This window comes from Lampris incognitus, chromosome 20 (genome assembly GCF_029633865.1).
Source record: "Lampris incognitus isolate fLamInc1 chromosome 20, fLamInc1.hap2, whole genome shotgun sequence".
In the NCBI taxonomy this organism is placed as follows: Eukaryota; Metazoa; Chordata; class Actinopteri; order Lampriformes; family Lampridae; genus Lampris; species Lampris incognitus.
Genome location: NC_079230.1, coordinates 37,512,571 through 37,584,659, shown reverse-complemented (window position 1 = coordinate 37,584,659; position 72,089 = coordinate 37,512,571).

Genomic DNA, 72,089 nt, shown 5'->3' with positions numbered 1-72,089 from the left:
ATGCTTTTTCAAAAAAGCCATGTTCCCATGGCGAGAGACTCGTTTTCTGTGAGTAAATGCATTAAAAGGAGGGATTTCATCAGAAACACTATAAATACATATTGTACTTGTCTGAAAACGCACAGAACCTTGAAATAGAAGGTTTCTCACCAAAAAACACATTGGCGAAACCCCTATCTTAAGGCTCTGAGTGTTTGCACACATGTACAAACAGGCATGTTTAAACTATAACGTTTTTAGTGAAATCATGTTTCTCTCGAGGAGAAAACGCGTTTAAAGCCATAAAAAGATCTCACTGTGTTTTGGCATTGACCAAGCTACCAACAACCTAAAAAATGATCAGAACTGGAGAAATTACATATTGACATTGGGTGAAATCATGTAACTCTTAAGGACGTGTTGCAGACTTGTTGAATAGATTCATATTTCGTGTTTTGTTTGTTTTTGATGAAATTGTGCTTTTCTCGTCGAGAAAAGGCGTTAAACGCGATAAAAAGGTTTAATGCGTTATGAATACGGGCTAGCTTACCAAAAGTACAAATGTGAACTAAATAAGGCCGGGAGTCGTTTTTATTGCTTAAAACACGATTTCTCGACCAGAATATGCTTTTTCAAAAAAGCCATGTTCCCATGGCGAGAGACTTGTTTTCTGTGAGAAAATGCATTAAAAGCAGGGATTTCATCAGAAACACTATAAATACATATTGTACTTGTCTGAAAACGCACAGAACCTTGAAATAGAAGGTTTCTCACCAAAAAACACATTGGTGAAACCCCTATCTTAAGGCTCTGAGTGTTTGCACACATGTACAAACAGGCATGTTTAAACTATAACGTTTTTAGTGAAATCATGTTTCTCTCGAGGAGAAAACGCGTTTAAAGCCATGAAAAGATCTCACTGTGTTTTGGCATTGACCAAGCTACCAACAAACCTAAAAAATGATCAGAACTGGAGAAATTACACATTGACATTGGGTGAAATCATGTAACTCTTAAGGACGTGTTGCAGACTTGTTGAATAGATTCATTTTTCTTCTTTTGTTTGTTTTTGATGAAATTGTGCTTTTCTCGTCGAGAAAAGGCGTTTAACGCGATAAAAAGGTTTAGTGCGTTATGAATACGGGCTAGCTTACCAAAAGTACAAATGTGAACTAAATAAGGCCGGGAGTCGTTTTTATTGCTTAAAACACGATTTCTCGACCAGAATATGCTTTTTCAAAAAAGCCATGTTCCCATGGCGAGAGACTCGTTTTCTGTGAGAAAATGCATTAAAAGCAGGGATTTCATCAGAAACACTATAAATACATATTGTACTTGTCTGAAAACGCACAGAACCTTGAAATAGAAGGTTTCTCACCAAAAAACACATTGGTGAAACCCCTATCTTAAGGCTCTGAGTGTTTGCACACATGTACAAACAGTCATGTTTAAACTATAACGTTTTTAGTGAAATCATGTTTCTCTCGAGGAGAAAACGCGTTTAAAGCCATAAAAAGATCTCACTGTGTTTTGGCATTGACCAAGCTACCAACAACCTAAAAAATGATCAGAACTGGAGAAATTACACATTGACATTGGGTGAAATCATGTAACTCTTAAGGACGTGTTGCAGACTTGTTGAAGAGATTCATTTTTCTTGTTTTGTTTGTTTTTGATGAAATTGCTTTTCTCGTCGAGAAAAGGCGTTTAACGCGATAAAAAGGTTTAGTGCGTTATGAATACGGGCTAGCTTACCAAAAGTACAAATGTGAACTAAATAAGGCCGGGAGTCGTTTTTATTGCTTAAAACACGATTTCTCGACCAGAATATGCTTTTTCAAAAAAGCCATGTTCCCATGGCGAGAGACTCGTTTTCTGTGAGAAAATGCATTAAAAGGAGGGATTTCATGAGAAACACTATAAATACATATTGTACTTGTCTGAAAACGCACAGAACCTTGAAATAGAAGGTTTCTCACCAAAAAAAACATTGGTGAAACCCCTATCTTAAGGCTCTGAGTGTTTGCACACATGTACAAACAGGCATGTTTAAACTATAACGTTTTTAGTGAAATCATGTTTCTCTCGAGGAGAAAACGCGTTTAAAGCCATAAAAAGATCTCACTGTGTTTTGGCATTGACCAAGCTACCAACAACCTAAAAAATGATCAGAACTGGAGAAATTACATATTGACATTGGGTGAAATCATGTAACTCTTAAGGACGTGTTGCAGACTTGTTGAATAGATTCATTTTTCTTGTTTTGTTTGTTTTTGATGAAATTGTGCTTTTCTCGTCGAGAAAAGGCGTTTAACGCGATAAAAAGGTTTAGCGCGTTATGAATACGGGCTAGCTTACCAAAAGTACAAATGTGAACTATATAAGGCCGGGAGTCGTTTTTATTGCTTAAAACACGATTTCTCGACCAGAATATGCTTTTTCAAAAAAGCCATGTTCCCATGGCGAGAGACTCGTTTTCTGTGAGAAAATGCATTAAAAGGAGGGATTTCATCAGAAACACTATAAATACATATTGTACTTGTCTGAAAACGCACAGAACCTTGAAATAGAAGGTTTCTCACCAAAAAACACATTGGTGAAACCCCTATCTTAAGGCTCTGAGTGTTTGCACACATGTACAAACAGGCATGTTTAAACTATAACGTTTTTAGTGAAATCATGTTTCTCTCGAGGAGAAAACGCGTTTAAAGCCATAAAAAGATCTCACTGTGTTTTGGCATTGACCAAGCTACCAACAACCTAAAAAATGATCAGAACTGGAGAAATTACATATTGACATTGGGTGAAATCATGTAACTCTTAAGGACGTGTTGCAGACTTGTTGAATAGATTCATTTTTCTTGTTTTGTTTGTTTTTGATTAAATTGCTTTTCTCGTCGAGAAAAGGCGTTTAACGCGATAAAAAGGTTTAGTGTGTTATGAATACGGGCTAGCTTACCAAAAGTACAAATGTGAACTAAATAAGGCCGGGAGTCGTTTTTATTGCTTAAAACACGATAACTCGACCAGAAAATGCTTTTTCAAAAAAGCCATGTTCCCATGGCGAGAGACTCGTTTTCTGTGAGAAAATGCATTAAAAGGAGGGATTTCATCAGAAACACTATAAATACATATTTTACTTGTCTGAAAACGCACAGAACCTTGAAAGGTTTCTCACCAAAAAACACATTGGTGAAACCCCTATCTTAAGGCTCTGAGTGTTTGCACACATGTACAAACAGGCATGTTTAAACTATAACGTTTTTAGTGAAATCATGTTTCTCTCGAGGAGAAAACGCGTTTAAAGCCATAAAAAGATCTCACTGTGTTTTGGCATTGACCAAGCTACCAACAAACCTAAAAAATGATCAGAACTGCAGAAATTACACATTGACATTGGGTGAAATCATGTAACTCTTAAGGACGTGTTACAGACTTGTTGAATAGATTCATTTTTCTTGTTTTGTTTGTTTTTGATGAAATTGTGCTTTTCTCGTCGAGAAAAGGCGTTTAACGCGATAAAAAGGTTTAGTGCGTTATGAATACGGGCTAGCTTACCAAAAGTACAAATGTGAACTAAATAAGGCCGGGAGTCGTTTTTATTGCTTAAAACACGATTTCTCGACCAGAATATGCTTTTTCAAAAAAGCCATGTTCCCATGGCGAGAGACTCGTTTTCTGTGAGAAAATGCATTAAAAGGAGGGATTTCATCAGAAACACTATAAATACATATTGTACTTGTCTGAAAACGCACAGAACCTTGAAATAGAAGGTTTCTCACCAAAAAACACATTGGTGAAACCCCTATCTTAAGGCTCTGAGTGTTTGCACACATGTACAAACAGGCATGTTTAAACTATAACGTTTTTAGTGAAATCATGTTTCTCTCGAGGAGAAAACGCGTTTATAGCCATAAAAAGATCTCACTGTGTTTTGGCATTGACCAAGCTACCAACAAACCTAAAAAATGATCAGAACTGGAGAAATTACACATTGACATTGGGTGAAATCATGTAACTCTTAAGGACGTGTTGCAGACTTGTTGAATAGATTCATTTTTCTTGTATTGTTTGTTTTTGATGAAATTGCTTTTCTCGTCGAGAAAAGGCGTTTAACGCGATAAAAAGGTTTAGTGCGTTATGAATACGGGCTAGCTTACCAAAAGTACAAATGTGAACTAAATAAGGCCGGGAGTCGTTTTTATTGCTTAAAACACGATTTCTCGACCAGAATATGCTTTTTCAAAAAAGCCATGTTCCCATGGCGAGAGACTCGTTTTCTGTGAGAAAATGCATTAAAAGGAGGGATTTCATCAGAAACACTATAAATACATATTGTACTTGTCTGAAAACGCACAGAACCTTGAAATAGAAGGTTTCTCACCAAAAAACACATTGGTGAAACCCCTATCTTAAGGCTCTGAGTGTTTGCACACATGTACAAACAGGCATGTTTAAACTATAACGTTTTTAGTGAAATCATGTTTCTCTCGAGGAGAAAACGCGTTTAAAGCCATAAAAAGATCTCACTGTGTTTTGGCATTGACCAAGCTACCAACAAACCTAAAAAATGATCAGAACTGGAGAAATTACACATTGACATTGGGTGAAATCATGTAACTCTTAAGGACGTGTTGCAGACTTGTTGAATAGATTCATTTTTCTTGTTTTGTTTGTTTTTGATGAAATTGTGCTTTTCTCGTCGAGAAAAGGCGTTTAACGCGATAAAAAGGTTTAGTGCGTTATGAATACGGGCTAGCTTACCAAAAGTACAAATGTGAACTAAATAAGGCCGGGAGTCGTTTTTATTGCTTAAAACACGATTTCTCGACCAGAATATGCTTTTTCAAAAAAGCCATGTTCCCATGGCGAGAGACTCGTTTTCTGTGAGAAAATGCATTAAAAGGAGGGATTTCATCAGAAACACTATAAATACATATTGTACTTGTCTGAAAACGCACAGAACCTTGAAATAGAAGGTTTCTCACCAAAAAACACATTGGTGAAACCCCTATCTTAAGGCTCTGAGTGTTTGCACACATGTACAAACAGGCATGTTTAAACTATAACGTTTTTAGTGAAATCATGTTTCTCTCGAGGAGAAAACGCGTTTATAGCCATAAAAAGATCTCACTGTGTTTTGGCATTGACCAAGCTACCAACAAACCTAAAAAATGATCAGAACTGGAGAAATTACACATTGACATTGGGTGAAATCATGTAACTCTTAAGGACGTGTTGCAGACTTGTTGAATAGATTCATTTTTCTTGTTTTGTTTGTTTTTGATGAAATTGTGCTTTTCTCGTCGAGAAAAGGCGTGTAACGCGATAAAAAGGTTTAGTGCGTTATGAATACGGGCTAGCTTACCAAAAGTACAAATGTGAACTAAATAAGGCCGGGAGTCGTTTTTATTGCTTAAAACACGATTTCTCGACCAGAATATGCTTTTTCAAAAAAGCCATGTTCCCATGGCGAGAGACTCGTTTTCTGTGAGAAAATGCATTAAAAGGAGGGATTTCATCAGAAACACTATAAATACATATTGTACTTGTCTGAAAACGCACAGAACCTTGAAATAGAAGGTTTCTCACCAAAAAACACATTGGTGAAACCCCTATCTTAAGGCTCTGAGTGTTTGCACACATGTACAAACAGGCATGTTTAAACTATAACGTTTTTAGTGAAATCATGTTTCTCTCGAGGAGAAAACGCGTTTATAGCCATAAAAAGATCTCACTGTGTTTTGGCATTGACCAAGCTACCAACAAACCTAAAAAATGATCAGAACTGGAGAAATTACACATTGACATTGGGTGAAATCATGTAACTCTTAAGGACGTGTTGCAGACTTGTTGAATAGATTCATTTTTCTTGTTTTGTTTGTTTTTGATGAAATTGTGCTTTTCTCGTCGAGAAAAGGCGTTTAACGCGATAAAAAGGTTTAGCGCGTTATGAATACGGGCTAGCTTACCAAAAGTACAAATGTGAACTATATAAGGCCGGGAGTCGTTTTTATTGCTTAAAACACGATTTCTCGACCAGAATATGCTTTTTCAAAAAAGCCATGTTCCCATGGCGAGAGACTCGTTTTCTGTGAGAAAATGCATTAAAAGGAGGGATTTCATGAGAAACACTATAAATACATATTGTACTTGTCTGAAAACGCACAGAACCTTGAAATAGAAGGTTTCTCACCAAAAAACACATTGGTGAAACCCCTATCTTAAGGCTCTGAGTGTTTGCACACATGTACAAACAGGCATGTTTAAACTATAACGTTTTTAGTGAAATCATGTTTCTCTCGAGGAGAAAACGCGTTTAAAGCCATAAAAAGATCTCACTGTGTTTTGGCATTGACCAAGCTACCAACAACCTAAAAAATGATCAGAACTGGAGAAATTACATATTGACATTGGGTGAAATCATGTAACTCTTAAGGACGTGTTGCAGACTTGTTGAATAGATTCATTTTTCTTGTTTTGTTTGTTTTTGATGAAATTGCTTTTCTCGTCGAGAAAAGGCGTTTAACGCGATAAAAAGGTTTAGTGCGTTATGAATACGGGCTAGCTTACCAAAAGTACAAATGTGAACTAAATAAGGCCGGGAGTCGTTTTTATTGCTTAAAACACGATTTCTCGACCAGAATATGCTTTTTCAAAAAAGCCATGTTCCCATGGCGAGAGACTCGTTTTCTGTGAGAAAATGCATTAAAAGGAGGGATTTCATCAGAAGCACTATAAATACATATTGTACTTGTCTGAAAACGCACAGAACCTTGAAATAGAAGGTTTCTCACCAAAAAACACATTGGTGAAACCCCTATCTTAAGGCTCTGAGTGTTTGCACACATGTACAAACAGGCATGTTTAAACTATAATGTTTTTAGTGAAATCATGTTTCTCTCGAGGAGAAAACGCGTTTATAGCCATAAAAAGATCTCACTGTGTTTTGGCATTGACCAAGCTACCAACAAACCTAAAAAATGATCAGAACTGGAGAAATTACACATTGACATTGGGTGAAATCATGTAACTCTTAAGGACGTGTTGCAGACTTGTTGAATAGATTCATTTTTCTTGTTTTGTTTGTTTTTGATGAAATTGTGCTTTTCTCGTCGAGAAAAGGCGTTTAACGCGATAAAAAGGTTTAGCGCGTTATGAATACGGGCTAGCTTACCAAAAGTACAAATGTGAACTATATAAGGCCGGGAGTCGTTTTTATTGCTTAAAACACGATTTCTCGACCAGAATATGCTTTTTCAAAAAAGCCATGTTCCCATGGCGAGAGACTCGTTTTCTGTGAGAAAATGCATTAAAAGGAGGGATTTCATCAGAAACACTATAAATACATATTGTACTTGTCTGAAAACGCACAGAACCTTGAAATAGAAGGTTTCTCACCAAAAAACACATTGGTGAAACCCCTATCTTAAGGCTCTGAGTGTTTGCACACATGTACAAACAGGCATGTTTAAACTATAACGTTTTTAGTGAAATCATGTTTCTCTCGAGGAGAAAACGCGTTTAAAGCCATAAAAAGATCTCACTGTGTTTTGGCATTGACCAAGCTACCAACAACCTAAAAAATGATCAGAACTGGAGAAATTACATATTGACATTGGGTGAAATCATGTAACTCTTAAGGACGTGTTGCAGACTTGTTGAATAGATTCATTTTTCTTGTTTTGTTTGTTTTTGATTAAATTGCTTTTCTCGTCGAGAAAAGGCGTTTAACGCGATAAAAAGGTTTAGTGCGTTATGAATACGGGCTAGCTTACCAAAAGTACAAATGTGAACTAAATAAGGCCGGGAGTCGTTTTTATTGCTTAAAACACGATTTCTCGACCAGAATATGCTTTTTCAAAAAAGCCATGTTCCCATGGCGAGAGACTCGTTTTCTGTGAGAAAATGCATTAAAAGGAGGGATTTCATCAGAAACACTATAAATACATATTGTACTTGTCTGAAAACGCACAGAACCTTGAAATAGAAGGTTTCTCACCAAAAAACACATTGGTGAAACCCCTATCTTAAGGCTCTGAGTGTTTGCACACATGTACAAACAGGCATGTTTAAACTATAACGTTTTTAGTGAAATCATGTTTCTCTCGAGGAGAAAACGCGTTTATAGCCATAAAAAGATCTCACTGTGTTTTGGCATTGACCAAGCTACCAACAAACCTAAAAAATGATCAGAACTGGAGAAATTACACATTGACATTGGGTGAAATCATGTAACTCTTAAGGACGTGTTGCAGACTTGTTGAATAGATTCATTTTTCTTGTATTGTTTGTTTTTGATGAAATTGCTTTTCTCGTCGAGAAAAGGCGTTTAACGCGATAAAAAGGTTTAGTGCGTTATGAATACGGGCTAGCTTACCAAAAGTACAAATGTGAACTAAATAAGGCCGGGAGTCGTTTTTATTGCTTAAAACACGATTTCTCGACCAGAATATGCTTTTTCAAAAAAGCCATGTTCCCATGGCGAGAGACTCGTTTTCTGTGAGAAAATGCATTAAAAGGAGGGATTTCATCAGAAACACTATAAATACATATTGTACTTGTCTGAAAACGCACAGAACCTTGAAATAGAAGGTTTCTCACCAAAAAACACATTGGTGAAACCCCTATCTTAAGGCTCTGAGTGTTTGCACACATGTACAAACAGGCATGTTTAAACTATAACGTTTTTAGTGAAATCATGTTTCTCTCGAGGAGAAAACGCGTTTAAAGCCATAAAAAGATCTCACTGTGTTTTGGCATTGACCAAGCTACCAACAACCTAAAAAATGATCAGAACTGGAGAAATTACATATTGACATTGGGTGAAATCATGTAACTCTTAAGGACGTGTTGCAGACTTGTTGAATAGATTCATTTTTCTTGTATTGTTTGTTTTTGATGAAATTGCTTTTCTCGTCGAGAAAAGGCGTTTAACGCGATAAAAAGGTTTAGTGCGTTATGAATACGGGCTAGCTTACCAAAAGTACAAATGTGAACTAAATAAGGCCGGGAGTCGTTTTTATTGCTTAAAACACGATTTCTCGACCAGAATATGCTTTTTCAAAAAAGCCATGTTCCCATGGCGAGAGACTCGTTTTCTGTGAGAAAATGCATTAAAAGGAGGGATTTCATCAGAAACACTATAAATACATATTTTACTTGTCTGAAAACGCACAGAACCTTGAAAGGTTTCTCACCAAAAAACACATTGGTGAAACCCCTATCTTAAGGCTCTGAGTGTTTGCACACATGTACAAACAGGCATGTTTAAACTATAACGTTTTTAGTGAAATCATGTTTCTCTCGAGGAGAAAACGCGTTTAAAGCCATAAAAAGATCTCACTGTGTTTTGGCATTGACCAAGCTACCAACAACCTAAAAAATGATCAGAACTGGAGAAATTACACATTGACATTGGGTGAAATCATGTAACTCTTAAGGACGTGTTGCAGACTTGTTGAATAGATTCATTTTTCTTGTTTTGTTTGTTTTTGATGAAATTGCTTTTCTCGTCGAGAAAAGGCGTTTAACGCGATAAAAAGGTTTAGTGCGTTATGAATACGGGCTAGCTTACCAAAAGTACAAATGTGAACTAAATAAGGCCGGGAGTCGTTTTTATTGCTTAAAACACGATTTCTCGACCAGAATATGCTTTTTCAAAAAAGCCATGTTCCCATGGCGAGAGACTCGTTTTCTGTGAGAAAATGCATTAAAAGGAGGGATTTCATCAGAAACACTATAAATACATATTGTACTTGTCTGAAAACGCACAGAACCTTGAAATAGAAGGTTTCTCACCAAAAAACACATTGGTGAAACCCCTATCTTAAGGCTCTGAGTGTTTGCACACATGTACAAACAGGCATGTTTAAACTATAACGTTTTTAGTGAAATCATGTTTCTCTCGAGGAGAAAACGCGTTTAAAGCCATAAAAAGATCTCACTGTGTTTTGGCATTGACCAAGCTACCAACAAACCTAAAAAATGATCAGAACTGGAGAAATTACATATTGACATTGGGTGAAATCATGTAACTCTTAAGGACGTGTTGCAGACTTGTTGAATAGATTCATTTTTCTTGTTTTGTTTGTTTTTGATGAAATTGTGCTTTTCTCGTCGAGAAAAGGCGTTTAACGCGATAAAAAGGTTTAGTGCGTTATGAATACGGGCTAGCTTACCAAAAGTACAAATGTGAACTAAATAAGGCCGGGAGTCGTTTTTATTGCTTAAAACACGATTTCTCGACCAGAATATGCTTTTTCAAAAAAGCCATGTTCCCATGGCGAGAGACTCGTTTTCTGTGAGAAAATGCATTAAAAGGAGGGATTTCATCAGAAACACTATAAATACATATTGTACTTGTCTGAAAACGCACAGAACCTTGAAATAGAAGGTTTCTCACCAAAAAACACATTGGTGAAACCCCTATCTTAAGGCTCTGAGTGTTTGCACACATGTACAAACAGGCATGTTTAAACTATAACGTTTTTAGTGAAATCATGTTTCTCTCGAGGAGAAAACGCGTTTAAAGCCATAAAAAGATCTCACTGTGTTTTGGCATTGACCAAGCTACCAACAACCAAAAAAATGATCAGAACTGGAGAAATTACATATTGACATTGGCTGAAATCATGTAACTCTTAAGGACGTGTTGCAGACTTGTTGAATAGATTCATTTTTCTTGTTTTGTTTGTTTTTGATGAAATTGTGCTTTTCTCGTCGAGAAAAGGCGTTTAACGCGATAAAAAGGTTTAGTGCGTTATGAATACGGGCTAGCTTACCAAAAGTACAAATGTGAACTAAATAAGGCCGGGAGTCGTTTTTATTGCTTAAAACACGATTTCTCGACCAGAATATGCTTTTTCAAAAAAGCCATGTTCCCATGGCGAGAGACTCGTTTTCTGTGAGAAAATGCATTAAAAGGAGGGATTTCATCAGAAACACTATAAATACATATTGTACTTGTCTGAAAACGCACAGAACCTTGAAATAGAAGGTTTCTCACCAAAAAACACATTGGTGAAACCCCTATCTTAAGGCTCTGAGTGTTTGCACACATGTACAAACAGGCATGTTTAAACTATAACGTTTTTAGTGAAATCATGTTTCTCTCGAGGAGAAAACGCGTTTAAAGCCATAAAAAGATCTCACTGTGTTTTGGCATTGACCAAGCTACCAACAACCTAAAAAATGATCAGAACTGGAGAAATTACACATTGACATTGGGTGAAATCATGTAACTCTTAAGGACGTGTTGCAGACTTGTTGAATAGATTCATTTTTCTTGTTTTGTTTGTTTTTGATGAAATTGCTTTTCTCGTCGAGAAAAGGCGTTTAACGCGATAAAAAGGTTTAGTGCGTTATGAATACGGGCTAGCTTACCAAAAGTACAAATGTGAACTAAATAAGGCCGGGAGTCGTTTTTATTGCTTAAAACACGATTTCTCGACCAGAATATGCTTTTTCAAAAAAGCCATGTTCCCATGGCGAGAGACTCGTTTTCTGTGAGAAAATGCATTAAAAGGAGGGATTTCATGAGAAACACTATAAATACATATTGTACTTGTCTGAAAACGCACAGAACCTTGAAATAGAAGGTTTCTCACCAAAAAACACATTGGTGAAACCCCTATCTTAAGGCTCTGAGTGTTTGCACACATGTACAAACAGGCATGTTTAAACTATAACGTTTTTAGTGAAATCATGTTTCTCTCGAGGAGAAAACGCGTTTAAAGCCATAAAAAGATCTCACTGTGTTTTGGCATTGACCAAGCTACCAACAAACCTAAAAAATGATCAGAACTGGAGAAATTACACATTGACATTGGGTGAAATCATGTAACTCTTAAGGACGTGTTGCAGACTTGTTGAATAGATTCATTTTTCTTGTTTTGTTTGTTTTTGATGAAATTGTGCTTTTCTCGTCGAGAAAAGGCGTTTAACGCGATAAAAAGGTTTAGTGCGTTATGAATACGGGCTAGCTTACCAAAAGTACAAATGTGAACTAAATAAGGCCGGGAGTCGTTTTTATTGCTTAAAACACGATTTCTCGACCAGAATATGCTTTTTCAAAAAAGCCATGTTCCCATGGCGAGAGACTCGTTTTCTGTGAGAAAATGCATTAAAAGGAGGGATTTCATCAGAAACACTATAAATACATATTGTACTTGTCTGAAAACGCACAGAACCTTGAAATAGAAGGTTTCTCACCAAAAAACACATTGGTGAAACCCCTATCTTAAGGCTCTGAGTGTTTGCACACATGTACAAACAGGCATGTTTAAACTATAACGTTTTTAGTGAAATCATGTTTCTCTCGAGGAGAAAACGCGTTTAAAGCCATAAAAAGATCTCACTGTGTTTTGGCATTGACCAAGCTACCAACAACCAAAAAAATGATCAGAACTGGAGAAATTACATATTGACATTGGGTGAAATCATGTAACTCTTAAGGACGTGTTGCAGACTTGTTGAATAGATTCATTTTTCTTGTTTTGTTTGTTTTTGATGAAATTGTGCTTTTCTCGTCGAGAAAAGGCGTTTAACGCGATAAAAAGGTTTAGTGCGTTATGAATACGGGCTAGCTTACCAAAAGTACAAATGTGAACTAAATAAGGCCGGGAGTCGTTTTTATTGCTTAAAACACGATTTCTCGACCAGAATATGCTTTTTCAAAAAAGCCATGTTCCCATGGCGAGAGACTCGTTTTCTGTGAGAAAATGCATTAAAAGGAGGGATTTCATCAGAAACACTATAAATACATATTGTACTTGTCTGAAAACGCACAGAACCTTGAAATAGAAGGTTTCTCACCAAAAAACACATTGGTGAAACCCCTATCTTAAGGCTCTGAGTGTTTGCACACATGTACAAACAGGCATGTTTAAACTATAACGTTTTTAGTGAAATCATGTTTCTCTCGAGGAGAAAACGCGTTTAAAGCCATAAAAAGATCTCACTGTGTTTTGGCATTGACCAAGCTACCAACAACCTAAAAAATGATCAGAACTGGAGAAATTACATATTGACATTGGGTGAAATCATGTAACTCTTAAGGACGTGTTGCAGACTTGTTGAATAGATTCATTTTTCTTGTTTTGTTTGTTTTTGATGAAATTGCTTTTCTCGTCGAGAAAAGGCGTTTAACGCGATAAAAAGGTTTAGTGCGTTATGAATACGGGCTAGCTTACCAAAAGTACAAATGTGAACTAAATAAGGCCGGGAGTCGTTTTTATTGCTTAAAACACGATTTCTCGACCAGAATATGCTTTTTCAAAAAAGCCATGTTCCCATGGCGAGAGACTCGTTTTCTGTGAGAAAATGCATTAAAAGGAGGGATTTCATCAGAAACACTATAAATACATATTTTACTTGTCTGAAAACGCACAGAACCTTGAAAGGTTTCTCACCAAAAAACACATTGGTGAAACCCCTATCTTAAGGCTCTGAGTGTTTGCACACATGTACAAACAGGCATGTTTAAACTATAATGTTTTTAGTGAAATCATGTTTCTCTCGAGGAGAAAACGCGTTTAAAGCCATAAAAAGATCTCACTGTGTTTTGGCATTGACCAAGCTACCAACAACCTAAAAAATGATCAGAACTGGAGAAATTACACATTGACATTGGGTGAAATCATGTAACTCTTAAGGACGTGTTGCAGACTTGTTGAATAGATTCATTTTTCTTGTTTTGTTTGTTTTTGATGAAATTGCTTTTCTCGTCGAGAAAAGGCGTTTAACGCGATAAAAAGGTTTAGTGCGTTATGAATACGGGCTAGCTTACCAAAAGTACAAATGTGAACTAAATAAGGCCGGGAGTCGTTTTTATTGCTTAAAACACGATTTCTCGACCAGAATATGCTTTTTCAAAAAAGCCATGTTCCCATGGCGAGAGACTCGTTTTCTGTGAGAAAATGCATTAAAAGGAGGGATTTCATCAGAAACACTATAAATACATATTGTACTTGTCTGAAAACGCACAGAACCTTGAAATAGAAGGTTTCTCACCAAAAAACACATTGGTGAAACCCCTATCTTAAGGCTCTGAGTGTTTGCACACATGTACAAACAGGCATGTTTAAACTATAACGTTTTTAGTGAAATCATGTTTCTCTCGAGGAGAAAACGCGTTTAAAGCCATAAAAAGATCTCACTGTGTTTTGGCATTGACCAAGCTACCAACAAACCTAAAAAATGATCAGAACTGGAGAAATTACACATTGACATTGGGTGAAATCATGTAACTCTTAAGGACGTGTTGCAGACTTGTTGAATAGATTCATTTTTCTTGTTTTGTTTGTTTTTGATGAAATTGTGCTTTTCTCGTCGAGAAAAGGCGTTTAACGCGATAAAAAGGTTTAGTGCGTTATGAATACGGGCTAGCTTACCAAAAGTACAAATGTGAACTAAATAAGGCCGGGAGTCGTTTTTATTGCTTAAAACACGATTTCTCGACCAGAATATGCTTTTTCAAAAAAGCCATGTTCCCATGGCGAGAGACTCGTTTTCTGTGAGAAAATGCATTAAAAGGAGGGATTTCATCAGAAACACTATAAATACATATTGTACTTGTCTGAAAACGCACAGAACCTTGAAATAGAAGGTTTCTCACCAAAAAACACATTGGTGAAACCCCTATCTTAAGGCTCTGAGTGTTTGCACACATGTACAAACAGGCATGTTTAAACTATAACGTTTTTAGTGAAATCATGTTTCTCTCGAGGAGAAAACGCGTTTAAAGCCATAAAAAGATCTCACTGTGTTTTGGCATTGACCAAGCTACCAACAACCAAAAAAATGATCAGAACTGGAGAAATTACATATTGACATTGGGTGAAATCATGTAACTCTTAAGGACGTGTTGCAGACTTGTTGAATAGATTCATTTTTCTTGTTTTGTTTGTTTTTGATGAAATTGTGCTTTTCTCGTCGAGAAAAGGCGTTTAACGCGATAAAAAGGTTTAGTGCGTTATGAATACGGGCTAGCTTACCAAAAGTACAAATGTGAACTAAATAAGGCCGGGAGTCGTTTTTATTGCTTAAAACACGATTTCTCGACCAGAATATGCTTTTTCAAAAAAGCCATGTTCCCATGGCGAGAGACTCGTTTTCTGTGAGAAAATGCATTAAAAGGAGGGATTTCATCAGAAACACTATAAATACATATTGTACTTGTCTGAAAACGCACAGAACCTTGAAATAGAAGGTTTCTCACCAAAAAACACATTGGTGAAACCCCTATCTTAAGGCTCTGAGTGTTTGCACACATGTACAAACAGGCATGTTTAAACTATAACGTTTTTAGTGAAATCATGTTTCTCTCGAGGAGAAAACGCGTTTAAAGCCATAAAAAGATCTCACTGTGTTTTGGCATTGACCAAGCTACCAACAACCTAAAAAATGATCAGAACTGGAGAAATTACATATTGACATTGGGTGAAATCATGTAACTCTTAAGGACGTGTTGCAGACTTGTTGAATAGATTCATTTTTCTTGTTTTGTTTGTTTTTGATGAAATTGCTTTTCTCGTCGAGAAAAGGCGTTTAACGCGATAAAAAGGTTTAGTGCGTTATGAATACGGGCTAGCTTACCAAAAGTACAAATGTGAACTAAATAAGGCCGGGAGTCGTTTTTATTGCTTAAAACACGATTTCTCGACCAGAATATGCTTTTTCAAAAAAGCCATGTTCCCATGGCGAGAGACTCGTTTTCTGTGAGAAAATGCATTAAAAGGAGGGATTTCATCAGAAACACTATAAATACATATTTTACTTGTCTGAAAACGCACAGAACCTTGAAAGGTTTCTCACCAAAAAACACATTGGTGAAACCCCTATCTTAAGGCTCTGAGTGTTTGCACACATGTACAAACAGGCATGTTTAAACTATAATGTTTTTAGTGAAATCATGTTTCTCTCGAGGAGAAAACGCGTTTAAAGCCATAAAAAGATCTCACTGTGTTTTGGCATTGACCAAGCTACCAACAACCTAAAAAATGATCAGAACTGGAGAAATTACACATTGACATTGGGTGAAATCATGTAACTCTTAAGGACGTGTTGCAGACTTGTTGAATAGATTCATTTTTCTTGTTTTGTTTGTTTTTGATGAAATTGCTTTTCTCGTCGAGAAAAGGCGTTTAACGCGATAAAAAGGTTTAGTGCGTTATGAATACGGGCTAGCTTACCAAAAGTACAAATGTGAACTAAATAAGGCCGGGAGTCGTTTTTATTGCTTAAAACACGATTTCTCGACCAGAATATGCTTTTTCAAAAAAGCCATGTTCCCATGGCGAGAGACTCGTTTTCTGTGAGAAAATGCATTAAAAGGAGGGATTTCATGAGAAACACTATAAATACATATTGTACTTGTCTGAAAACGCACAGAACCTTGAAATAGAAGGTTTCTCACCAAAAAACACATTGGTGAAACCCCTATCTTAAGGCTCTGAGTGTTTGCACACATGTACAAACAGGCATGTTTAAACTATAACGTTTTTAGTGAAATCATGTTTCTCTCGAGGAGAAAACGCGTTTAAAGCCATAAAAAGATCTCACTGTGTTTTGGCATTGACCAAGCTACCAACAAACCTAAAAAATGATCAGAACTGGAGAAATTACACATTGACATTGGGTGAAATCATGTAACTCTTAAGGACGTGTTGCAGACTTGTTGAATAGATTCATTTTTCTTGTTTTGTTTGTTTTTGATGAAATTGTGCTTTTCTCGTCGAGAAAAGGCGTTTAACGCGATAAAAAGGTTTAGTGCGTTATGAATACGGGCTAGCTTACCAAAAGTACAAATGTGAACTAAATAAGGCCGGGAGTCGTTTTTATTGCTTAAAACACGATTTCTCGACCAGAATATGCTTTTTCAAAAAAGCCATGTTCCCATGGCGAGAGACTCGTTTTCTGTGAGAAAATGCATTAAAAGGAGGGATTTCATCAGAAACACTATAAATACATATTGTACTTGTCTGAAAACGCACAGAACCTTGAAATAGAAGGTTTCTCACCAAAAAACACATTGGTGAAACCCCTATCTTAAGGCTCTGAGTGTTTGCACACATGTACAAACAGGCATGTTTAAACTATAACGTTTTTAGTGAAATCATGTTTCTCTCGAGGAGAAAACGCGTTTAAAGCCATAAAAAGATCTCACTGTGTTTTGGCATTGACCAAGCTACCAACAACCAAAAAAATGATCAGAACTGGAGAAATTACATATTGACATTGGGTGAAATCATGTAACTCTTAAGGACGTGTTGCAGACTTGTTGAATAGATTCATTTTTCTTGTTTTGTTTGTTTTTGATGAAATTGTGCTTTTCTCGTCGAGAAAAGGCGTTTAACGCGATAAAAAGGTTTAGTGCGTTATGAATACGGGCTAGCTTACCAAAAGTACAAATGTGAACTAAATAAGGCCGGGAGTCGTTTTTATTGCTTAAAACACGATTTCTCGACCAGAATATGCTTTTTCAAAAAAGCCATGTTCCCATGGCGAGAGACTCGTTTTCTGTGAGAAAATGCATTAAAAGGAGGGATTTCATCAGAAACACTATAAATACATATTGTACTTGTCTGAAAACGCACAGAACCTTGAAATAGAAGGTTTCTCACCAAAAAACACATTGGTGAAACCCCTATCTTAAGGCTCTGAGTGTTTGCACACATGTACAAACAGGCATGTTTAAACTATAACGTTTTTAGTGAAATCATGTTTCTCTCGAGGAGAAAACGCGTTTAAAGCCATAAAAAGATCTCACTGTGTTTTGGCATTGACCAAGCTACCAACAACCTAAAAAATGATCAGAACTGGAGAAATTACATATTGACATTGGGTGAAATCATGTAACTCTTAAGGACGTGTTGCAGACTTGTTGAATAGATTCATTTTTCTTGTTTTGTTTGTTTTTGATGAAATTGCTTTTCTCGTCGAGAAAAGGCGTTTAACGCGATAAAAAGGTTTAGTGCGTTATGAATACGGGCTAGCTTACCAAAAGTACAAATGTGAACTAAATAAGGCCGGGAGTCGTTTTTATTGCTTAAAACACGATTTCTCGACCAGAATATGCTTTTTCAAAAAAGCCATGTTCCCATGGCGAGAGACTCGTTTTCTGTGAGAAAATGCATTAAAAGGAGGGATTTCATCAGAAACACTATAAATACATATTTTACTTGTCTGAAAACGCACAGAACCTTGAAAGGTTTCTCACCAAAAAACACATTGGTGAAACCCCTATCTTAAGGCTCTGAGTGTTTGCACACATGTACAAACAGGCATGTTTAAACTATAATGTTTTTAGTGAAATCATGTTTCTCTCGAGGAGAAAACGCGTTTAAAGCCATAAAAAGATCTCACTGTGTTTTGGCATTGACCAAGCTACCAACAACCTAAAAAATGATCAGAACTGGAGAAATTACACATTGACATTGGGTGAAATCATGTAACTCTTAAGGACGTGTTGCAGACTTGTTGAATAGATTCATTTTTCTTGTTTTGTTTGTTTTTGATGAAATTGCTTTTCTCGTCGAGAAAAGGCGTTTAACGCGATAAAAAGGTTTAGTGCGTTATGAATACGGGCTAGCTTACCAAAAGTACAAATGTGAACTAAATAAGGCCGGGAGTCGTTTTTATTGCTTAAAACACGATTTCTCGACCAGAATATGCTTTTTCAAAAAAGCCATGTTCCCATGGCGAGAGACTCGTTTTCTGTGAGAAAATGCATTAAAAGGAGGGATTTCATCAGAAACACTATAAATACATATTGTACTTGTCTGAAAACGCACAGAACCTTGAAATAGAAGGTTTCTCACCAAAAAACACATTGGTGAAACCCCTATCTTAAGGCTCTGAGTGTTTGCACACATGTACAAACAGGCATGTTTAAACTATAACGTTTTTAGTGAAATCATGTTTCTCTCGAGGAGAAAACGCGTTTAAAGCCATAAAAAGATCTCACTGTGTTTTGGCATTGACCAAGCTACCAACAAACCTAAAAAATGATCAGAACTGGAGAAATTACACATTGACATTGGGTGAAATCATGTAACTCTTAAGGACGTGTTGCAGACTTGTTGAATAGATTCATTTTTCTTGTTTTGTTTGTTTTTGATGAAATTGTGCTTTTCTCGTCGAGAAAAGGCGTTTAACGCGATAAAAAGGTTTAGTGCGTTATGAATACGGGCTAGCTTACCAAAAGTACAAATGTGAACTAAATAAGGCCGGGAGTCGTTTTTATTGCTTAAAACACGATTTCTCGACCAGAATATGCTTTTTCAAAAAAGCCATGTTCCCATGGCGAGAGACTCGTTTTCTGTGAGAAAATGCATTAAAAGGAGGGATTTCATCAGAAACACTATAAATACATATTGTACTTGTCTGAAAACGCACAGAACCTTGAAATAGAAGGTTTCTCACCAAAAAACACATTGGTGAAACCCCTATCTTAAGGCTCTGAGTGTTTGCACACATGTACAAACAGGCATGTTTAAACTATAACGTTTTTAGTGAAATCATGTTTCTCTCGAGGAGAAAACGCGTTTAAAGCCATAAAAAGATCTCACTGTGTTTTGGCATTGACCAAGCTACCAACAACCAAAAAAATGATCAGAACTGGAGAAATTACATATTGACATTGGGTGAAATCATGTAACTCTTAAGGACGTGTTGCAGACTTGTTGAATAGATTCATTTTTCTTGTTTTGTTTGTTTTTGATGAAATTGTGCTTTTCTCGTCGAGAAAAGGCGTTTAACGCGATAAAAAGGTTTAGTGCGTTATGAATACGGGCTAGCTTACCAAAAGTACAAATGTGAACTAAATAAGGCCGGGAGTCGTTTTTATTGCTTAAAACACGATTTCTCGACCAGAATATGCTTTTTCAAAAAAGCCATGTTCCCATGGCGAGAGACTCGTTTTCTGTGAGAAAATGCATTAAAAGGAGGGATATCATCAGAAACACTATAAATACATATTGTACTTGTCTGAAAACGCACAGAACCTTGAAATAGAAGGTTTCTCACCAAAAAACACATTGGTGAAACCCCTATCTTAAGGCTCTGAGTGTTTGCACACATGTACAAACAGGCATGTTTAAACTATAACGTTTTTAGTGAAATCATGTTTCTCTCGAGGAGAAAACGCGTTTAAAGCCATAAAAAGATCTCACTGTGTTTTGGCATTGACCAAGCTACCAACAAACCTAAAAAATGATCAGAACTGGAGAAATTACACATTGACATTGGGTGAAATCATGTAACTCTTAAGGACGTGTTACAGACTTGTTGAATAGATTCATTTTTCTTGTTTTGTTTGTTTTTGATGAAATTGTGCTTTTCTCGTCGAGAAAAGGCGTTTAACGCGATAAAAAGGTTTAGTGCGTTATGAATACGGGCTAGCTTACCAAAAGTACAAATGTGAACTAAATAAGGCCGGGAGTCGTTTTTATTGCTTAAAACACGATTTCTCGACCAGAATATGCTTTTTCAAAAAAGCCATGTTCCCATGGCGAGAGACTCGTTTTCTGTGAGAAAATGCATTAAAAGGAGGGATTTCATCAGAAACACTATAAATACATATTGTACTTGTCTGAAAACGCACAGAACCTTGAAATAGAAGGTTTCTCACCAAAAAACACATTGGTGAAACCCCTATCTTAAGGCTCTGAGTGTTTGCACACATGTACAAACAGGCATGTTTAAACTATAACGTTTTTAGTGAAATCATGTTTCTCTCGAGGAGAAAACACGTTTAAAGCCATAAAAAGATCTCACTGTGTTTTGGCATTGACCAAGCTACCAACAACCTAAAAAATGATCAGAACTGGAGAAATTACATATTGACATTGGGTGAAATCATGTAACTCTTAAGGACGTGTTGCAGACTTGTTGAATAGATTCATTTTTCTTGTTTTGTTTGTTTTTGATGAAATTGCTTTTCTCGTCGAGAAAAGGCGTTTAACGCGATAAAAAGGTTTAGTGCGTTATGAATACGGGCTAGCTTACCAAAAGTACAAATGTGAACTAAATAAGGCCGGGAGTCGTTTTTATTGCTTAAAACACGATTTCTCGACCAGAATATGCTTTTTCAAAAAAGCCATGTTCCCATGGCGAGAGACTCGTTTTCTGTGAGAAAATGCATTAAAAGGAGGGATTTCATCAGAAACACTATAAAGACATATTTTACTTGTCTGAAAACGCACAGAACCTTGAAAGGTTTCTCACCAAAAAACACATTGGTGAAACCCCTATCTTAAGGCTCTGAGTGTTTGCACACATGTACAAACAGGCATGTTTAAACTATAATGTTTTTAGTGAAATCATGTTTCTCTCGAGGAGAAAACGCGTTTAAAGCCATAAAAAGATCTCACTGTGTTTTGGCATTGACCAAGCTACCAACAACCTAAAAAATGATCAGAACTGGAGAAATTACACATTGACATTGGGTGAAATCATGTAACTCTTAAGGACGTGTTGCAGACTTGTTGAATAGATTCATTTTTCTTGTTTTTTTTGTTTTTGATGAAATTGCTTTTCTCGTCGAGAAAAGGCGTTTAACGCGATAAAAAGGTTTAGTGCGTTATGAATACGGGCTAGCTTACCAAAAGTACAAATGTGAACTAAATAAGGCCGGGAGTCGTTTTTATTGCTTAAAACACGATTTCTCGACCAGAATATGCTTTTTCAAAAAAGCCATGTTCCCATGGCGAGAGACTCGTTTTCTGTGAGAAAATGCATTAAAAGGAGGGATTTCATCAGAAACACTATAAATACATATTGTACTTGTCTGAAAACGCACAGAACCTTGAAATAGAAGGTTTCTCACCAAAAAACACATTGGTGAAACCCCTATCTTAAGGCTCTGAGTGTTTGCACACATGTACAAACAGGCATGTTTAAACTATAACGTTTTTAGTGAAATCATGTTTCTCTCGAGGAGAAAACGCGTTTAAAGCCATAAAAAGATCTCACTGTGTTTTGGCATTGACCAAGCTACCAACAACCTAAAAAATGATCAGAACTGGAGAAATTACATATTGACATTGGGTGAAATCATGTAACTCTTAAGGACGTGTTGCAGACTTGTTGAATAGATTCATTTTTCTTGTTTTGTTTGTTTTTGATGAAATTGTGCTTTTCTCGTCGAGAAAAGGCGTTTAACGCGATAAAAAGGTTTAGTGCGTTACGAATACGGGCTAGCTTACCAAAAGTACAAATGTGAACTAAATAAGGCCGGGAGTCGTTTTTATTGCTTAAAACACGATTTCTCGACCAGAATATGCTTTTTCAAAAAAGCCATGTTCCCATGGCGAGAGACTCGTTTTCTGTGAGAAAATGCATTAAAAGGAGGGATTTCATCAGAAACACTATAAATACATATTGTACTTGTCTGAAAACGCACAGAACCTTGAAATAGAAGGTTTCTCACCAAAAAACACATTGGTGAAACCCCTATCTTAAGGCTCTGAGTGTTTGCACACATGTACAAACAGGCATGTTTAAACTATAACGTTTTTAGTGAAATCATGTTTCTCTCGAGGAGAAAACGCGTTTAAAGCCATAAAAAGATCTCACTGTGTTTTGGCATTGACCAAGCTACCAACAACCAAAAAAATGATCAGAACTGGAGAAATTACATATTGACATTGGGTGAAATCATGTAACTCTTAAGGACGTGTTGCAGACTTGTTGAATAGATTCATTTTTCTTGTTTTGTTTGTTTTTGATGAAATTGCTTTTCTCGTCGAGAAAAGGCGTTTAACGCGATAAAAAGGTTTAGTGCGTTATGAATACGGGCTAGCTTACCAAAAGTACAAATGTGAACTAAATAAGGCCGGGAGTCGTTTTTATTGCTTAAAACACGATTTCTCGACCAGAATATGCTTTTTCAAAAAAGCCATGTTCCCATGGCGAGAGACTCGTTTTCTGTGAGAAAATGCATTAAAAGGAGGGATTTCATCAGAAACACTATAAATACATATTTTACTTGTCTGAAAACGCACAGAACCTTGAAAGGTTTCTCACCAAAAAACACATTGGTGAAACCCCTATCTTAAGGCTCTGAGTGTTTGCACACATGTACAAACAGGCATGTTTAAACTATAATGTTTTTAGTGAAATCATGTTTCTCTCGAGGAGAAAACGCGTTTAAAGCCATAAAAAGATCTCACTGTGTTTTGGCATTGACCAAGCTACCAACAACCTAAAAAATGATCAGAACTGGAGAAATTACACATTGACATTGGGTGAAATCATGTAACTCTTAAGGACGTGTTGCAGACTCGTTGAATAGATTCATTTTTCTTGTTTTGTTTGTTTTTGATGAAATTGTGCTTTTCTCGTCGAGAAAAGGCGTTTAACGCGATAAAAAGGTTTAGTGCGTTATGAATACGGGCTAGCTTACCAAAAGTACAAATGTGAACTAAATAAGGCCGGGAGTCGTTTTTATTGCTTAAAACACGATTTCTCGACCAGAATATGCTTTTTCAAAAAAGCCATGTTCCCATGGCGAGAGACTCGTTTTCTGTGAGAAAATGCATTAAAAGGAGGGATTTCATCAGAAACACTATAAATACATATTGTACTTGTCTGAAAACGCACAGAACCTTGAAATAGAAGGTTTCTCACCAAAAAACACATTGGTGAAACCCCTATCTTAAGGCTCTGAGTGTTTGCACACATGTACAAACAGGCATGTTTAAACTATAACGTTTTTAGTGAAATCATGTTTCTCTCGAGGAGAAAATGCGTTTAAAGCCATAAAAAGATCTCACTGTGTTTTGGCATTGACCAAGCTACCAACAAACCTAAAAAATGATCAGAACTGGAGAAATTACACATTGACATTGGGTGAAATCATGTAACTCTTAAGGACGTGTTGCAGACTTGTTGAATAGATTCATTTTTCTTGTTTTGTTTGTTTTTGATGAAATTGTGCTTTTCTCGTCGAGAAAAGGCGTTTAACGCGATAAAAAGGTTTAGTGCGTTATGAATACGGGCTAGCTTACCAAAAGTACAAATGTGAACTAAATAAGGCCGGGAGTCGTTTTTATTGCTTAAAACACGATTTCTCGACCAGAATATGCTTTTTCAAAAAAGCCATGTTCCCATGGCGAGAGACTCGTTTTCTGTGAGAAAATGCATTAAAAGGAGGGATTTCATCAGAAACACTATAAATACATATTGTACTTGTCTGAAAACGCACAGAACCTTGAAATAGAAGGTTTCTCACCAAAAAACACATTGGTGAAACCCCTATCTTAAGGCTCTGAGTGTTTGCACACATGTACAAACAGGCATGTTTAAACTATAACGTTTTTAGTGAAATCATGTTTCTCTCGAGGAGAAAACGCGTTTAAAGCCATAAAAAGATCTCACTGTGTTTTGGCATTGACCAAGCTACCAACAACCTAAAAAATGATCAGAACTGGAGAAATTACATATTGACATTGGGTGAAATCATGTAACTCTTAAGGACGTGTTGCAGACTTGTTGAATAGATTCATTTTTCTTGTTTTGTTTGTTTTTGATGAAATTGCTTTTCTCGTCGAGAAAAGGCGTTTAACGCGATAAAAAGGTTTAGTGCGTTATGAATACGGGCTAGCTTACCAAAAGTACAAATGTGAACTAAATAAGGCCGGGAGTCGTTTTTATTGCTTAAAACACGATAACTCGACCAGAAAATGCTTTTTCAAAAAAGCCATGTTCCCATGGCGAGAGACTCGTTTTCTGTGAGAAAATGCATTAAAAGGAGGGATTTCATCAGAAACACTATAAATACATATTGTACTTGTCTGAAAGCGCACAGAACCTTGAAATAGAAGGTTTCTCACCAAAAAACACATTGGTGAAACCCCTATCTTAAGGCTCTGAGTGTTTGCACACATGTACAAACAGGCATGTTTAAACTATAACGTTTTTAGTGAAATCATGTTTCTCTCGAGGAGAAAACGCGTTTAAAGCCATAAAAAGATCTCACTGTGTTTTGGCATTGACCAAGCTACCAACAAACCTAAAAAATGATCAGAACTGGAGAAATTACACATTGACATTGGGTGAAATCATGTAACTCTTAAGGACGTGTTGCAGACTTGTTGAATAGATTCATTTTTCTTGTTTTGTTTGTTTTTGATGAAATTGCTTTTCTCGTCGAGAAAAGGCGTTTAACGCGATAAAAAGGTTTAGTGCGTTATGAATACGGGCTAGCTTACCAAAAGTACAAATGTGAACTAAATAAGGCCGGGAGTCGTTTTTATTGCTTAAAACACGATTTCTCGACCAGAAATTGCTTTTTCAAAAAAGCCATGTTCCCATGGCGAGAGACTCGTTTTCTGTGAGAAAATGCATTAAAAGGAGGGATTTCATCAGAAACACTATAAATACATATTGTACTTGTCTGAAAGCGCACAGAACCTTGAAATAGAAGGTTTCTCACCAAAAAACACATTGGTGAAACCCCTATCTTAAGGCTCTGAGTGTTTGCACACATGTACAAACAGGCATGTTTAAACTATAACGTTTTTAGTGAAATCATGTTTCTCTCGAGGAGAAAACGCGTTTAAAGCCATAAAAAGATCTCACTGTGTTTTGGCATTGACCAAGCTACCAACAACCTAAAAAATGATCAGAACTGGAGAAATTACATATTGACATTGGGTGAAATCATGTAACTCTTAAGGACGTGTTGCAGACTTGTTGAATAGATTCATTTTTCTTGTTTTGTTTGTTTTTGATGAAATTGCTTTTCTCGTCGAGAAAAGGCGTTTAACGCGATAAAAAGGTTTAGTGCGTTATGAATACGGGCTAGCTTACCAAAAGTACAAATGTGAACTAAATAAGGCCGGGAGTCGTTTTTATTGCTTAAAACACGATTTCTCGACCAGAATATGCTTTTTCAAAAAAGCCATGTTCCCATGGCGAGAGACTCGTTTTCTGTGAGAAAATGCATTAAAAGGAGGGATTTCATCAGAAACACTATAAATACATATTTTACTTGTCTGAAAACGCACAGAACCTTGAAAGGTTTCTCACCAAAAAACACATTGGTGAAACCCCTATCTTAAGGCTCTGAGTGTTTGCACACATGTACAAACAGGCATGTTTAAACTATAATGTTTTTAGTGAAATCATGTTTCTCTCGAGGAGAAAACGCGTTTAAAGCCATAAAAAGATCTCACTGTGTTTTGGCATTGACCAAGCTACCAACAACCTAAAAAATGATCAGAACTGGAGAAATTACACATTGACATTGGGTGAAATCATGTAACTCTTAAGGACGTGTTGCAGACTCGTTGAATAGATTCATTTTTCTTGTTTTGTTTGTTTTTGATGAAATTGTGCTTTTCTCGTCGAGAAAAGGCGTTTAACGCGATAAAAAGGTTTAGTGCGTTATGAATACGGGCTAGCTTACCAAAAGTACAAATGTGAACTAAATAAGGCCGGGAGTCGTTTTTATTGCTTAAAACACGATTTCTCGACCAGAATATGCTTTTTCAAAAAAGCCATGTTCCCATGGCGAGAGACTCGTTTTCTGTGAGAAAATGCATTAAAAGGAGGGATTTCATGAGAAACACTATAAATACATATTGTACTTGTCTGAAAACGCACAGAACCTTGAAATAGAAGGTTTCTCACCAAAAAACACATTGGTGAAACCCCTATCTTAAGGCTCTGAGTGTTTGCACACATGTACAAACAGGCATGTTTAAACTATAACGTTTTTAGTGAAATCATGTTTCTCTCGAGGAGAAAACGCGTTTAAAGCCATAAAAAGATCTCACTGTGTTTTGGCATTGACCAAGCTACCAACAAACCTAAAAAATGATCAGAACTGGAGAAATTACACATTGACATTGGGTGAAATCATGTAACTCTTAAGGACGTGTTGCAGACTTGTTGAATAGATTCATTTTTCTTGTTTTGTTTGTTTTTGATGAAATTGTGCTTTTCTCGTCGAGAAAAGGCGTTTAACGCGATAAAAAGGTTTAGTGCGTTATGAATACGGGCTAGATTACCAAAAGTACAAATGTGAACTAAATAAGGCCGGGAGTCGTTTTTATTGCTTAAAACACGATTTCTCGACCAGAATATGCTTTTTCAAAAAAGCCATGTTCCCATGGCGAGAGACTCGTTTTCTGTGAGAAAATGCATTAAAAGGAGGGATTTCATCAGAAACACTATAAATACATATTGTACTTGTCTGAAAACGCACAGAACCTTGAAATAGAAGGTTTCTCACCAAAAAACACATTGGTGAAACCCCTATCTTAAGGCTCTGAGTGTTTGCACACATGTACAAACAGGCATGTTTAAACTATAACGTTTTTAGTGAAATCATGTTTCTCTCGAGGAGAAAACGCGTTTAAAGCCATAAAAAGATCTCACTGTGTTTTGGCATTGACCAAGCTACCAACAACCTAAAAAATGATCAGAACTGGAGAAATTACATATTGACATTGGGTGAAATCATGTAACTCTTAAGGACGTGTTGCAGACTTGTTGAATAGATTCATTTTTCTTGTTTTGTTTGTTTTTGATGAAATTGCTTTTCTCGTCGAGAAAAGGCGTTTAACGCGATAAAAAGGTTTAGTGCGTTATGAATACGGGCTAGCTTACCAAAAGTACAAATGTGAACTAAATAAGGCCGGGAGTCGTTTTTATTGCTTAAAACACGATTTCTCGACCAGAATATGCTTTTTCAAAAAAGCCATGTTCCCATGGCGAGAGACTCGTTTTCTGTGAGAAAATGCATTAAAAGGAGGGATTTCATCAGAAACACTATAAATACATATTTTACTTGTCTGAAAACGCACAGAACCTTGAAAGGTTTCTCACCAAAAAACACATTGGTGAAACCCCTATCTTAAGGCTCTGAGTGTTTGCACACATGTACAAACAGGCATGTTTAAACTATAATGTTTTTAGTGAAATCATGTTTCTCTCGAGGAGAAAACGCGTTTAAAGCCATAAAAAGATCTCACTGTGTTTTGGCATTGACCAAGCTACCAACAACCTAAAAAATGATCAGAACTGGAGAAATTACACATTGACATTGGGTGAAATCATGTAACTCTTAAGGACGTGTTACAGACTTGTTGAATAGATTCATTTTTCTTGTTTTGTTTGTTTTGATGAAATTGTGCTTTTCTCGTCGAGAAAAGGCGTTTAACGCGATAAAAAGGTTTAGTGCGTTATGAATACGGGCTAGCTTACCAAAAGTACAAATGTGAACTAAATAAGGCCGGGAGTCGTTTTTATTGCTTAAAACACGATTTCTCGACCAGAATATGCTTTTTCAAAAAAGCCATGTTCCCATGGCGAGAGACTCGTTTTCTGTGAGAAAATGCATTAAAAGGAGGGATTTCATGAGAAACACTATAAATACATATTGTACTTGTCTGAAAACGCACAGAACCTTGAAATAGAAGGTTTCTCACCAAAAAACACATTGGTGAAACCCCTATCTTAAGGCTCTGAGTGTTTGCACACATGTACAAACAGGCATGTTTAAACTATAACGTTTTTAGTGAAATCATGTTTCTCTCGAGGAGAAAACGCGTTTAAAGCCATAAAAAGATCTCACTGTGTTTTGGCATTGACCAAGCTACCAACAAACCTAAAAAATGATCAGAACTGGAGAAATTACACATTGACATTGGGTGAAATCATGTAACTCTTAAGGACGTGTTGCAGACTTGTTGAATAGATTCATTTTTCTTGTTTTGTTTGTTTTTGATGAAATTGTGCTTTTCTCGTCGAGAAAAGGCGTTTAACGCGATAAAAAGGTTTAGTGCGTTATGAATACGGGCTAGCTTACCAAAAGTACAAATGTGAACTAAATAAGGCCGGGAGTCGTTTTTATTGCTTAAAACACGATTTCTCGACCAGAATATGCTTTTTCAAAAAAGCCATGTTCCCATGGCGAGAGACTCGTTTTCTGTGAGAAAATGCATTAAAAGGAGGGATTTCATCAGAAACACTATAAATACATATTGTACTTGTCTGAAAACGCACAGAACCTTGAAATAGAAGGTTTCTCACCAAAAAACACATTGGTGAAACCCCTATCTTAAGGCTCTGAGTGTTTGCACACATGTACAAACAGGCATGTTTAAACTATAACGTTTTTAGTGAAATCATGTTTCTCTCGAGGAGAAAACGCGTTTAAAGCCATAAAAAGATCTCACTGTGTTTTGGCATTGACCAAGCTACCAACAACCTAAAAAATGATCAGAACTGGAGAAATTACATATTGACATTGGGTGAAATCATGTAACTCTTAAGGACGTGTTGCAGACTTGTTGAATAGATTCATTTTTCTTGTTTTGTTTGTTTTTGATGAAATTGCTTTTCTCGTCGAGAAAAGGCGTTTAACGCGATAAAAAGGTTTAGTGCGTTATGAATACGGGCTAGCTTACCAAAAGTACAAATGTGAACTAAATAAGGCCGGGAGTCGTTTTTATTGCTTAAAACACGATTTCTCGACCAGAATATGCTTTTTCAAAAAAGCCATGTTCCCATGGCGAGAGACTCGTTTTCTGTGAGAAAATGCATTAAAAGGAGGGATTTCATCAGAAACACTATAAATACATATTTTACTTGTCTGAAAACGCACAGAACCTTGAAAGGTTTCTCACCAAAAAACACATTGGTGAAACCCCTATCTTAAGGCTCTGAGTGTTTGCACACATGTACAAACAGGCATGTTTAAACTATAATGTTTTTAGTGAAATCATGTTTCTCTCGAGGAGAAAACGCGTTTAAAGCCATAAAAAGATCTCACTGTGTTTTGGCATTGACCAAGCTACCAACAACCTAAAAAATGATCAGAACTGGAGAAATTACACATTGACATTGGGTGAAATCATGTAACTCTTAAGGACGTGTTACAGACTTGTTGAATAGATTCATTTTTCTTGTTTTGTTTGTTTTTGATGAAATTGTGCTTTTCTCGTCGAGAAAAGGCGTTTAACGCGATAAAAAGGTTTAGTGCGTTATGAATACGGGCTAGCTTACCAAAAGTACAAATGTGAACTAAATAAGGCCGGGAGTCGTTTTTATTGCTTAAAACACGATTTCTCGACCAGAATATGCTTTTTCAAAAAAGCCATGTTCCCATGGCGAGAGACTCGTTTTCTGTGAGAAAATGCATTAAAAGGAGGGATTTCATGAGAAACACTATAAATACATATTGTACTTGTCTGAAAACGCACAGAACCTTGAAATAGAAGGTTTCTCACCAAAAAACACATTGGTGAAACCCCTATCTTAAGGCTCTGAGTGTTTGCACACATGTACAAACAGGCATGTTTAAACTATAACGTTTTTAGTGAAATCATGTTTCTCTCGAGGAGAAAACGCGTTTAAAGCCATAAAAAGATCTCACTGTGTTTTGGCATTGACCAAGCTACCAACAAACCTAAAAAATGATCAGAACTGGAGAAATTACACATTGACATTGGGTGAAATCATGTAACTCTTAAGGACGTGTTGCAGACTTGTTGAATAGATTCATTTTTCTTGTTTTGTTTGTTTTTGATGAAATTGCTTTTCCCGTCGAGAAAAGGCGTTTAACGCGATAAAAAGGTTTAGTGCGTTATGAATACGGGCTAGCTTACCAAAAGTACAAATGTGAACTAAATAAGGCCGGGAGTCGTTTTTATTGCTTAAAACACGATTTCTCGACCAGAATATGCTTTTTCAAAAAAGCCATGTTCCCATGGCGAGAGACTCGTTTTCTGTGAGAAAATGCATTAAAAGGAGGGATTTCATCAGAAACACTATAAATACATATTTTACTTGTCTGAAAACGCACAGAACCTTGAAATAGAGGGTTTCTCACCAAAAAACACATTGGTGAAACCCCTATCTTAAGGCTCTGAGTGTTTGCACACATGTACAAACAGGCATGTTTAAACTATAACGTTTTTAGTGAAATCATGTTTCTCTCGAGGAGAAAACGCGTTTAAAGCCATAAAAAGATCTCACTGTGTTTTGGCATTGACCAAGCTACCAACAACCTAAAAAATGATCAGAACTGGAGAAATTACATATTGACATTGGGTGAAATCATGTAACTCTTAAGGACGTGTTGCAGACTTGTTGAATAGATTCATTTTTCTTGTTTTGTTTGTTTTTGATTAAATTGCTTTTCTCGTCGAGAAAAGGCGTTTAACGCGATAAAAAGGTTTAGTGCGTTATGAATACGGGCTAGCTTACCAAAAGTACAAATGTGAACTAAATAAGGCCGGGAGTCGTTTTTATTGCTTAAAACACGATAACTCGACCAGAATATGCTTTTTCAAAAAAGCCATGTTCCCATGGCGAGAGACTCGTTTTCTGTGAGAAAATGCATTAAAAGGAGGGATTTCATCAGAAACACTATAAATACATATTTTACTTGTCTGAAAACGCACAGAACCTTGAAAGGTTTCTCACCAAAAAACACATTGGTGAAACCCCTATCTTAAGGCTCTGAGTGTTTGCACACATGTACAAACAGGCATGTTTAAACTATAACGTTTTTAGTGAAATCATGTTTCTCTCGAGGAGAAAACGCGTTTAAAGCCATAAAAAGATCTCACTGTGTTTTGGCATTGACCAAGCTACCAACAAACCTAAAAAATGATCAGAACTGCAGAAATTACACATTGACATTGGGTGAAATCATGTAACTCTTAAGGACGTGTTACAGACTTGTTGAATAGATTCATTTTTCTTGTTTTGTTTGTTTTTGATGAAATTGTGCTTTTCTCGTCGAGAAATTAAACGCGATAAAAAGGTTTAGTGCGTTATGAATACGGGCTAGCTTACCAAAAGTACAAATGTGAACTAAATAAGGCCGGGAGTCGTTTTTATTGCTTAAAACACGATTTCTCGACCAGAATATGCTTTTTCAAAAAGCCATGTTCCCATGGCGAGAGACTCGTTTTCTGTGAGAAAATGCATTAAAAGGAGGGATTTCATCAGAAACACTATAAATACATATTGTACTTGTCTGAAAACGCACAGAACCTTGAAATAGAAGGTTTCTCACCAAAAAACACATTGGTGAAACCCCTATCTTAAGGCTCTGAGTGTTTGCACACATGTACAAACAGGCATGTTTAAACTATAACGTTTTTAGTGAAATCATGTTTCTCTCGAGGAGAAAACGCGTTTATAGCCATAAAAAGATCTCACTGTGTTTTGGCATTGACCAAGCTACCAACAAACCTAAAAAATGATCAGAACTGGAGAAATTACACATTGACATTGGGTGAAATCATGTAACTCTTAAGGACGTGTTGCAGACTTGTTGAATAGATTCATTTTTCTTGTATTGTTTGTTTTTGATGAAATTGCTTTTCTCGTCGAGAAAAGGCGTTTAACGCGATAAAAAGGTTTAGTGCGTTATGAATACGGGCTAGCTTACCAAAAGTACAAATGTGAACTAAATAAGGCCGGGAGTCGTTTTTATTGCTTAAAACACGATTTCTCGACCAGAATATGCTTTTTCAAAAAGCCATGTTCCATGGCGAGAGACTCGTTTTCTGTGAGAAAATGCATTAAAAGGAGGGATTTCATCAGAAACACTATAAATACATATTGTACTTGTCTGAAAACGCACAGAACCTTGAAATAGAAGGTTTCTCACCAAAAAACACATTGGTGAAACCCCTATCTTAAGGCTCTGAGTGTTTGCACACATGTACAAACAGGCATGTTTAAACTATAACGTTTTTAGTGAATCATGTTTCTCTCGAGGAGAAAACGCGTTTAAAGCCATAAAAAGATCTCACTGTGTTTTGGCATTGACCAAGCTACCAACAACCTAAAAAATGATCAGAACTGGAGAAATTACATATTGACATTGGGTGAAATCATGTTACTCTTAAGGACGTGTTGCAGACTTGTTGAATAGATTCATTTTTCTTGTATTGTTTGTTTTGATGAAATTGCTTTTCTCGTCGAGAAAGGCGTTTAACGCGATAAAAAGGTTTAGTGCGTTATGAATACGGGCTAGCTTACCAAAAGTACAAATGTGAACTAAATAAGGCCGGGAGTCGTTTTTATTGCTTAAAACACGATTTCTCGACCAGAATATGCTTTTTCAAAAAAGCCATGTTCCCATGGCGAGAGACCTCGTTTTCTGTGAGAAAATGCATTAAAAGGAGGGATTTCATCAGAAACACTATAATACATATTTTACTTGTCTGAAAACGCACAGAACCTTGAAAGGTTTCTCACCAAAAAACACATTGGTGAAACCCCTATCTTAAGGCTCTGAGTGTTTGCACACATGTACAAACAGGCATGTTTAAACTATAACGTTTTTAGTGAAATCATGTTTCTCTCGAGGAGAAAACGCGTTTAAAGCCATAAAAGATCTCACTGTGTTTTGGCATTGACCAAGCTACCAACAACCTAAAAAATGATCAGAACTGGAGAAATTACACATTGACATTGGGTGAAATCATGTAACTCTTAAGGACGTGTTGCAGACTTGTTGAATAGATTCATTTTTCTTGTTTTGTTTGTTTTTGATGAAATTGCTTTTCTCGTCGAGAAAAGGCGTTTAACGCGATAAAAAGGTTTAGTGCGTTATGAATACGGGCTAGCTTACCAAAAGTACAAATGTGAACTAAATAAGGCCGGGAGTCGTTTTTATTGCTTAAAACACGATTTCTCGACCAGAATATGCTTTTTCAAAAAAGCCATGTTCCCATGGCGAGAGACTCGTTTTCTGTGAGAAAATGCATTAAAAGGAGGGATTTCATCAGAAACACTATAAATACATATTGTACTTGTCTGAAAACGCACAGAACCTTGAAATAGAAGGTTTCTCACCAAAAAACACATTGGTGAAACCCCTATCTTAAGGCTCTGAGTGTTTGCGCACATGTACAAACAGGCATGTTTAAACTATAACGTTTTTAGTGAAATCATGTTTCTCTCGAGGAGAAAACGCGTTTAAAGCCATAAAAAGATCTCACTGTGTTTTGGCATTGACCAAGCTACCAACAAACCTAAAAAATGATCAGAACTGGAGAAATTACACATTGACATTGGGTGAAATCATGTAACTCTTAAGGACGTGTTGCAGACTTGTTGAATAGATTCATTTTTCTTGTTTTGTTTGTTTTTGATGAAATTGTGCTTTTCTCGTCGAGAAAAGGCGTTTAACGCGATAAAAAGGTTTAGTGCGTTATGAATACGGGCTAGCTTACCAAAAGTACAAATGTGAACTAAATAAGGCCGGGAGTCGTTTTTATTGCTTAAAACACGATTTCTCGACCAGAATATGCTTTTTCAAAAAAGCCATGTTCCCATGGCGAGAGACTCGTTTTCTGTGAGAAAATGCATTAAAAGGAGGGATTTCATCAGAAACACTATAAATACATATTGTACTTGTCTGAAAACGCACAGAACCTTGAAATAGAAGGTTTCTCACCAAAAAACACATTGGTGAAACCCCTATCTTAAGGCTCTGAGTGTTTGCACACATGTACAAACAGGCATGTTTAAACTATAACGTTTTTAGTGAAATCATGTTTCTCTCGAGGAGAAAACGCGTTTAAAGCCATAAAAAGATCTCACTGTGTTTTGGCATTGACCAAGCTACCAACAACCAAAAAAATGATCAGAACTGGAGAAATTACATATTGACATTGGCTGAAATCATGTAACTCTTAAGGACGTGTTGCAGACTTGTTGAATAGATTCATTTTTCTTGTTTTGTTTGTTTTTGATGAAATTGTGCTTTTCTCGTCGAGAAAAGGCGTTTAACGCGATAAAAAGGTTTAGTGCGTTATGAATACGGGCTAGCTTACCAAAAGTACAAATGTGAACTAAATAAGGCCGGGAGTCGTTTTTATTGCTTAAAACACGATTTCTCGACCAGAATATGCTTTTTCAAAAAAGCCATGTTCCCATGGCGAGAGACTCGTTTTCTGTGAGAAAATGCATTAAAAGGAGGGATTTCATCAGAAACACTATAAATACATATTGTACTTGTCTGAAAACGCACAGAACCTTGAAATAGAAGGTTTCTCACCAAAAAACACATTGGTGAAACCCCTATCTTAAGGCTCTGAGTGTTTGCACACATGTACAAACAGGCATGTTTAAACTATAACGTTTTTAGTGAAATCATGTTTCTCTCGAGGAGAAAACGCGTTTAAAGCCATAAAAAGATCTCACTGTGTTTTGGCATTGACCAAGCTACCAACAACCTAAAAAATGATCAGAACTGGAGAAATTACACATTGACATTGGGTGAAATCATGTAACTCTTAAGGACGTGTTGCAGACTTGTTGAATAGATTCATTTTTCTTGTTTTTTTTGTTTTTGATGAAATTGCTTTTCTCGTCGAGAAAAGGCGTTTAACGCGATAAAAAGGTTTAGTGCGTTATGAATACGGGCTAGCTTACCAAAAGTACAAATGTGAACTAAATAAGGCCGGGAGTCGTTTTTATTGCTTAAAACACGATTTCTCGACCAGAATATGCTTTTTCAAAAAAGCCATGTTCCCATGGCGAGAGACTCGTTTTCTGTGAGAAAATGCATTAAAAGGAGGGATTTCATCAGAAACACTATAAATACATATTGTACTTGTCTGAAAACGCACAGAACCTTGAAATAGAAGGTTTCTCACCAAAAAACACATTGGTGAAACCCCTATCTTAAGGCTCTGAGTGTTTGCACACATGTACAAACAGGCATGTTTAAACTATAACGTTTTTAGTGAAATCATGTTTCTCTCGAGGAGAAAACGCGTTTAAAGCCATAAAAAGATCTCACTGTGTTTTGGCATTGACCAAGCTACCAACAAACCTAAAAAATGATCAGAACTGGAGAAATTACACATTGACATTGGGTGAAATCATGTAACTCTTAAGGACGTGTTGCAGACTTGTTGAATAGATTCATTTTTCTTGTTTTGTTTGTTTTTGATGAAATTGTGCTTTTCTCGTCGAGAAAAGGCGTTTAACGCGATAAAAAGGTTTAGTGCGTTATGAATACGGGCTAGCTTACCAAAAGTACAAATGTGAACTAAATAAGGCCGGGAGTCGTTTTTATTGCTTAAAACACGATTTCTCGACCAGAATATGCTTTTTCAAAAAAGCCATGTTCCCATGGCGAGAGACTCGTTTTCTGTGAGAAAATGCATTAAAAGGAGGGATTTCATCAGAAACACTATAAATACATATTGTACTTGTCTGAAAACGCACAGAACCTTGAAATAGAAGGTTTCTCACCAAAAAACACATTGGTGAAACCCCTATCTTAAGGCTCTGAGTGTTTGCACACATGTACAAACAGGCATGTTTAAACTATAACGTTTTTAGTGAAATCATGTTTCTCTCGAGGAGAAAACGCGTTTAAAGCCATAAAAAGATCTCACTGTGTTTTGGCATTGACCAAGCTACCAACAACCAAAAAAATGATCAGAACTGGAGAAATTACATATTGACATTGGGTGAAATCATGTAACTCTTAAGGACGTGTTGCAGACTTGTTGAATAGATTCATTTTTCTTGTTTTGTTTGTTTTTGATGAAATTGTGCTTTTCTCGTCGAGAAAAGGCGTTTAACGCGATAAAAAGGTTTAGTGCGTTATGAATACGGGCTAGCTTACCAAAAGTACAAATGTGAACTAAATAAGGCCGGGAGTCGTTTTTATTGCTTAAAACACGATTTCTCGACCAGAATATGCTTTTTCAAAAAAGCCATGTTCCCATGGCGAGAGACTCGTTTTCTGTGAGAAAATGCATTAAAAGGAGGGATTTCATCAGAAACACTATAAATACATATTGTACTTGTCTGAAAACGCACAGAACCTTGAAATAGAAGGTTTCTCACCAAAAAACACATTGGTGAAACCCCTATCTTAAGGCTCTGAGTGTTTGCACACATGTACAAACAGGCATGTTTAAACTATAACGTTTTTAGTGAAATCATGTTTCTCTCGAGGAGAAAACGCGTTTAAAGCCATAAAAAGATCTCACTGTGTTTTGGCATTGACCAAGCTACCAACAACCTAAAAAATGATCAGAACTGGAGAAATTACATATTGACATTGGGTGAAATCATGTAACTCTTAAGGACGTGTTGCAGACTTGTTGAATAGATTCATTTTTCTTGTTTTGTTTGTTTTTGATGAAATTGCTTTTCTCGTCGAGAAAAGGCGTTTAACGCGATAAAAAGGTTTAGTGCGTTATGAATACGGGCTAGCTTACCAAAAGTACAAATGTGAACTAAATAAGGCCGGGAGTCGTTTTTATTGCTTAAAACACGATTTCTCGACCAGAATATGCTTTTTCAAAAAAGCCATGTTCCCATGGCGAGAGACTCGTTTTCTGTGAGAAAATGCATTAAAAGGAGGGATTTCATCAGAAACACTATAAATACATATTTTACTTGTCTGAAAACGCACAGAACCTTGAAAGGTTTCTCACCAAAAAACACATTGGTGAAACCCCTATCTTAAGGCTCTGAGTGTTTGCACACATGTACAAACAGGCATGTTTAAACTATAATGTTTTTAGTGAAATCATGTTTCTCTCGAGGAGAAAACGCGTTTAAAGCCATAAAAAGATCTCACTGTGTTTTGGCATTGACCAAGCTACCAACAACCTAAAAAATGATCAGAACTGGAGAAATTACACATTGACATTGGGTGAAATCATGTAACTCTTAAGGACGTGTTGCAGACTTGTTGAATAGATTCATTTTTCTTGTTTTGTTTGTTTTTGATGAAATTGCTTTTCTCGTCGAGAAAAGGCGTTTAACGCGATAAAAAGGTTTAGTGCGTTATGAATACGGGCTAGCTTACCAAAAGTACAAATGTGAACTAAATAAGGCCGGGAGTCGTTTTTATTGCTTAAAACACGATTTCTCGACCAGAATATGCTTTTTCAAAAAAGCCATGTTCCCATGGCGAGAGACTCGTTTTCTGTGAGAAAATGCATTAAAAGGAGGGATTTCATCAGAAACACTATAAATACATATTGTACTTGTCTGAAAACGCACAGAACCTTGAAATAGAAGGTTTCTCACCAAAAAACACATTGGTGAAACCCCTATCTTAAGGCTCTGAGTGTTTGCACACATGTACAAACAGGCATGTTTAAACTATAACGTTTTTAGTGAAATCATGTTTCTCTCGAGGAGAAAACGCGTTTAAAGCCATAAAAAGATCTCACTGTGTTTTGGCATTGACCAAGCTACCAACAACCTAAAAAATGATCAGAACTGGAGAAATTACATATTGACATTGGGTGAAATCATGTAACTCTTAAGGACGTGTTGCAGACTTGTTGAATAGATTCATTTTTCTTGTTTTGTTTGTTTTTGATGAAATTGCTTTTCTCGTCGAGAAAAGGCGTTTAACGCGATAAAAAGGTTTAGTGCGTTATGAATACGGGCTAGCTTACCAAAAGTACAAATGTGAACTAAATAAGGCCGGGAGTCGTTTTTATTGCTTAAAACACGATTTCTCGACCAGAATATGCTTTTTCAAAAAAGCCATGTTCCCATGGCGAGAGACTCGTTTTCTGTGAGAAAATGCATTAAAAGGAGGGATTTCATCAGAAACACTATAAATACATATTGTACTTGTCTGAAAACGCACAGAACCTTGAAATAGAAGGTTTCTCACCAAAAAACACATTGGTGAAACCCCTATCTTAAGGCTCTGAGTGTTTGCACACATGTACAAACAGGCATGTTTAAACTATAACGTTTTTAGTGAAATCATGTTTCTCTCGAGGAGAAAACGCGTTTAAAGCCATAAAAAGATCTCACTGTGTTTTGGCATTGACCAAGCTACCAACAAACCTAAAAAATGATCAGAACTGGAGAAATTACACATTGACATTGGGTGAAATCATGTAACTCTTAAGGACGTGTTGCAGACTTGTTGAATAGATTCATTTTTCTTGTTTTGTTTGTTTTTGATGAAATTGTGCTTTTCTCGTCGAGAAAAGGCGTTTAACGCGATAAAAAGGTTTAGTGCGTTATGAATACGGGCTAGCTTACCAAAAGTACAAATGTGAACTAAATAAGGCCGGGAGTCGTTTTTATTGCTTAAAACACGATTTCTCGACCAGAATATGCTTTTTCAAAAAAGCCATGTTCCCATGGCGAGAGACTCGTTTTCTGTGAGAAAATGCATTAAAAGGAGGGATTTCATCAGAAACACTATAAATACATATTGTACTTGTCTGAAAACGCACAGAACCTTGAAATAGAAGGTTTCTCACCAAAAAACACATTGGTGAAACCCCTATCTTAAGGCTCTGAGTGTTTGCACACATGTACAAACAGGCATGTTTAAACTATAACGTTTTTAGTGAAATCATGTTTCTCTCGAGGAGAAAACGCGTTTAAAGCCATAAAAAGATCTCACTGTGTTTTGGCATTGACCAAGCTACCAACAACCAAAAAAATGATCAGAACTGGAGAAATTACATATTGACATTGGGTGAAATCATGTAACTCTTAAGGACGTGTTGCAGACTTGTTGAATAGATTCATTTTTCTTGTTTTGTTTGTTTTTGATGAAATTGTGCTTTTCTCGTCGAGAAAAGGCGTTTAACGCGATAAAAAGGTTTAGTGCGTTATGAATACGGGCTAGCTTACCAAAAGTACAAATGTGAACTAAATAAGGCCGGGAGTCGTTTTTATTGCTTAAAACACGATTTCTCGACCAGAATATGCTTTTTCAAAAAAGCCATGTTCCCATGGCGAGAGACTCGTTTTCTGTGAGAAAATGCATTAAAAGGAGGGATTTCATCAGAAACACTATAAATACATATTGTACTTGTCTGAAAACGCACAGAACCTTGAAATAGAAGGTTTCTCACCAAAAAACACATTGGTGAAACCCCTATCTTAAGGCTCTGAGTGTTTGCACACATGTACAAACAGGCATGTTTAAACTATAACGTTTTTAGTGAAATCATGTTTCTCTCGAGGAGAAAACGCGTTTAAAGCCATAAAAAGATCTCACTGTGTTTTGGCATTGACCAAGCTACCAACAACCTAAAAAATGATCAGAACTGGAGAAATTACATATTGACATTGGGTGAAATCATGTAACTCTTAAGGACGTGTTGCAGACTTGTTGAATAGATTCATTTTTCTTGTTTTGTTTGTTTTTGATGAAATTGCTTTTCTCGTCGAGAAAAGGCGTTTAACGCGATAAAAAGGTTTAGTGCGTTATGAATACGGGCTAGCTTACCAAAAGTACAAATGTGAACTAAATAAGGCCGGGAGTCGTTTTTATTGCTTAAAACACGATTTCTCGACCAGAATATGCTTTTTCAAAAAAGCCATGTTCCCATGGCGAGAGACTCGTTTTCTGTGAGAAAATGCATTAAAAGGAGGGATTTCATCAGAAACACTATAAATACATATTTTACTTGTCTGAAAACGCACAGAACCTTGAAAGGTTTCTCACCAAAAAACACATTGGTGAAACCCCTATCTTAAGGCTCTGAGTGTTTGCACACATGTACAAACAGGCATGTTTAAACTATAATGTTTTTAGTGAAATCATGTTTCTCTCGAGGAGAAAACGCGTTTAAAGCCATAAAAAGATCTCACTGTGTTTTGGCATTGACCAAGCTACCAACAACCTAAAAAATGATCAGAACTGGAGAAATTACACATTGACATTGGGTGAAATCATGTAACTCTTAAGGACGTGTTGCAGACTTGTTGAATAGATTCATTTTTCTTGTTTTGTTTGTTTTTGATGAAATTGCTTTTCTCGTCGAGAAAAGGCGTTTAACGCGATAAAAAGGTTTAGTGCGTTATGAATACGGGCTAGCTTACCAAAAGTACAAATGTGAACTAAATAAGGCCGGGAGTCGTTTTTATTGCTTAAAACACGATTTCTCGACCAGAATATGCTTTTTCAAAAAAGCCATGTTCCCATGGCGAGAGACTCGTTTTCTGTGAGAAAATGCATTAAAAGGAGGGATTTCATCAGAAACACTATAAATACATATTGTACTTGTCTGAAAACGCACAGAACCTTGAAATAGAAGGTTTCTCACCAAAAAACACATTGGTGAAACCCCTATCTTAAGGCTCTGAGTGTTTGCACACATGTACAAACAGGCATGTTTAAACTATAACGTTTTTAGTGAAATCATGTTTCTCTCGAGGAGAAAACGCGTTTAAAGCCATAAAAAGATCTCACTGTGTTTTGGCATTGACCAAGCTACCAACAAACCTAAAAAATGATCAGAACTGGAGAAATTACACATTGACATTGGGTGAAATCATGTAACTCTTAAGGACGTGTTGCAGACTTGTTGAATAGATTCATTTTTCTTGTTTTTTTTTTTTTTGATGAAATTGTGCTTTTCTCGTCGAGAAAAGGCGTTTAACGCGATAAAAAGGTTTAGTGCGTTATGAATACGGGCTAGCTTACCAAAAGTACAAATGTGAACTAAATAAGGCCGGGAGTCGTTTTTATTGCTTAAAACACGATTTCTCGACCAGAATATGCTTTTTCAAAAAAGCCATGTTCCCATGGCGAGAGACTCGTTTTCTGTGAGAAAATGCATTAAAAGGAGGGATTTCATCAGAAACACTATAAATACATATTGTACTTGTCTGAAAACGCACAGAACCTTGAAATAGAAGGTTTCTCACCAAAAAACACATTGGTGAAACCCCTATCTTAAGGCTCTGAGTGTTTGCACACATGTACAAACAGGCATGTTTAAACTATAACGTTTTTAGTGAAATCATGTTTCTCTCGAGGAGAAAACGCGTTTAAAGCCATAAAAAGATCTCACTGTGTTTTGGCATTGACCAAGCTACCAACAACCTAAAAAATGATCAGAACTGGAGAAATTACATATTGACATTGGGTGAAATCATGTAACTCTTAAGGACGTGTTGCAGACTTGTTGAATAGATTCATTTTTCTTGTTTTGTTTGTTTTTGATGAAATTGCTTTTCTCGTCGAGAAAAGGCGTTTAACGCGATAAAAAGGTTTAGTGCGTTATGAATACGGGCTAGCTTACCAAAAGTACAAATGTGAACTAAATAAGGCCGGGAGTCGTTTTTATTGCTTAAAACACGATTTCTCGACCAGAATATGCTTTTTCAAAAAAGCCATGTTCCCATGGCGAGAGACTCGTTTTCTGTGAGAAAATGCATTAAAAGGAGGGATTTCATCAGAAACACTATAAATACATATTTTACTTGTCTGAAAACGCACAGAACCTTGAAAGGTTTCTCACCAAAAAACACATTGGTGAAACCCCTATCTTAAGGCTCTGAGTGTTTGCACACATGTACAAACAGGCATGTTTAAACTATAATGTTTTTAGTGAAATCATGTTTCTCTCGAGGAGAAAACGCGTTTAAAGCCATAAAAAGATCTCACTGTGTTTTGGCATTGACCAAGCTACCAACAACCTAAAAAATGATCAGAACTGGAGAAATTACACATTGACATTGGGTGAAATCATGTAACTCTTAAGGACGTGTTGCAGACTTGTTGAATAGATTCATTTTTCTTCTTTTGTTTGTTTTTGATGAAATTGCTTTTCTCGTCGAGAAAAGGCGTTTAACGCGATAAAAAGGTTTAGTGCGTTATGAATACGGGCTAGCTTACCAAAAGTACAAATGTGAACTAAATAAGGCCGGGAGTCGTTTTTATTGCTTAAAACACGATTTCTCGACCAGAATATGCTTTTTCAAAAAAGCCATGTTCCCATGGCGAGAGACTCGTTTTCTGTGAGAAAATGCATTAAAAGGAGGGATTTCATCAGAAACACTATAAATACATATTGTACTTGTCTGAAAACGCACAGAACCTTGAAATAGAAGGTTTCTCACCAAAAAACACATTGGTGAAACCCCTATCTTAAGGCTCTGAGTGTTTGCACACATGTACAAACAGGCATGTTTAAACTATAACGTTTTTAGTGAAATCATGTTTCTCTCGAGGAGAAAACGCGTTTAAAGCCATAAAAAGATCTCACTGTGTTTTGGCATTGACCAAGCTACCAACAAACCTAAAAAATGATCAGAACTGGAGAAATTACACATTGACATTGGGTGAAATCATGTAACTCTTAAGGACGTGTTGCAGACTTGTTGAATAGATTCATTTTTCTTGTTTTGTTTGTTTTTGATGAAATTGTGCTTTTCTCGTCGAGAAAAGGCGTTTAACGCGATAAAAAGGTTTAGTGCGTTATGAATACGGGCTAGCTTACCAAAAGTACAAATGTGAACTAAATAAGGCCGGGAGTCGTTTTTATTGCTTAAAACACGATTTCTCGACCAGAATATGCTTTTTCAAAAAAGCCATGTTCCCATGGCGAGAGACTCGTTTTCTGTGAGAAAATGCATTAAAAGGAGGGATTTCATCAGAAACACTATAAATACATATTGTACTTGTCTGAAAACGCACAGAACCTTGAAATAGAAGGTTTCTCACCAAAAAACACATTGGTGAAACCCCTATCTTAAGGCTCTGAGTGTTTGCACACATGTACAAACAGGCATGTTTAAACTATAACGTTTTTAGTGAAATCATGTTTCTCTCGAGGAGAAAACGCGTTTAAAGCCATAAAAAGATCTCACTGTGTTTTGGCATTGACCAAGCTACCAACAACCAAAAAAATGATCAGAACTGGAGAAATTACATATTGACATTGGGTGAAATCATGTAACTCTTAAGGACGTGTTGCAGACTTGTTGAATAGATTCATTTTTCTTGTTTTGTTTGTTTTTGATGAAATTGTGCTTTTCTCGTCGAGAAAAGGCGTTTAACGCGATAAAAAGGTTTAGTGCGTTATGAATACGGGCTAGCTTACCAAAAGTACAAATGTGAACTAAATAAGGCCGGGAGTCGTTTTTATTGCTTAAAACACGATTTCTCGACCAGAATATGCTTTTTCAAAAAAGCCATGTTCCCATGGCGAGAGACTCGTTTTCTGTGAGAAAATGCATTAAAAGGAGGGATTTCATCAGAAACACTATAAATACATATTGTACTTGTCTGAAAACGCACAGAACCTTGAAATAGAAGGTTTCTCACCAAAAAACACATTGGTGAAACCCCTATCTTAAGGCTCTGAGTGTTTGCACACATGTACAAACAGGCATGTTTAAACTATAACGTTTTTAGTGAAATCATGTTTCTCTCGAGGAGAAAACGCGTTTAAAGCCATAAAAAGATCTCACTGTGTTTTGGCATTGACCAAGCTACCAACAAACCTAAAAAATGATCAGAACTGGAGAAATTACACATTGACATTGGGTGAAATCATGTAACTCTTAAGGACGTGTTGCAGACTTGTTGAATAGATTCATTTTTCTTGTTTTGTTTTTTTTTGATGAAATTGTGCTTTTCTCGTCGAGAAAAGGCGTTTAACGCGATAAAAAGGTTTAGTGCGTTATGAATACGGGCTAGCTTACCAAAAGTACAAATGTGAACTAAATAAGGCCGGGAGTCGTTTTTATTGCTTAAAACACGATTTCTCGACCAGAATATGCTTTTTCAAAAAAGCCATGTTCCCATGGCGAGAGACTCGTTTTCTGTGAGAAAATGCATTAAAAGGAGGGATTTCATCAGAAACACTATAAATACATATTGTACTTGTCTGAAAACGCACAGAACCTTGAAATAGAAGGTTTCTCACCAAAAAACACATTGGTGAAACCCCTATCTTAAGGCTCTGAGTGTTTGCACACATGTACAAACAGGCATGTTTAAACTATAACGTTTTTAGTGAAATCATGTTTCTCTCGAGGAGAAAACGCGTTTAAAGCCATAAAAAGATCTCACTGTGTTTTGGCATTGACCAAGCTACCAACAACCTAAAAAATGATCAGAACTGGAGAAATTACATATTGACATTGGGTGAAATCATGTAACTCTTAAGGACGTGTTGCAGACTTGTTGAATAGATTCATTTTTCTTGTTTTGTTTGTTTTTGATGAAATTGCTTTTCTCGTCGAGAAAAGGCGTTTAACGCGATAAAAAGGTTTAGTGCGTTATGAATACGGGCTAGCTTACCAAAAGTACAAATGTGAACTAAATAAGGCCGGGAGTCGTTTTTATTGCTTAAAACACGATTTCTCGACCAGAATATGCTTTTTCAAAAAAGCCATGTTCCCATGGCGAGAGACTCGTTTTCTGTGAGAAAATGCATTAAAAGGAGGGATTTCATCAGAAACACTATAAATACATATTTTACTTGTCTGAAAACGCACAGAACCTTGAAAGGTTTCTCACCAAAAAACACATTGGTGAAACCCCTATCTTAAGGCTCTGAGTGTTTGCACACATGTACAAACAGGCATGTTTAAACTATAATGTTTTTAGTGAAATCATGTTTCTCTCGAGGAGAAAACGCGTTTAAAGCCATAAAAAGATCTCACTGTGTTTTGGCATTGACCAAGCTACCAACAACCTAAAAAATGATCAGAACTGGAGAAATTACACATTGACATTGGGTGAAATCATGTAACTCTTAAGGACGTGTTGCAGACTTGTTGAATAGATTCATTTTTCTTGTTTTGTTTGTTTTTGATGAAATTGCTTTTCTCGTCGAGAAAAGGCGTTTAACGCGATAAAAAGGTTTAGTGCGTTACGAATACGGGCTAGCTTACCAAAAGTACAAATGTGAACTAAATAAGGCCGGGAGTCGTTTTTATTGCTTAAAACACGATTTCTCGACCAGAATATGCTTTTTCAAAAAAGCCATGTTCCCATGGCGAGAGACTCGTTTTCTGTGAGAAAATGCATTAAAAGGAGGGATTTCATCAGAAACACTATAAATACATATTGTACTTGTCTGAAAACGCACAGAACCTTGAAATAGAAGGTTTCTCACCAAAAAACACATTGGTGAAACCCCTATCTTAAGGCTCTGAGTGTTTGCACACATGTACAAACAGGCATGTTTAAACTATAACGTTTTTAGTGAAATCATGTTTCTCTCGAGGAGAAAACGCGTTTAAAGCCATAAAAAGATCTCACTGTGTTTTGGCATTGACCAAGCTACCAACAACCTAAAAAATGATCAGAACTGGAGAAATTACATATTGACATTGGGTGAAATCATGTAACTCTTAAGGACGTGTTGCAGACTTGTTGAATAGATTCATTTTTCTTGTTTTGTTTGTTTTTGATGAAATTGCTTTTCTCGTCGAGAAAAGGCGTTTAACGCGATAAAAAGGTTTAGTGCGTTATGAATACGGGCTAGCTTACCAAAAGTACAAATGTGAACTAAATAAGGCCGGGAGTCGTTTTTATTGCTTAAAACACGATTTCTCGACCAGAATATGCTTTTTCAAAAAAGCCATGTTCCCATGGCGAGAGACTCGTTTTCTGTGAGAAAATGCATTAAAAGGAGGGATTTCATCAGAAACACTATAAATACATATTTTACTTGTCTGAAAACGCACAGAACCTTGAAAGGTTTCTCACCAAAAAACACATTGGTGAAACCCCTATCTTAAGGCTCTGAGTGTTTGCACACATGTACAAACAGGCATGTTTAAACTATAATGTTTTTAGTGAAATCATGTTTCTCTCGAGGAGAAAACGCGTTTAAAGCCATAAAAAGATCTCACTGTGTTTTGGCATTGACCAAGCTACCAACAACCTAAAAAATGATCAGAACTGGAGAAATTACACATTGACATTGGGTGAAATCATGTAACTCTTAAGGACGTGTTGCAGACTTGTTGAATAGATTCATTTTTCTTCTTTTGTTTGTTTTTGATGAAATTGCTTTTCTCGTCGAGAAAAGGCGTTTAACGCGATAAAAAGGTTTAGTGCGTTATGAATACGGGCTAGCTTACCAAAAGTACAAATGTGAACTAAATAAGGCCGGGAGTCGTTTTTATTGCTTAAAACACGATTTCTCGACCAGAATATGCTTTTTCAAAAAAGCCATGTTCCCATGGCGAGAGACTCGTTTTCTGTGAGAAAATGCATTAAAAGGAGGGATTTCATCAGAAACACTATAAATACATATTGTACTTGTCTGAAAACGCACAGAACCTTGAAATAGAAGGTTTCTCACCAAAAAACACATTGGTGAAACCCCTATCTTAAGGCTCTGAGTGTTTGCACACATGTACAAACAGGCATGTTTAAACTATAACGTTTTTAGTGAAATCATGTTTCTCTCGAGGAGAAAACGCGTTTAAAGCCATAAAAAGATCTCACTGTGTTTTGGCATTGACCAAGCTACCAACAAACCTAAAAAATGATCAGAACTGGAGAAATTACACATTGACATTGGGTGAAATCATGTAACTCTTAAGGACGTGTTGCAGACTTGTTGAATAGATTCATTTTTCTTGTTTTGTTTGTTTTTGATGAAATTGTGCTTTTCTCGTCGAGAAAAGGCGTTTAACGCGATAAAAAGGTTTAGTGCGTTATGAATACGGGCTAGCTTACCAAAAGTACAAATGTGAACTAAATAAGGCCGGGAGTCGTTTTTATTGCTTAAAACACGATTTCTCGACCAGAATATGCTTTTTCAAAAAAGCCATGTTCCCATGGCGAGAGACTCGTTTTCTGTGAGAAAATGCATTAAAAGGAGGGATTTCATCAGAAACACTATAAATACATATTGTACTTGTCTGAAAACGCACAGAACCTTGAAATAGAAGGTTTCTCACCAAAAAACACATTGGTGAAACCCCTATCTTAAGGCTCTGAGTGTTTGCACACATGTACAAACAGGCATGTTTAAACTATAACGTTTTTAGTGAAATCATGTTTCTCTCGAGGAGAAAACGCGTTTAAAGCCATAAAAAGATCTCACTGTGTTTTGGCATTGACCAAGCTACCAACAACCAAAAAAATGATCAGAACTGGAGAAATTACATATTGACATTGGGTGAAATCATGTAACTCTTAAGGACGTGTTGCAGACTTGTTGAATAGATTCATTTTTCTTGTTTTGTTTGTTTTTGATGAAATTGTGCTTTTCTCGTCGAGAAAAGGCGTTTAACGCGATAAAAAGGTTTAGTGCGTTATGAATACGGGCTAGCTTACCAAAAGTACAAATGTGAACTAAATAAGGCCGGGAGTCGTTTTTATTGCTTAAAACACGATTTCTCGACCAGAATATGCTTTTTCAAAAAAGCCATGTTCCCATGGCGAGAGACTCGTTTTCTGTGAGAAAATGCATTAAAAGGAGGGATTTCATCAGAAACACTATAAATACATATTGTACTTGTCTGAAAACGCACAGAACCTTGAAATAGAAGGTTTCTCACCAAAAAACACATTGGTGAAACCCCTATCTTAAGGCTCTGAGTGTTTGCACACATGTACAAACAGGCATGTTTAAACTATAACGTTTTTAGTGAAATCATGTTTCTCTCGAGGAGAAAACGCGTTTAAAGCCATAAAAAGATCTCACTGTGTTTTGGCATTGACCAAGCTACCAACAAACCTAAAAAATGATCAGAACTGGAGAAATTACACATTGACATTGGGTGAAATCATGTAAATCTTAAGGACGTGTTACAGACTTGTTGAATAGATTCATTTTTCTTGTTTTGTTTGTTTTTGATGAAATTGTGCTTTTCTCGTCGAGAAAAGGCGTTTAACGCGATAAAAAGGTTTAGTGCGTTATGAATACGGGCTAGCTTACCAAAAGTACAAATGTGAACTAAATAAGGCCGGGAGTCGTTTTTATTGCTTAAAACACGATTTCTCGACCAGAATATGCTTTTTCAAAAAAGCCATGTTCCCATGGCGAGAGACTCGTTTTCTGTGAGAAAATGCATTAAAAGGAGGGATTTCATCAGAAACACTATAAATACATATTGTACTTGTCTGAAAACGCACAGAACCTTGAAATAGAAGGTTTCTCACCAAAAAACACATTGGTGAAACCCCTATCTTAAGGCTCTGAGTGTTTGCACACATGTACAAACAGGCATGTTTAAACTATAACGTTTTTAGTGAAATCATGTTTCTCTCGAGGAGAAAACACGTTTAAAGCCATAAAAAGATCTCACTGTGTTTTGGCATTGACCAAGCTACCAACAACCTAAAAAATGATCAGAACTGGAGAAATTACATATTGACATTGGGTGAAATCATGTAACTCTTAAGGACGTGTTGCAGACTTGTTGAATAGATTCATTTTTCTTGTTTTGTTTGTTTTTGATGAAATTGTGCTTTTCTCGTCGAGAAAAGGCGTTTAACGCGATAAAAAGGTTTAGTGCGTTATGAATACGGGCTAGCTTACCAAAAGTACAAATGTGAACTAAATAAGGCCGGGAGTCGTTTTTATTGCTTAAAACACGATTTCTCGACCAGAATATGCTTTTTCAAAAAAGCCATGTTCCCATGGCGAGAGACTCGTTTTCTGTGAGAAAATGCATTAAAAGGAGGGATTTCATCAGAAACACTATAAATACATATTGTACTTGTCTGAAAACGCACAGAACCTTGAAATAGAAGGTTTCTCACCAAAAAACACATTGGTGAAACCCCTATCTTAAGGCTCTGAGTGTTTGCACACATGTACAAACAGGCATGTTTAAACTATAACGTTTTTAGTGAAATCATGTTTCTCTCGAGGAGAAAACGCGTTTAAAGCCATAAAAAGATCTCACTGTGTTTTGGCATTGACCAAGCTACCAACAACCAAAAAAATGATCAGAACTGGAGAAATTACATATTGACATTGGGTGAAATCATGTAACTCTTAAGGACGTGTTGCAGACTTGTTGAATAGATTCATTTTTCTTGTTTTGTTTGTTTTTGATGAAATTGTGCTTTTCTCGTCGAGAAAAGGCGTTTAACGCGATAAAAAGGTTTAGTGCGTTATGAATACGGGCTAGCTTACCAAAAGTACAAATGTGAACTAAATAAGGCCGGGAGTCGTTTTTATTGCTTAAAACACGATTTCTCGACCAGAATATGCTTTTTCAAAAAAGCCATGTTCCCATGGCGAGAGACTCGTTTTCTGTGAGAAAATGCATTAAAAGGAGGGATTTCATCAGAAACACTATAAATACATATTGTACTTGTCTGAAAACGCACAGAACCTTGAAATAGAAGGTTTCTCACCAAAAAACACATTGGTGAAACCCCTATCTTAAGGCTCTGAGTGTTTGCACACATGTACAAACAGGCATGTTTAAACTATAACGTTTTTAGTGAAATCATGTTTCTCTCGAGGAGAAAACGCGTTTAAAGCCATAAAAAGATCTCACTGTGTTTTGGCATTGACCAAGCTACCAACAAACCTAAAAAATGATCAGAACTGGAGAAATTACACATTGACATTGGGTGAAATCATGTAACTCTTAAGGACGTGTTACAGACTTGTTGAATAGATTCATTTTTCTTGTTTTGTTTGTTTTTGATGAAATTGTGCTTTTCTCGTCGAGAAAAGGCGTTTAACGCGATAAAAAGGTTTAGTGCGTTATGAATACGGGCTAGCTTACCAAAAGTACAAATGTGAACTAAATAAGGCCGGGAGTCGTTTTTATTGCTTAAAACACGATTTCTCGACCAGAATATGCTTTTTCAAAAAAGCCATGTTCCCATGGCGAGAGACTCGTTTTCTGTGAGAAAATGCATTAAAAGGAGGGATTTCATCAGAAACACTATAAATACATATTGTACTTGTCTGAAAACGCACAGAACCTTGAAATAGAAGGTTTCTCACCAAAAAACACATTGGTGAAACCCCTATCTTAAGGCTCTGAGTGTTTGCACACATGTACAAACAGGCATGTTTAAACTATAACGTTTTTAGTGAAATCATGTTTCTCTCGAGGAGAAAACACGTTTAAAGCCATAAAAAGATCTCACTGTGTTTTGGCATTGACCAAGCTACCAACAACCTAAAAAATGATCAGAACTGGAGAAATTACATATTGACATTGGGTGAAATCATGTAACTCTTAAGGACGTGTTGCAGACTTGTTGAATAGATTCATTTTTCTTGTTTTGTTTGTTTTTGATGAAATTGCTTTTCTCGTCGAGAAAAGGCGTTTAACGCGATAAAAAGGTTTAGTGCGTTATGAATACGGGCTAGCTTACCAAAAGTACAAATGTGAACTAAATAAGGCCGGGAGTCGTTTTTATTGCTTAAAACACGATTTCTCGACCAGAATATGCTTTTTCAAAAAAGCCATGTTCCCATGGCGAGAGACTCGTTTTCTGTGAGAAAATGCATTAAAAGGAGGGATTTCATCAGAAACACTATAAAGACATATTTTACTTGTCTGAAAACGCACAGAACCTTGAAAGGTTTCTCACCAAAAAACACATTGGTGAAACCCCTATCTTAAGGCTCTGAGTGTTTGCACACATGTACAAACAGGCATGTTTAAACTATAATGTTTTTAGTGAAATCATGTTTCTCTCGAGGAGAAAACGCGTTTAAAGCCATAAAAAGATCTCACTGTGTTTTGGCATTGACCAAGCTACCAACAACCTAAAAAATGATCAGAACTGGAGAAATTACATATTGACATTGGGTGAAATCATGTAACTCTTAAGGACGTGTTGCAGACTTGTTGAATAGATTCATTTTTCTTGTTTTGTTTGTTTTTGATGAAATTGCTTTTCTCGTCGAGAAAAGGCGTTTAACGCGATAAAAAGGTTTAGTGCGTTATGAATACGGGCTAGCTTACCAAAAGTACAAATGTGAACTAAATAAGGCCGGGAGTCGTTTTTATTGCTTAAAACACGATTTCTCGACCAGAATATGCTTTTTCAAAAAAGCCATGTTCCCATGGCGAGAGACTCGTTTTCTGTGAGAAAATGCATTAAAAGGAGGGATTTCATCAGAAACACTATAAATACATATTGTACTTGTCTGAAAACGCACAGAACCTTGAAATAGAAGGTTTCTCACCAAAAAACACATTGGTGAAACCCCTATCTTAAGGCTCTGAGTGTTTGCACACATGTACAAACAGGCATGTTTAAACTATAATGTTTTTAGTGAAATCATGTTTCTCTCGAGGAGAAAACGCGTTTAAAGCCATAAAAAGATCTCACTGTGTTTTGGCATTGACCAAGCTACCAACAACCTAAAAAATGATCAGAACTGGAGAAATTACACATTGACATTGGGTGAAATCATGTAACTCTTAAGGACGTGTTGCAGACTCGTTGAATAGATTCATTTTTCTTGTTTTGTTTGTTTTTGATGAAATTGTGCTTTTCTCGTCGAGAAAAGGCGTTTAACGCGATAAAAAGGTTTAGTGCGTTATGAATACGGGCTAGCTTACCAAAAGTACAAATGTGAACTAAATAAGGCCGGGAGTCGTTTTTATTGCTTAAAACACGATTTCTCGACCAGAATATGCTTTTTCAAAAAAGCCATGTTCCCATGGCGAGAGACTCGTTTTCTGTGAGAAAATGCATTAAAAGGAGGGATTTCATCAGAAACACTATAAATACATATTGTACTTGTCTGAAAACGCACAGAACCTTGAAATAGAAGGTTTCTCACCAAAAAACACATTGGTGGAACCCCTATCTTAAGGCTCTGAGTGTTTGCACACATGTACAAACAGGCATGTTTAAACTATAACGTTTTTAGTGAAATCATGTTTCTCTCGAGGAGAAAATGCGTTTAAAGCCATAAAAAGATCTCACTGTGTTTTGGCATTGACCAAGCTACCAACAAACCTAAAAAATGATCAGAACTGGAGAAATTACACATTGACATTGGGTGAAATCATGTAACTCTTAAGGACGTGTTGCAGACTTGTTGAATAGATTCATTTTTCTTGTTTTGTTTGTTTTTGATGAAATTGTGCTTTTCTCGTCGAGAAAAGGCGTTTAACGCGATAAAAAGGTTTAGTGCGTTATGAATACGGGCTAGCTTACCAAAAGTACAAATGTGAACTAAATAAGGCCGGGAGTCGTTTTTATTGCTTAAAACACGATTTCTCGACCAGAATATGCTTTTTCAAAAAAGCCATGTTCCCATGGCGAGAGACTCGTTTTCTGTGAGAAAATGCATTAAAAGGAGGGATTTCATCAGAAACACTATAAATACATATTGTACTTGTCTGAAAACGCACAGAACCTTGAAATAGAAGGTTTCTCACCAAAAAACACATTGGTGAAACCCCTATCTTAAGGCTCTGAGTGTTTGCACACATGTACAAACAGGCATGTTTAAACTATAACGTTTTTAGTGAAATCATGTTTCTCTCGAGGAGAAAACGCGTTTAAAGCCATAAAAAGATCTCACTGTGTTTTGGCATTGACCAAGCTACCAACAACCTAAAAAATGATCAGAACTGGAGAAATTACATATTGACATTGGGTGAAATCATGTAACTCTTAAGGACGTGTTGCAGACTTGTTGAATAGATTCATTTTTCTTGTTTTGTTTGTTTTTGATGAAATTGCTTTTCTCGTCGAGAAAAGGCGTTTAACGCGATAAAAAGGTTTAGTGCGTTATGAATACGGGCTAGCTTACCAAAAGTACAAATGTGAACTAAATAAGGCCGGGAGTCGTTTTTATTGCTTAAAACACGATAACTCGACCAGAAATTGCTTTTTCAAAAAAGCCATGTTCCCATGGCGAGAGACTCGTTTTCTGTGAGAAAATGCATTAAAAGGAGGGATTTCATCAGAAACACTATAAATACATATTGTACTTGTCTGAAAGCGCACAGAACCTTGAAATAGAAGGTTTCTCACCAAAAAACACATTGGTGAAACCCCTATCTTAAGGCTCTGAGTGTTTGCACACATGTACAAACAGGCATGTTTAAACTATAACGTTTTTAGTGAAATCATGTTTCTCTCGAGGAGAAAACGCGTTTAAAGCCATAAAAAGATCTCACTGTGTTTTGGCATTGACCAAGCTACCAACAAACCTAAAAAATGATCAGAACTGGAGAAATTACACATTGACATTGGGTGAAATCATGTAACTCTTAAGGACGTGTTGCAGACTTGTTGAATAGATTCATTTTTCTTGTTTTGTTTGTTTTTGATGAAATTGCTTTTCTCGTCGAGAAAAGGCGTTTAACGCGATAAAAAGGTTTAGTGCGTTATGAATACGGGCTAGCTTACCAAAAGTACAAATGTGAATTAAATAAGGCCGGGAGTCGTTTTTATTGCTTAAAACACGATTTCTCGACCAGAATATGCTTTTTCAAAAAAGCCATGTTCCCATGGCGAGAGACTCGTTTTCTGTGAGAAAATGCATTAAAAGGAGGGATTTCATCAGAAACACTATAAATACATATTGTACTTGTCTGAAAACGCACAGAACCTTGAAATAGAAGGTTTCTCACCAAAAAACACATTGGTGAAACCCCTATCTTAAGGCTCTGAGTGTTTGCACACATGTACAAACAGGCATGTTTAAACTATAACGTTTTTAGTGAAATCATGTTTCTCTCGAGGAGAAAACGCGTTTAAAGCCATAAAAAGATCTCACTGTGTTTTGGCATTGACCAAGCTACCAACAAACCTAAAAAATGATCAGAACTGGAGAAATTACATATTGACATTGGGTGAAATCATGTAACTCTTAAGGACGTGTTGCAGACTTGTTGAATAGATTCATTTTTCTTGTTTTGTTTGTTTTTGATGAAATTGCTTTTCTCGTCGAGAAAAGGCGTTTAACGCGATAAAAAGGTTTAGTGCGTTATGAATACGGGCTAGCTTACCAAAAGTACAAATGTGAACTAAATAAGGCCGGGAGTCGTTTTTATTGCTTAAAACACGATTTCTCGACCAGAATATGCTTTTTCAAAAAAGCCATGTTCCCATGGCGAGAGACTCGTTTTCTGTGAGAAAATGCATTAAAAGGAGGGATTTCATCAGAAACACTATAAATACATATTTTACTTGTCTGAAAACGCACAGAACCTTGAAAGGTTTCTCACCAAAAAACACATTGGTGAAACCCCTATCTTAAGGCTCTGAGTGTTTGCACACATGTACAAACAGGCATGTTTAAACTATAATGTTTTTAGTGAAATCATGTTTCTCTCGAGGAGAAAACGCGTTTAAAGCCATAAAAAGATCTCACTGTGTTTTGGCATTGACCAAGCTACCAACAACCTAAAAAATGATCAGAACTGGAGAAATTACACATTGACATTGGGTGAAATCATGTAACTCTTAAGGACGTGTTGCAGACTCGTTGAATAGATTCATTTTTCTTGTTTTGTTTGTTTTTGATGAAATTGTGCTTTTCTCGTCGAGAAAAGGCGTTTAACGCGATAAAAAGGTTTAGTGCGTTATGAATACGGGCTAGCTTACCAAAAGTACAAATGTGAACTAAATAAGGCCGGGAGTCGTTTTTATTGCTTAAAACACGATTTCTCGACCAGAATATGCTTTTTCAAAAAAGCCATGTTCCCATGGCGAGAGACTCGTTTTCTGTGAGAAAATGCATTAAAAGGAGGGATTTCATCAGAAACACTATAAATACATATTGTACTTGTCTGAAAACGCACAGAACCTTGAAATAGAAGGTTTCTCACCAAAAAACACATTGGTGAAACCCCTATCTTAAGGCTCTGAGTGTTTGCACACATGTACAAACAGGCATGTTTAAACTATAACGTTTTTAGTGAAATCATGTTTCTCTCGAGGAGAAAATGCGTTTAAAGCCATAAAAAGATCTCACTGTGTTTTGGCATTGACCAAGCTACCAACAAACCTAAAAAATGATCAGAACTGGAGAAATTACACATTGACATTGGGTGAAATCATGTAACTCTTAAGGACGTGTTGCAGACTTGTTGAATAGATTCATTTTTCTTGTTTTGTTTGTTTTTGATGAAATTGTGCTTTTCTCGTCGAGAAAAGGCGTTTAACGCGATAAAAAGGTTTAGTGCGTTATGAATACGGGCTAGCTTACCAAAAGTACAAATGTGAACTAAATAAGGCCGGGAGTCGTTTTTATTGCTTAAAACACGATTTCTCGACCAGAATATGCTTTTTCAAAAAAGCCATGTTCCCATGGCGAGAGACTCGTTTTCTGTGAGAAAATGCATTAAAAGGAGGGATTTCATCAGAAACACTATAAATACATATTGTACTTGTCTGAAAACGCACAGAACCTTGAAATAGAAGGTTTCTCACCAAAAAACACATTGGTGAAACCCCTATCTTAAGGCTCTGAGTGTTTGCACACATGTACAAACAGGCATGTTTAAACTATAACGTTTTTAGTGAAATCATGTTTCTCTCGAGGAGAAAACGCGTTTAAAGCCATAAAAAGATCTCACTGTGTTTTGGCATTGACCAAGCTACCAACAACCTAAAAAATGATCAGAACTGGAGAAATTACATATTGACATTGGGTGAAATCATGTAACTCTTAAGGACGTGTTGCAGACTTGTTGAATAGATTCATTTTTCTTGTTTTGTTTGTTTTTGATGAAATTGCTTTTCTCGTCGAGAAAAGGCGTTTAACGCGATAAAAAGGTTTAGTGCGTTATGAATACGGGCTAGCTTACCAAAAGTACAAATGTGAACTAAATAAGGCCGGGAGTCGTTTTTATTGCTTAAAACACGATAACTCGACCAGAAATTGCTTTTTCAAAAAAGCCATGTTCCCATGGCGAGAGACTCGTTTTCTGTGAGAAAATGCATTAAAAGGAGGGATTTCATCAGAAACACTATAAATACATATTGTACTTGTCTGAAAGCGCACAGAACCTTGAAATAGAAGGTTTCTCACCAAAAAACACATTGGTGAAACCCCTATCTTAAGGCTCTGAGTGTTTGCACACATGTACAAACAGGCATGTTTAAACTATAACGTTTTTAGTGAAATCATGTTTCTCTCGAGGAGAAAACGCGTTTAAAGCCATAAAAAGATCTCACTGTGTTTTGGCATTGACCAAGCTACCAACAAACCTAAAAAATGATCAGAACTGGAGAAATTACACATTGACATTGGGTGAAATCATGTAACTCTTAAGGACGTGTTGCAGACTTGTTGAATAGATTCATTTTTCTTGTTTTGTTTGTTTTTGATGAAATTGCTTTTCTCGTCGAGAAAAGGCGTTTAACGCGATAAAAAGGTTTAGTGCGTTATGAATACGGGCTAGCTTACCAAAAGTACAAATGTGAACTAAATAAGGCCCGGAGTGGTTTTTATTGCTTAAAACACGATAACTCGACCAGAAATTGCTTTTTCAAAAAAGCCATGTTCCCATGGCGAGAGACTCGTTTTCTGTGAGAAAATGCATTAAAAGGAGGGATTTCATCAGAAACACTATAAATACATATTGTACTTGTCTGAAAGCGCACAGAACCTTGAAATAGAAGGTTTCTCACCAAAAAACACATTGGTGAAACCCCTATCTTAAGGCTCTGAGTGTTTGCACACATGTACAAACAGGCATGTTTAAACTATAACGTTTTTAGTGAAATCATGTTTCTCTCGAGGAGAAAACGCGTTTAAAGCCATAAAAAGATCTCACTGTGTTTTGGCATTGACCAAGCTACCAACAAACCTAAAAAATGATCAGAACTGGAGAAATTACACATTGACATTGGGTGAAATCATGTAACTCTTAAGGACGTGTTGCAGACTTGTTGAATAGATTCATTTTTCTTGTTTTGTTTGTTTTTGATGAAATTGTGCTTTTCTCGTCGAGAAAAGGCGTTTAACGCGATAAAAAGGTTTAGTGCGTTATGAATACGGGCTAGCTTACCAAAAGTACAAATGTGAACTAAATAAGGCCGGGAGTCGTTTTTATTGCTTAAAACACGATAACTCGACCAGAAAATGCTTTTTCAAAAAAGCCATGTTCCCATGGCGAGAGACTCGTTTTCTGTGAGAAAATGCATTAAAAGGAGGGATTTCATCAGAAACACTATAAATACATATTGTACTTGTCTGAAAGCGCACAGAACCTTGAAATAGAAGGTTTCTCACCAAAAAACACATTGGTGAAACCCCTATCTTAAGGCTCTGAGTGTTTGCACACATGTACAAACAGGCATGTTTAAACTATAACGTTTTTAGTGAAATCATGTTTCTCTCGAGGAGAAAACGCGTTTAAAGCCATAAAAAGATCTCACTGTGTTTTGGCATTGACCAAGCTACCAACAAACCTAAAAAATGATCAGAACTGGAGAAATTACACATTGACATTGGGTGAAATCATGTAACTCTTAAGGACGTGTTGCAGACTTGTTGAATAGATTCATTTTTCTTGTTTTGGTTTGTTTTTGATGAAATTGCTTTTCTCGTCGAGAAAAGGCGTTTAACGCGATAAAAAGGTTTAGTGCGTTATGAATACGGGCTAGCTTACCAAAAGTACAAATGTGAACTAAATAAGGCCGGGAGTCGTTTTTATTGCTTAAAACACGATAACTCGACCAGAAATTGCTTTTTCAAAAAAGCCATGTTCCCATGGCGAGAGACTCGTTTTCTGTGAGAAAATGCATTAAAAGGAGGGATTTCATCAGAAACACTATAAATACACATTGTACTTGTCTGAAAGCGCACAGAACCTTGAAATAGAAGGTTTCTCACCAAAAAACACATTGGTGAAACCCCTATCTTAAGGCTCTGAGTGTTTGCACACATGTACAAACAGGCATGTTTAAACTATAACGTTTTTAGTGAAATCATGTTTCTCTCGAGGAGAAAACGCGTTTAAAGCCATAAAAAGATCTCACTGTGTTTTGGCATTGACCAAGCTACCAACAAACCTAAAAAATGATCAGAACTGGAGAAATTACACATTGACATTGGGTGAAATCATGTAACTCTTAAGGACGTGTTGCAGACTTGTTGAATAGATTCATTTTTCTTGTTTTGTTTGTTTTTGATGAAATTGTGCTTTTCTCGTCGAGAAAAGGCGTTTAACGCGATAAAAAGGTTTAGTGCGTTATGAATACGGGCTAGCTTACCAAAAGTACAAATGTGAACTAAATAAGGCCGGGAGTCGTTTTTATTGCTTAAAACACGATTTCTCGACCAGAATATGCTTTTTCAAAAAAGCCATGTTCCCATGGCGAGAGACTCGTTTTCTGTGAGAAAATGCATTAAAAGGAGGGATTTCATCAGAAACACTATAAATACATATTGTACTTGTCTGAAAACGCACAGAACCTTGAAATAGAAGGTTTCTCACCAAAAAACACATTGGTGAAACCCCTATCTTAAGGCTCTGAGTGTTTGCACACATGTACAAACAGGCATGTTTAAACTATAACGTTTTTAGTGAAATCATGTTTCTCTCGAGGAGAAAACGCGTTTAAAGCCATAAAAAGATCTCACTGTGTTTTGGCATTGACCAAGCTACCAACAACCTAAAAAATGATCAGAACTGGAGAAATTACATATTGACATTGGGTGAAATCATGTAACTCTTAAGGACGTGTTGCAGACTTGTTGAATAGATTCATTTTTCTTGTTTTGTTTGTTTTTGATGAAATTGCTTTTCTCGTCGAGAAAAGGCGTTTAACGCGATAAAAAGGTTTAGTGCGTTATGAATACGGGCTAGCTTACCAAAAGTACAAATGTGAACTAAATAAGGCCGGGAGTCGTTTTTATTGCTTAAAACACGATTTCTCGACCAGAATATGCTTTTTCAAAAAAGCCATGTTCCCATGGCGAGAGACTCGTTTTCTGTGAGAAAATGCATTAAAAGGAGGGATTTCATCAGAAACACTATAAATACATATTTTACTTGTCTGAAAACGCACAGAACCTTGAAAGGTTTCTCACCAAAAAACACATTGGTGAAACCCCTATCTTAAGGCTCTGAGTGTTTGCACACATGTACAAACAGGCATGTTTAAACTATAATGTTTTTAGTGAAATCATGTTTCTCTCGAGGAGAAAACGCGTTTAAAGCCATAAAAAGATCTCACTGTGTTTTGGCATTGACCAAGCTACCAACAACCTAAAAAATGATCAGAACTGGAGAAATTACACATTGACATTGGGTGAAATCATGTAACTCTTAAGGACGTGTTGCAGACTTGTTGAATAGATTCATTTTTCTTGTTTTGTTTGTTTTTGATGAAATTGCTTTTCTCGTCGAGAAAAGGCGTTTAACGCGATAAAAAGGTTTAGTGCGTTATGAATACGGGCTAGCTTACCAAAAGTACAAATGTGAACTAAATAAGGCCGGGAGTCGTTTTTATTGCTTAAAACACGATTTCTCGACCAGAATATGCTTTTTCAAAAAAGCCATGTTCCCATGGCGAGAGACTCGTTTTCTGTGAGAAAATGCATTAAAAGGAGGGATTTCATGAGAAACACTATAAATACATATTGTACTTGTCTGAAAACGCACAGAACCTTGAAAGGTTTCTCACCAAAAAACACATTGGTGAAACCCCTATCTTAAGGCTCTGAGTGTTTGCACACATGTACAAACAGGCATGTTTAAACTATAATGTTTTTAGTGAAATCATGTTTCTCTCGAGGAGAAAACGCGTTTAAAGCCATAAAAAGATCTCACTGTGTCTTGGCATTGACCAAGCTACCAACAACCTAAAAAATGATCAGAACTGGAGAAATTACACATTGACATTGGGTGAAATCATGTAACTCTTAAGGACGTGTTACAGACTTGTTGAATAGATTCATTTTTCTTGTTTTGTTTGTTTTTGATGAAATTGTGCTTTTCTCGTCGAGAAAAGGCGTTTAACGCGATAAAAAGGTTTAGTGCGTTATGAATACGGGCTAGCTTACCAAAAGTACAAATGTGAACTAAATAAGGCCGGGAGTCGTTTTTATTGCTTAAAACACGATTTCTCGACCAGAATATGCTTTTTCAAAAAAGCCATGTTCCCATGGCGAGAGACTCGTTTTCTGTGAGAAAATGCATTAAAAGGAGGGATTTCATCAGAAACACTATAAATACATATTGTACTTGTCTGAAAACGCACAGAACCTTGAAATAGAAGGTTTCTCACCAAAAAACACATTGGTGAAACCCCTATCTTAAGGCTCTGAGTGTTTGCACACATGTACAAACAGGCATGTTTAAACTATAACGTTTTTAGTGAAATCATGTTTCTCTCGAGGAGAAAACGCGTTTAAAGCCATAAAAAGATCTCACTGTGTTTTGGCATTGACCAAGCTACCAACAAACCTAAAAAATGATCAGAACTGGAGAAATTACACATTGACATTGGGTGAAATCATGTAACTCTTAAGGACGTGTTGCAGACTTGTTGAATAGATTCATTTTTCTTGTTTTGTTTGTTTTTGATGAAATTGTGCTTTTCTCGTCGAGAAAAGGCGTTTAACGCGATAAAAAGGTTTAGTGCGTTATGAATACGGGCTAGCTTACCAAAAGTACAAATGTGAACTAAATAAGGCCGGGAGTCGTTTTTATTGCTTAAAACACGATTTCTCGACCAGAATATGCTTTTTCAAAAAAGCCATGTTCCCATGGCGAGAGACTCGTTTTCTGTGAGAAAATGCATTAAAAGGAGGGATTTCATCAGAAACACTATAAATACATATTGTACTTGTCTGAAAACGCACAGAACCTTGAAATAGAAGGTTTCTCACCAAAAAACACATTGGTGAAACCCCTATCTTAAGGCTCTGAGTGTTTGCACACATGTACAAACAGGCATGTTTAAACTATAACGTTTTTAGTGAAATCATGTTTCTCTCGAGGAGAAAACGCGTTTAAAGCCATAAAAAGATCTCACTGTGTTTTGGCATTGACCAAGCTACCAACAACCTAAAAAATGATCAGAACTGGAGAAATTACATATTGACATTGGGTGAAATCATGTAACTCTTAAGGACGTGTTGCAGACTTGTTGAATAGATTCATTTTTCTTGTTTTGTTTGTTTTTGATGAAATTGCTTTTCTCGTCGAGAAAAGGCGTTTAACGCGATAAAAAGGTTTAGTGCGTTATGAATACGGGCTAGCTTACCAAAAGTACAAATGTGAACTAAATAAGGCCGGGAGTCGTTTTTATTGCTTAAAACACGATTTCTCGACCAGAATATGCTTTTTCAAAAAAGCCATGTTCCCATGGCGAGAGACTCGTTTTCTGTGAGAAAATGCATTAAAAGGAGGGATTTCATCAGAAACACTATAAATACATATTTTACTTGTCTGAAAACGCACAGAACCTTGAAAGGTTTCTCACCAAAAAACACATTGGTGAAACCCCTATCTTAAGGCTCTGAGTGTTTGCACACATGTACAAACAGGCATGTTTAAACTATAATGTTTTTAGTGAAATCATGTTTCTCTCGAGGAGAAAACGCGTTTAAAGCCATAAAAAGATCTCACTGTGTTTTGGCATTGACCAAGCTACCAACAACCTAAAAAATGATCAGAACTGGAGAAATTACACATTGACATTGGGTGAAATCATGTAACTCTTAAGGACGTGTTACAGACTTGTTGAATAGATTCATTTTTCTTGTTTTGTTTGTTTTTGATGAAATTGTGCTTTTCTCGTCGAGAAAAGGCGTTTAACGCGATAAAAAGGTTTAGTGCGTTATGAATACGGGCTAGCTTACCAAAAGTACAAATGTGAACTAAATAAGGCCGGGAGTCGTTTTTATTGCTTAAAACACGATTTCTCGACCAGAATATGCTTTTTCAAAAAAGCCATGTTCCCATGGCGAGAGACTCGTTTTCTGTGAGAAAATGCATTAAAAGGAGGGATTTCATGAGAAACACTATAAATACATATTGTACTTGTCTGAAAACGCACAGAACCTTGAAATAGAAGGTTTCTCACCAAAAAACACATTGGTGAAACCCCTATCTTAAGGCTCTGAGTGTTTGCACACATGTACAAACAGGCATGTTTAAACTATAACGTTTTTAGTGAAATCATGTTTCTCTCGAGGAGAAAACGCGTTTAAAGCCATAAAAAGATCTCACTGTGTTTTGGCATTGACCAAGCTACCAACAAACCTAAAAAATGATCAGAACTGGAGAAATTACACATTGACATTGGGTGAAATCATGTAACTCTTAAGGACGTGTTGCAGACTTGTTGAATAGATTCATTTTTCTTGTTTTGTTTGTTTTTGATGAAATTGTGCTTTTCTCGTCGAGAAAAGGCGTTTAACGCGATAAAAAGGTTTAGTGCGTTATGAATACGGGCTAGCTTACCAAAAGTACAAATGTGAACTAAATAAGGCCGGGAGTCGTTTTTATTGCTTAAAACACGATTTCTCGACCAGAATATGCTTTTTCAAAAAAGCCATGTTCCCATGGCGAGAGACTCGTTTTCTGTGAGAAAATGCATTAAAAGGAGGGATTTCATGAGAAACACTATAAATACATATTGTACTTGTCTGAAAACGCACAGAACCTTGAAATAGAAGGTTTCTCACCAAAAAACACATTGGTGAAACCCCTATCTTAAGGCTCTGAGTGTTTGCACACATGTACAAACAGGCATGTTTAAACTATAACGTTTTTAGTGAAATCATGTTTCTCTCGAGGAGAAAACGCGTTTAAAGCCATAAAAAGATCTCACTGTGTTTTGGCATTGACCAAGCTACCAACAACCTAAAAAATGATCAGAACTGGAGAAATTACATATTGACATTGGGTGAAATCATGTAACTCTTAAGGACGTGTTGCAGACTTGTTGAATAGATTCATTTTTCTTGTTTTGTTTGTTTTTGATGAAATTGCTTTTCTCGTCGAGAAAAGGCGTTTAACGCGATAAAAAGGTTTAGTGCGTTATGAATACGGGCTAGCTTACCAAAAGTACAAATGTGAACTAAATAAGGCCGGGAGTCGTTTTTATTGCTTAAAACACGATTTCTCGACCAGAATATGCTTTTTCAAAAAAGCCATGTTCCCATGGCGAGAGACTCGTTTTCTGTGAGAAAATGCATTAAAAGGAGGGATTTCATCAGAAACACTATAAATACATATTTTACTTGTCTGAAAACGCACAGAACCTTGAAATAGAGGGTTTCTCACCAAAAAACACATTGGTGAAACCCCTATCTTAAGGCTCTGAGTGTTTGCACACATGTACAAACAGGCATGTTTAAACTATAATGTTTTTAGTGAAATCATGTTTCTCTCGAGGAGAAAACGCGTTTAAAGCCATAAAAAGATCTCACTGTGTTTTGGCATTGACCAAGCTACCAACAACCTAAAAAATGATCAGAACTGGAGAAATTACATATTGACATTGGGTGAAATCATGTAACTCTTAAGGACGTGTTGCAGACTTGTTGAATAGATTCATTTTTCTTGTTTTGTTTGTTTTTGATGAAATTGTGCTTTTCTCGTCGAGAAAAGGCGTTTAACGCGATAAAAAGGTTTAGTGCGTTATGAATACGGGCTAGCTTACCAAAAGTACAAATGTGAACTAAATAAGGCCGGGAGTCGTTTTTATTGCTTAAAACACGATTTCTCGACCAGAATATGCTTTTTCAAAAAAGCCATGTTCCCATGGCGAGAGACTCGTTTTCTGTGAGAAAATGCATTAAAAGGAGGGATTTCATGAGAAACACTATAAATACATATTGTACTTGTCTGAAAACGCACAGAACCTTGAAATAGAAGGTTTCTCACCAAAAAACACATTGGTGAAACCCCTATCTTAAGGCTCTGAGTGTTTGCACACATGTACAAACAGGCATGTTTAAACTATAACGTTTTTAGTGAAATCATGTTTCTCTCGAGGAGAAAACGCGTTTAAAGCCATAAAAAGATCTCACTGTGTTTTGGCATTGACCAAGCTACCAACAAACCTAAAAAATGATCAGAACTGGAGAAATTACACATTGACATTGGGTGAAATCATGTAACTCTTAAGGACGTGTTGCAGACTTGTTGAATAGATTCATTTTTCTTGTTTTGTTTGTTTTTGATGAAATTGTGCTTTTCTCGTCGAGAAAAGGCGTTTAACGCGATAAAAAGGTTTAGTGCGTTATGAATACGGGCTAGCTTACCAAAAGTACAAATGTGAACTAAATAAGGCCGGGAGTCGTTTTTATTGCTTAAAACACGATTTCTCGACCAGAATATGCTTTTTCAAAAAAGCCATGTTCCCATGGCGAGAGACTCGTTTTCTGTGAGAAAATGCATTAAAAGGAGGGATTTCATCAGAAACACTATAAATACATATTTTACTTGTCTGAAAACGCACAGAACCTTGAAATAGAGGGTTTCTCACCAAAAAACACATTGGTGAAACCCCTATCTTAAGGCTCTGAGTGTTTGCACACATGTACAAACAGGCATGTTTAAACTATAATGTTTTTAGTGAAATCATGTTTCTCTCGAGGAGAAAACGCGTTTAAAGCCATAAAAAGATCTCACTGTGTTTTGGCATTGACCAAGCTACCAACAACCTAAAAAATGATCAGAACTGGAGAAATTACATATTGACATTGGGTGAAATCATGTAACTCTTAAGGACGTGTTGCAGACTTGTTGAATAGATTCATTTTTCTTGTTTTGTTTGTTTTTGATGAAATTGTGCTTTTCTCGTCGAGAAAAGGCGTTTAACGCGATAAAAAGGTTTAGTGCGTTATGAATACGGGCTAGCTTACCAAAAGTACAAATGTGAACTAAATAAGGCCGGGAGTCGTTTTTATTGCTTAAAACACGATTTCTCGACCAGAATATGCTTTTTCAAAAAAGCCATGTTCCCATGGCGAGAGACTCGTTTTCTGTGAGAAAATGCATTAAAAGGAGGGATTTCATGAGAAACACTATAAATACATATTGTACTTGTCTGAAAACGCACAGAACCTTGAAATAGAAGGTTTCTCACCAAAAAACACATTGGTGAAACCCCTATCTTAAGGCTCTGAGTGTTTGCACACATGTACAAACAGGCATGTTTAAACTATAACGTTTTTAGTGAAATCATGTTTCTCTCGAGGAGAAAACGCGTTTAAAGCCATAAAAAGATCTCACTGTGTTTTGGCATTGACCAAGCTACCAACAAACCTAAAAAATGATCAGAACTGGAGAAATTACACATTGACATTGGGTGAAATCATGTAACTCTTAAGGACGTGTTGCAGACTTGTTGAATAGATTCATTTTTCTTGTTTTGTTTGTTTTTGATGAAATTGTGCTTTTCTCGTCGAGAAAAGGCGTTTAACGCGATAAAAAGGTTTAGTGCGTTATGAATACGGGCTAGCTTACCAAAAGTACAAATGTGAACTAAATAAGGCCGGGAGTCGTTTTTATTGCTTAAAACACGATTTCTCGACCAGAATATGCTTTTTCAAAAAAGCCATGTTCCCATGGCGAGAGACTCGTTTTCTGTGAGAAAATGCATTAAAAGGAGGGATTTCATCAGAAACACTATAAATACATATTGTACTTGTCTGAAAACGCACAGAACCTTGAAATAGAAGGTTTCTCACCAAAAAACACATTGGTGAAACCCCTATCTTAAGGCTCTGAGTGTTTGCACACATGTACAAACAGGCATGTTTAAACTATAACGTTTTTAGTGAAATCATGTTTCTCTCGAGGAGAAAACGCGTTTAAAGCCATAAAAAGATCTCACTGTGTTTTGGCATTGACCAAGCTACCAACAAACCTAAAAAATGATCAGAACTGGAGAAATTACACATTGACATTGGGTGAAATCATGTAACTCTTAAGGACGTGTTGCAGACTTGTTGAATAGATTCATTTTTCTTGTTTTGTTTGTTTTTGATGAAATTGTGCTTTTCTCGTCGAGAAAAGGCGTTTAACGCGATAAAAAGGTTTAGTGCGTTATGAATACGGGCTAGCTTACCAAAAGTACAAATGTGAACTAAATAAGGCCGGGAGTCGTTTTTATTGCTTAAAACACGATTTCTCGACCAGAATATGCTTTTTCAAAAAAGCCATGTTCCCATGGCGAGAGACTCGTTTTCTGTGAGAAAATGCATTAAAAGGAGGGATTTCATCAGAAACACTATAAATACATATTGTACTTGTCTGAAAACGCACAGAACCTTGAAATAGAAGGTTTCTCACCAAAAAACACATTGGTGAAACCCCTATCTTAAGGCTCTGAGTGTTTGCACACATGTACAAACAGGCATGTTTAAACTATAACGTTTTTAGTGAAATCATGTTTCTCTCGAGGAGAAAACGCGTTTAAAGCCATAAAAAGATCTCACTGTGTTTTGGCATTGACCAAGCTACCAACAAACCTAAAAAATGATCAGAACTGGAGAAATTACACATTGACATTGGGTGAAATCATGTAACTCTTAAGGACGTGTTGCAGACTTGTTGAATAGATTCATTTTTCTTGTTTTGTTTGTTTTTGATGAAATTGTGCTTTTCTCGTCGAGAAAAGGCGTTTAACGCGATAAAAAGGTTTAGTGCGTTATGAATACGGGCTAGCTTACCAAAAGTACAAATGTGAACTAAATAAGGCCGGGAGTCGTTTTTATTGCTTAAAACACGATTTCTCGACCAGAATATGCTTTTTCAAAAAAGCCATGTTCCCATGGCGAGAGACTCGTTTTCTGTGAGAAAATGCATTAAAAGGAGGGATTTCATCAGAAACACTATAAATACATATTGTACTTGTCTGAAAACGCACAGAACCTTGAAATAGAAGGTTTCTCACCAAAAAACACATTGCTGAAACCCCTATCTTAAGGCTCTGAGTGTTTGCACACATGTACAAACAGGCATGTTTAAACTATAACGTTTTTAGTGAAATCATGTTTCTCTCGAGGAGAAAACGCGTTTAAAGCCATAAAAAGATCTCACTGTGTTTTGGCATTGACCAAGCTACCAACAAACCTAAAAAATGATCAGAACTGGAGAAATTACACATTGACATTGGGTGAAATCATGTAACTCTTAAGGACGTGTTGCAGACTTGTTGAATAGATTCATTTTTCTTGTTTTGTTTGTTTTTGATGAAATTGCTTTTCTCGTCGAGAAAAGGCGTTTAACGCGATAAAAAGGTTTAGTGCGTTATGAATACGGGCTAGCTTACCAAAAGTACAAATGTGAACTAAATAAGGCCGGGAGTCGTTTTTATTGCTTAAAACACGATTTCTCGACCAGAATATGCTTTTTCAAAAAAGCCATGTTCCCATGGCGAGAGACTCGTTTTCTGTGAGAAAATGCATTAAAAGGAGGGATTTCATGAGAAACACTATAAATACATATTGTACTTGTCTGAAAACGCACAGAACCTTGAAATAGAAGGTTTCTCACCAAAAAACACATTGGTGAAACCCCTATCTTAAGGCTCTGAGTGTTTGCACACATGTACAAACAGGCATGGTTAAACTATAACGTTTTTAGTGAAATCATGTTTCTCTCGAGGAGAAAACGCGTTTAAAGCCATAAAAAGATCTCACTGTGTTTTGGCATTGACCAAGCTACCAACAAACCTAAAAAATGATCAGAACTGGAGAAATTACACATTGACATTGGGTGAAATCATGTAACTCTTAAGGACGTGTTGCAGACTTGTTGAATAGATTCATTTTTCTTGTTTTGTTTGTTTTTGATGAAATTGTGCTTTTCTCGTCGAGAAAAGGCGTTTAACGCGATAAAAAGGTTTAGCGCGTTATGAATACGGGCTAGCTTACCAAAAGTACAAATGTGAACTATATAAGGCCGGGAGTCGTTTTTATTGCTTAAAACACGATTTCTCGACCAGAATATGCTTTTTCAAAAAAGCCATGTTCCCATGGCGAGAGACTCGTTTTCTGTGAGAAAATGCATTAAAAGGAGGGATTTCATCAGAAACACTATAAATACATATTGTACTTGTCTGAAAACGCACAGAACCTTGAAATAGAAGGTTTCTCACCAAAAAACACATTGGTGAAACCCCTATCTTAAGGCTCTGAGTGTTTGCACACATGTACAAACAGGCATGTTTAAACTATAACGTTTTTAGTGAAATCATGTTTCTCTCGAGGAGAAAACGCGTTTAAAGCCATAAAAAGATCTCACTGTGTTTTGGCATTGACCAAGCTACCAACAACCTAAAAAATGATCAGAACTGGAGAAATTACATATTGACATTGGGTGAAATCATGTAACTCTTAAGGACGTGTTGCAGACTTGTTGAATAGATTCATTTTTCTTGTTTTGTTTGTTTTTGATGAAATTGCTTTTCTCGTCGAGAAAAGGCGTTTAACGCGATAAAAAGGTTTAGTGCGTTATGAATACGGGCTAGCTTACCAAAAGTACAAATGTGAACTAAATAAGGCCGGGAGTCGTTTTTATTGCTTAAAACACGATTTCTCGACCAGAATATGCTTTTTCAAAAAAGCCATGTTCCCATGGCGAGAGACTCGTTTTCTGTGAGAAAATGCATTAAAAGGAGGGATTTCATCAGAAACACTATAAAGACATATTTTACTTGTCTGAAAACGCACAGAACCTTGAAAGGTTTCTCACCAAAAAACACATTGGTGAAACCCCTATCTTAAGGCTCTGAGTGTTTGCACACATGTACAAACAGGCATGTTTAAACTATAACGTTTTTAGTGAAATCATGTTTCTCTCGAGGAGAAAACGCGTTTAAAGCCATAAAAAGATCTCACTGTGTTTTGGCATTGACCAAGCTACCAACAACCTAAAAAATGATCAGAACTGGAGAAATTACACATTGACATTGGGTGAAATCATGTAACTCTTAAGGACGTGTTGCAGACTTGTTGAATAGATTCATTTTTCTTGTTTTGTTTGTTTTTGATGAAATTGCTTTTCTCGTCGAGAAAAGGCGTTTAACGCGATAAAAAGGTTTAGTGCGTTATGAATACGGGCTAGCTTACCAAAAGTACAAATGTGAACTAAATAAGGCCGGGAGTCGTTTTTATTGCTTAAAACACGATTTCTCGACCAGAATATGCTTTTTCAAAAAAGCCATGTTCCCATGGCGAGAGACTCGTTTTCTGTGAGAAAATGCATTAAAAGGAGGGATTTCATCAGAAACACTATAAATACATATTGTACTTGTCTGAAAACGCACAGAACCTTGAAATAGAAGGTTTCTCACCAAAAAACACATTGGTGAAACCCCTATCTTAAGGCTCTGAGTGTTTGCACACATGTACAAACAGGCATGTTTAAACTATAACGTTTTTAGTGAAATCATGTTTCTCTCGAGGAGAAAACGCGTTTAAAGCCATAAAAAGATCTCACTGTGTTTTGGCATTGACCAAGCTACCAACAAACCTAAAAAATGATCAGAACTGGAGAAATTACACATTGACATTGGGTGAAATCATGTAACTCTTAAGGACGTGTTGCAGACTTGTTGAATAGATTCATTTTTCTTGTTTTGTTTGTTTTTGATGAAATTGTGCTTTTCTCGTCGAGAAAAGGCGTTTAACGCGATAAAAAGGTTTAGTGCGTTATGAATACGGGCTAGCTTACCAAAAGTACAAATGTGAACTAAATAAGGCCGGGAGTCGTTTTTATTGCTTAAAACACGATTTCTCGACCAGAATATGCTTTTTCAAAAAAGCCATGTTCCCATGGCGAGAGACTCGTTTTCTGTGAGAAAATGCATTAAAAGGAGGGATTTCATGAGAAACACTATAAATACATATTGTACTTGTCTGAAAACGCACAGAACCTTGAAATAGAAGGTTTCTCACCAAAAAACACATTGGTGAAACCCCTATCTTAAGGCTCTGAGTGTTTGCACACATGTACAAACAGGCATGTTTAAACTATAACGTTTTTAGTGAAATCATGTTTCTCTCGAGGAGAAAACGCGTTTAAAGCCATAAAAAGATCTCACTGTGTTTTGGCATTGACCAAGCTACCAACAAACCTAAAAAATGATCAGAACTGGAGAAATTACACATTGACATTGGGTGAAATCATGTAACTCTTGAGACGTGTTGCAGACTTGTTGAATAGATTCATTTTTCTTGTTTTGTTTGTTTTTGATGAAATTGTGCTTTTCTCGTCGAGAAAAGGCGTTTAACGCGATAAAAAGGTTTAGTGCGTTATGAATACGGGCTAGCTTACCAAAAGTACAAATGTGAACTAAATAAGGCCGGGAGTCGTTTTTATTGCTTAAAACACGATTTCTCGACCAGAATATGCTTTTTCAAAAAAGCCATGTTCCCATGGCGAGAGACTCGTTTTCTGTGAGAAAATGCATTAAAAGGAGGGATTTCATCAGAAACACTATAAATACATATTGTACTTGTCTGAAAACGCACAGAACCTTGAAATAGAAGGTTTCTCACCAAAAAGCACATTGGTGAAACCCCTATCTTAAGGCTCTGAGTGTTTGCACACATGTACAAACAGGCATGTTTAAACTATAACGTTTTTAGTGAAATCATGTTTCTCTCGAGGAGAAAACGCGTTTAAAGCCATAAAAAGATCTCACTGTGTTTTGGCATTGACCAAGCTACCAACAAACCTAAAAAATGATCAGAACTGGAGAAATTACACATTGACATTGGGTGAAATCATGTAACTCTTAAGGACGTGTTGCAGACTTGTTGAATAGATTCATTTTTCTTGTTTTGTTTGTTTTTGATGAAATTGTGCTTTTCTCGTCGAGAAAAGGCGTTTAACGCGATAAAAAGGTTTAGTGCGTTATGAATACGGGCTAGCTTACCAAAAGTACAAATGTGAACTAAATAAGGCCGGGAGTCGTTTTTATTGCTTAAAACACGATTTCTCGACCAGAATATGCTTTTTCAAAAAAGCCATGTTCCCATGGCGAGAGACTCGTTTTCTGTGAGAAAATGCATTAAAAGGAGGGATTTCATGAGAAACACTATAAATACATATTGTACTTGTCTGAAAACGCACAGAACCTTGAAATAGAAGGTTTCTCACCAAAAAACACATTGGTGAAACCCCTATCTTAAGGCTCTGAGTGTTTGCACACATGTACAAACAGGCATGTTTAAACTATAACGTTTTTAGTGAAATCATGTTTCTCTCGAGGAGAAAACGCGTTTAAAGCCATAAAAAGATCTCACTGTGTTTTGGCATTGACCAAGCTACCAACAAACCTAAAAAATGATCAGAACTGGAGAAATTACACATTGACATTGGGTGAAATCATGTAACTCTTAAGGACGTGTTGCAGACTTGTTGAATAGATTCATTTTTCTTGTTTTGTTTGTTTTTGATGAAATTGTGCTTTTCTCGTCGAGAAAAGGCGTTTAACGCGATAAAAAGGTTTAGTGCGTTATGAATACGGG